At 49.3% G+C, this 71,152-nt stretch overlaps 1 protein-coding gene and 1 long non-coding RNA gene across 3 annotated transcripts; one reads left to right on the top strand and one right to left on the bottom strand.

Moving 5' to 3' along the window:
* Positions 1-6,116: 6,116 nt before the first annotated feature.
* Positions 6,117-21,495, bottom strand: LOC128314670 (uncharacterized). Its single transcript, XR_008296525.1, has 3 exons — positions 20,976-21,495; positions 16,451-16,587; positions 6,117-6,555 (listed from the first exon to the last, which is right to left on the bottom strand). It is a non-coding gene; the product is annotated as an uncharacterized LOC128314670 (long non-coding RNA).
* Positions 20,730-33,904, top strand: LOC128314669 (uncharacterized). Of its 2 annotated transcripts, XM_053217821.1 has the most exons (3): positions 20,730-21,429; positions 30,858-31,013; positions 31,568-33,904. In XM_053217821.1, exons 1-3 carry the CDS (start codon positions 21,006-21,008, stop codon positions 31,600-31,602), a joined length of 615 nt encoding a protein of 204 aa, XP_053073796.1. In that variant the 5' UTR covers positions 20,730-21,005; the 3' UTR covers positions 31,603-33,904. The 2 variants fall into 2 exon arrangements, with proteins under 2 accessions (XP_053073796.1, XP_053073795.1); XM_053217820.1 differs by lacking the exon at positions 31,568-33,904 and having other exon boundaries at positions 30,858-31,352.
* The last annotated feature ends 37,248 nt before the right edge of the window (positions 33,905-71,152 follow it).

Raw genomic sequence — 71,152 nt, forward strand, 5'->3', positions numbered from 1 at the left:
GCAGACCCAGAGTGTTCTTACCTTGCCTGACCCAGGTGTTTATGTAATCTTAAATTGCATGGCCTCGTTTTCTTAGCTGAGTTCCAAGATTGCATGCGTGTAAAGAACAGAAGGTAGGGAGTAGAAAAAATATTCACAAGCCCCAAGATGCCCTTGGCGGGAATGAGTCTTATGTTTCACAGAGGCAGAGAGGCTCTTAGTTTTTCCCCCAGGCTTCCGTTGAGAATCACGGCTGCACGGTTTGTGCGAGTGGCATCACTCTCCATTGAGATGAAGTTCTAGTTCTCGGGGATGATCTTTGCGATACATGCAGCTGTTGGAAAATTACTGCCTCTACAGGCTGCTCGTCTGTCTGCTTCTGTCACTGACGTTTATGGTGCTTCTGATCACATATTTATTTACGTGTTTACCTTTTAAGTGTCTTTCTTCCCCTTTGGACTAAGAATTCTCGGTATCAGGATCAGGCCTTGTTTTACACACCAGTGTGTACTTCAGCCCATAGCAGAGAGCCTGGTCCATAGTAGGCACTTAACTTCAAACCAAAGTTGAAATTAAAATTTCCTGTGAAGATCTGAAATTTAAATCTCTTGTGCTGCCTCCAAAATTCTGCCAAGAACTCATCCTTCAGCATGTTTTCGGTGGCTAGGTTGGCCATCTTCAGTGTCCCTGCATTGGGTACTCTTAAACCAACATGGGTTTAGGACTAAGGACTTCCCATGTGCCTGAACCTGCTGCTCGGTGTTGTGGACGTCACAGAGGAAGAGGGGTCTCATCACTAACAAGTTTGTGGTGTGATGGAGGGGTCTAGACCGACTCATGCAGAATGACTAGTGACCATTACTAGGTAACAGGTAACTACGGGCTCAGATCACTGGGACAATAGGACTTTAGGAGAAGGAGATGGCTGGTTATAAACTGGTCTCAAACAAGCCCCGTTCCTGGATGTGCTCCCCCAGTCACCCTCTCGGTCGCCTCTCTGCTTTCAGACGGGTTGTGTGGAATGAATACAGTGAACTATAGATTCACTTGGTCAGGGAGATGGCAGCATGAATCCGAACCACGAGCTCTGTGTGTTCAGATCGCCTGGGAGCCCTGCCGGGGGTCCTCGGGTCCATGCTTCACTCTTGGGGTCTCTCCTCTTTCAGAGAAAAATAAGCGTGAATCACAGGAGCAGACAATTTCTTGAATTTCACTTCTTTCTTCCGGTCCTCCCCCTGAAAGCCCAGCACGGTGTGGCCCTAGTGACAGACAGTGTGGCTGCTCAGTGCCCGCGGGCACACAGAGACTTACCGGTGTGTGCCTTTGCCTGGGGCCCTTACAGTTTAGGACCCAGAGCCACTTGGAGAGCTCGGCTGGCACACCTGGCTGAGGTGCAGACTCGGGTTTCTCAACAGGGGCCTGTCAGTGGAGCATCGTGTCACAGGCTGAGTCCCGGGGCTGCGTTGGCGGGTGTCACACGCACACACATCCTGATACAAGATCCTGAGACCATCTCTTTGTCTCTATCTGAATTTGTATTCCTCCTGAGATGTTTATACCACATTTCGCGGCAGTGGCTGCATCACCTGATTCGCTGTACCTAGACCAGACCTACTGGGATCGAGCGAAATCTGGAAAGACCTGAACTGATGGTGGCGGGAGAGGTTGGTGGACGACCAGCTTTGGAGAGGTCAGTCACAGATAGCAGGACAGTCGCTGGGTGGGGTGGCATCTGGGAGGGAGATAGCGAGGATGTGATAAGATTAGCGCCTAGCATCAAAGAGCAGACCAGCCGGCAGGTGCATAACAGAGAACAAGGCAAGACCCTGATATTAGAGCCGGGGCTCCTGATGGGGACGCGGCTTCAAGAAGAGGCCACAGGAGAAGCCCATCCCTCAGAGCTCGGGCACCTGCAGGCCGGGCCAGGTAGTGAGCCTGGGGGCAGTATGCGCTCGGCTGTCCGGGGTCAGATCGTTCTAGTTTCCTGGGGCGGCACGTGGGAGCCAGGTGCCGCGGCCTGGGAAGGACATACGCGAGGGACTGGGGACCCAGTTGCCCCTAACATGAGCAACAAGAGTCCATTTAAAGAGTTGCTTCCTTTAGGCATATTTGTAGTTCAAAAGGAAGAATGGCTTTTACATGAAAGGAGACCTTTTTCAATGAAAGGCTAAGTCCAGGGACAAAGGAGGTCATTTCGGATGACCCATCCCCCGGGAGGGATAGCTGTAACATGGTCTCATTCTGCCTGGTCACAGGGCTGCCTGGAGATCTGTGGTACAAATTCCCTTAAAACACTGATCCATGATTACAGTTGCATCCGAGGGAAAACACTCATTGTACTTCGTTTCTGGTGAAATGGGTGAACTCTCTCTCCCGTGTCACTGATGTCACTGACAGCCAGTCCATGCCCCCCGCTCTCTTCCAAACGTCCAGGTGACCACTCCCTCAGAAATAAATGGTGGTGATAATCCACCCGAATCTGTCCCTACGTCCTCTGTCTCTGCTGGCTCACAGAGTGTCCGTTCCTCAGCTCCTTTACTCAAATGTTAGGGTGCCGTTTTAAAAAGCAGCCCCTCCCCCCACCCCCTAACTGTATCTAACCTAATATCCATTTTACTTACTTCTTTCACCACATGGAAGAACAGCGCTGCCCAGACATCTGCGTGAAGAGTGTGGACCAGGAACCTGGCGTGTCCCGGGACCATCCAGGAGGCCAGTGGGCTGGAGCTGAGAGGCTGGGAGGGTTGGCGGGGTCCCAGCACGCTGGTGGACGGCCCCGTGGGCAGCACCGAGAAGCGGTCAGTGCAGAGGGGACGTGGGTAGTGCTTTGTTTGTTTCTAAGTTGAGCGCCATCAAGGAATATCGTCCGATAACAGGAATTATCTAGTAGAAAACAGAGACACTGCGCCGTGGGAGAAGTGTGATAGGAGGGGTTCGAACAGAAGGGTGCGTGGTGAGGGTTGGTCTTGGGACGTCTGCTGTGAATTGGCAGAGTCAGAGGATGTAAGGACAGGTTCAGGTCGATTGGAGGGGTTGGCGGGTAAGAGGGACGTAAGATAGTTTACAGACTATTTATTTATTTATTTAAGTTTATTATTTATTTTGAGAGAGAAAGAGAGAAAGAGCAGGACAGGGGCGGAGAGAGAGGGAGAGAAATCCCAAGCTAGCTTTGTGCAGTCAGCACAGAGCCTGAAGCAGGGCTTAACCTCACGCATCATGAGATCGTGACCTGAACCGAAGTCAAGAGTTGCTGAACTGGCTGAGCCACCCAGGCGCCCCAACGGACCATTTATATTTGAGGAAGTGGGCCACCTGGACGTTTGGAAGAGAGCGGAGGGCACGGACTGGCTGTCGGTGACACGGGGAAGTGAGTTTCCTGGGGAGCCAAGCAGCACAGTGCATTTGGGACCGGTGGCCACGCACTTGACGTGAGTCTTGTTAGCAGATCGAGGGCGTTTTCTCCAGCAACTTCCAGCCGCTCGGAGGCAGGTGCAGCACCAGCAGGTGGTTGGGTGTGACCAGAGTTAGGGATTTTCCAGGTAAGCGAAGTTTGTATTCGTTGATCCCGCGAGGAGAGCAAGGGAGGTAAAAGGCTCTTAGTAACAATTGTAGCAAAATCTCAGATCAAAGCTGGGGAGGGAGGGACCGGGGACACAGGTGACGAGTGCAGTGTGCACGGCCGGCGGGCTGCGGAGTCTGAGCCGCAAACTGGAAGCCGTGGTGAGGCTGGCGGTGTGCACGTCTGAGATTGAGGTGGGGGAGGTAGTGCGGTCTAGCGACTGCCCTTGGAGAACTTTCTAATGTTGGTGGAGGATGTGGCGGTTAAGAGGGTCCAGGAATGAAAAGTCCAGGCAGGAGGCGGGTCATTTGAAGCAATGCTTCTTTATGCGAGGCGTCCCCCCTGTCCAGGGGCCCTCTGGGAACGTCCGGAAACAGTTTTGGTCATTCCAGCTGGGAGACGCTGCTGGCATCTAGCGGGCAGAATCCACGGATGGTGCTGCACACCCTACAGGGCACACGCCAGCACCCCACAATGGACTGGCCCCAAGTGTTGGGAAGTGTCACTACTGAGAAAGCTGGTCTAGGTGGTGGCGATGTTGCCAGGAGTGAGTCCGGGGGCCGTAACGGGGAGGCGGGAGCGAGGTGACGGGGTCAACCACGAACGAGGCAGAGCCGCAGGAGGGAGAGGGTAGCCAAGTGGGACCCCGTGCCCTGGAATGAATGTTTTGGTTTTCTTTTTGTTTTAGAGAGGAGGTGGAGGCAGTTGGGGAGTGGCAGAGAGAGCAGGGAGTCACGTGAGGGGCGGGGCCCAAGAAGTCTGGGGGACACGGCAGGCTGTGGTTGGAGCAGGGGGAGGATGTGCGGGGAGGCGGGAGACGTGCCGATGGCAGGTGTGACTGCCGGGGCCAGGAGCAAGGCTGCGAGAATGGAGGGGGTGCTTGTCAGTAGAAAGCGATCATTCATGTGAGGGTAAAGCGCAATGCGATGGCTCTTTGGAATCTCAGAGGCCGAGGGGGGTTGGCGTCCGGGGCCGGCTGCCTGATGCCCTGAGTAACAGTGACCGAAGACCCCAGGGAGGTGGCCTCACCCAGAAGGAGGTGCCGTCTCCACCAGGGTTGGTGTAAGGAAGAATGGGAATGTTTTCCCTCTGAGCCTGCTCTGAAAACACAGCAGCCTTTGAGATCATTTCTGTTAACGCCAGGCTAATAAAAGTGCGGAGGAGGAGAGATCCTTAGTATTTTAAAGGCTTCCCATAACTATCTTCATGGTTCTCAGCAACTATTTATGACATGCCTTTGGATAAAACATTCTAATGTGTAAATATATATAATAGGGACTCTGGGAATTCTTGACCAATGAGAAAAGCACCGTGGTGCTGCGGCGGGGGGAGTGTTGATGGCAAACAGGTGTATTTCAACTTTGTAAAGCCCTGAAAATGCTAAAATACCAAATATTTAGCGGCCTTCATGGCCATTAATATTCCTTAATTTTATTATGTCTTAAAGATATTACTGTGAAATATATATATATATGAAGTATAAATGCCCATATATATATATAATATATGGGCATATATATATTATATATATATGAAGTAAAAATGAAGATTAATAAATAATTAAAACATATGGGTGTCCATCACCCCTACAATATTGCTTCCTTCCCCTCCTGTTTCTTTGACATTTATGGTAATTATTTCCTTGCTTCTCTGTATCAATTTGCCACCTATATGTGCATTCCCAAACCACATAGTATAAAAGGGTCTGTTTGGGACTTTATATTAATTCATTCACGTAGTCTCTATTCTTTTGTATCTTACTTCTCCTGCCCAGCGTTATGTCAGTAAAGTTCATCCATATTGTTCCACGTCACTATAGTTTGTTTTTTATTTCATATGGTTAAATTTTTGCTTGCGTATCGTTTTCCCTTGTATGGACGGACCAAAATGTGTTTATCCATTCCCTCATTGATCACTATATGTTGTTTTCAAGTTTTGGCCATTGCATGAAAACAGTGCAAAGAATGTTCTTTGACATAGGTCTTATTGTACATCTGCATGGGATTGTTTGGGGAGTAAACAAAGAGTGAAACTGCCTGACTGAAGAGCATGTCCATATTCAGCATTACAGGTTGACGGGATTGACAGTGTTCAGTGTTGGGGAGATGAGGAGTGTAATTTTCATCACGGCCAGTGGATGTCAGATATTTTCCTAAGTGATGTGACAGTTTTCACACCCACCTGTGATGTCAAACACACCTCCTGCCCTCATGTTTCTAACGCCTCTAGGTTGGTCTGAATAACAGGCCAGCCCGACCCATCAGTCCCTCTTTCTGTATCTTGGTGTCACAGAGATGATGAAAATTACAAATGAAATGACAGTCATTTGATGGAAATTACAAATGCTCCACTTTTCACCAACACTTAGTATTGTCAAGCTGGTGGGGTATAGTGGTATTTCATTGTGAGTGTTTCTTTTCCTTCTGTGTCTTGAGAAATGATTACCATATTATTTTCATCAAGATACACAGCAGTGATAGCTGGGTTCTTTTAAATATCAGAATTAAAATTAAGTATTTTTCTCTCATTCTAAATTTATATTGACCTATAGAGAAAAAAAGAAAGACAGACACTCATAAAGCTTGGACACACTGGCATGATTAGCTAGGCTGTGAACATGGTCAGCTTCTTCCCAGGCTTGGGCTGTAGCCAAATGAAGCCAGGTTACAATATTTGTAGTAGAATAGTGCAGTAAAAAGGGGCTGACTAGTTCTAGACCAGGTAAGGAAAGGGAGAAAGAAAGGGACATTTTGTTTCAGGAATAGATTTCCTGAAGATTCCCAGTTTATCAGGTATTTTCCCCCCAAATGAATTTTAAGGGATACAATTAACATGAGCTTCAAAAAATTGTCCCTGGAGGTGGTTGTGGGGAGGCGGTGGCAGATTTTTAGAAATGCCCCAATACTTGTTGCACTGCTCTGCTTGGCTTGGCTTCAGCATCTGAGAGAAAGTCTCCACCGGGGGTCCTGACATGATCTGGTCCACTGGAATTCCTCAAGGTACTGTAAAACCTCCTGCTGGAAAAAGGAAAGGAAGAGAAACATCTCATGCTGGTTCAGGTTAGAGCTTGATAGTAAGAACTATTGAATTATTCTAAGAATAGACTCAAAATCCACTATGTAGAAGTTGAAGTTTGTAGTAATGGCAGAATAGATTCGTCAGATCAACTATCCCATAGATAATCAAAGAATCTGAACAACGTCTATGTGTGTAGCAAGGGGCAAAGGAGTGTCACTGATAATAGGCATAACTGGAGGGGAGGCTACCTTTTAAATACAGGCACTTGGTAAAAATTTTGAGTTCACATCTTTTTTGCCTAAGCTACTCCATAGTACCACTCCTGTGGCTTTGCCCAGGAGAAACCTTGTAGTGTTTCTGGACTGAGGTGTTAGAATAGAGAATTTGGAGCTGATAGGTCATCTAGAAAGTTAGAGGGAAAATCCTGAAAGAGACAGTGCCCCAAATCTGCATATAAAATCCTCCCAAATAATGGGCTGACTGCTAAAGTATGTTTGTGTGTGGGAGTTCCCAGAAAATCTGGTGAAAAAGCAGCATTTGAAAGCCCATGTACTTAAACAGAGATTCTAGCTGTTACGTACTGCAGAGCAAGGAGTCTGAGCCGGCTGAATTAACTACTTTCTAAAATAAAAGTCATTCTCTAGATCAGTATGAAAGAATTTCGAGACTACAGTGTTTTACTCATAATGACTTGTATTTAATAGTAATACAAAAGCCAGATACATGAAGAAACAAGAAAATGTGACTCATAATCAAGAAAAAAGAAGCAGCAGCAACTAACCAACTCTCAATGAATCGGATGTTGCAATGAGCAGATCTATACTTTAAAGCACCTAATAAAGGTGTACTAGAACTTGAAGGAAAACAGATGCATAATAAATGAATACGTGGCAACTTTGGCAAAGAACTGTACATAAAAGTCATGGACTTAAATGTTCAATAAGGGAAATTAAAACTTCACAGAATCGACTTAACAAAAGAATGAAGGTGGCAGAAGAATCCGTGAACTTGAAAATAGATCAGTAGAGGTGATCAATTCTGAAGAACAAAAAAGCATTGAAGAAAATGAACAGGGCCTCCAAAACCTGTGGAGAAATATCAAGTAGTCCAGTGTATGTGTAATTAAAGCCCCAAAACAGAGATGAGAAAAATAATGGAACAGAAGAATATTAGTTGAAGAAATCATGGTTAATAGTGTCTCAAATTGGATGAAAGATACGAAGTTACAAATCCAAGAGGCTCAAAGATCCTGAGTAGGGAAAGAAAAACACACCTAGGTATATGGTAGTCAAGTTACTGAAATAATAATATAAAATATTAAAAAGCAGTTAGAGAAAAATGGCATGTTCCATAAGGCAAAGGATCAGACAATTGACAGCAGATTTCTTAACAGAAACAATAGAGACCAGAAGACAATGGAATGACATTTTTAAAGTGATGCAGTAAGAAAGTATCAGCCTAGAATTCTATATCCATGAAGCTAGTCTTCAACATTGAAGGCAAAAAGACATTCCAGGACTGTGCTAATTCAGTAGCCATTGGTGACAGCTGTTGAGCGCTTAAATATGACCAGTTTGAATGGAGATGTAAGTGTAAAATACACACCAAATTTGAAAGATTTAGTGTGAATAAAAAAAGGTAAACTATCTCAATAATAATTTTATTACATCTAATGCATGTTTTTTTTTAAAAAAGCTTTTCTTTTCCAAGTTTTTAAATATTTGTTTTTGAGAGAGAAAGAGCATGAGCAGGGGAGGGACAAAGAGAGAGGAAAACAGAATCCGAAGCATGCTCCAGGCTCTGAGCTGTCAGCACAGAGCCTGATGAGGGACTCAAACTCACGAACTGTGAGATCATGACTTGAGCTGAAGTCAGGTGCTCAATCTACCGGGCCACCCAGGCACCCCACATTAAATGCATGTTAAAATGATATTTTAGATATGTTGAGTTAAATAAAACATATTAGCACAATATTTAAAATGAATGTGAAAGGCATTTCAGATAAACAAGCACCGGGGTAATTCATATGGAGCTTTTACTCACATCTAATAAATGCCAAAGAAGTTCTTCAGATTTAAGAGAAGTAACAGGTGGTATTGGATCCAGAAGATTTTGTGAACATCACTAGAAATGGTAAATGTGTGGGTAAACACTATGTTGATAGTTTTCTTCCCTCAATTAAAAAAAATTTTTTTTTAACACTTGTTTTTGAGAGACAGAGAGAGACAGAGCATGAGCAGGGGAGGGGCAGAGAGAGAAAGACACAAACCCATGAACCGTGAGATCGTGACCTGAGCTGAAGTCGGACGTTTAACTGACTGAGCCACTCAGGTGCCCCTCTTCTTTCAACTTTTAAAGAAGACAAAAGAATTTTTTAAAGTACAAGTCATAAAACTATTCTATCATGTGTGTACCTATAATATCTATGAAAGGAATAGCACATGGGGGATGATAGTATTATAGTAATATAGTATTGTATACTATAGATATAAGTAGATAGCATTGTATGTAGATTATAGTATTGTAAGTTCCCCATATTTTACATGAAGTGATACAATATTAAATACAAATAAACCTCTAATAAATTATAGATGTACATTGTAATCTCTAGAGCAACCACTAAAAAAAATGTAAAGAATGTAGCCAAAAAGCCAATACAGGGATTAAAATAGAATGCCAAAAAATTTGATTAACTTAAAAGAAGTCAAGAAAGGAGAAACTGAGAAAGCAAAAACAGATAAGACAGATAGAAAACAAATAGTAAAATTGTAGACCTGAATTAAGCTATATTAATAATTGGTAGAAATATAAATGACTAAAACACCAATTAAAAGGCATAGATTGTCAGGCTTATAAAAAAAAAGCAAGGTCAACTATATGTTGTCTTAAGAGATATACTTTATATATGGATAGGTAGATAGATAGATAAATCTCAAACAGTAATCATTAAAAATTGGAGTAGCTACAGTAATACTAGGAAAAAATAGACTTTGAAACGAAGCATGTTACTAAAAGTAAAGAAGGACATTTTATGATAATAAAAGGCTACATCGGCAACACATAGTAATTAAAATGTATACAAAGCTAGAAACAGAGACTCAAAATTCATGCACCAAAAAATTAGAGAAGAGAGATAAATGCAGTGTCATAGTAAAACTCTGTTCTCAATAATCTGTAAAATCAACTAGACAAAATGTCAGTAAAGATATAGGATCCAAATAATAAATGATTAAAATCGATACATTTATAAATCTATACATTTAAATTATAAATCTAAATTATAGGATCTAAATGACTTAATTGACATTTATGGAAACTCCACTCAACAGTGCAGAATCCATGCTATTTTCAAGCAGATATGGAAAGCGTATCATAGTAATTCACATGCTGAGCCATAAAACAACGGTTAATCAAGTTCAAGAGATTGAAGTATTACAGAATCTGTCTTATGGCCACAATGGAATTGCATTTGAAATCAATAACAATAAAAGCGCTAGAAAAACACAAATATTTATGTTAAATGATGAACTTCAAAACCTGAAATGTCAATGAAGAAATCACAGTGGAAAAGAGAAATAATTCAAACGGAATGAAATGAAAATACTACATATAAAGTTTTATGGAACATAGTTGAAGCTGTGCTTAGAGGGAAATTTACAACTCCAAAATGTTTATTTTAGAAAGGAAGTGATTTAAATCAATGATCTAATTTCCCCCCTTGAGACACTAGAGAAAAAATGAGCATGTGAAACCACAGTAACTGTAAGGAAGAAAATGACTCAGGTAGGAGGGGAAATAAATGAAACAGGAAGGGACAAAAACAATGGAGGACACGACACTCCCCAACGAGGCCTTTTGAAAATATTAATAAAATTAATAAATCCCTGGCAATAACAGTTCAGAAAAAGAAAACATAAATTAATAATATCAGTGATGAAAGAGGGGGAGATCATCATAGATGATGCTACAGGCATTAAAAGTATAATGAGGAAATATAAACAACTTTATGCCAATAAATTTAATACTGAATAATTTTGAATACTGAATAATACTGAAAAGCTGAAATAATACTGAAAACTAAAAACACAACTTATCAAAAATGACGTAAGATAAAAGAAAAACTCTGACTAGGTTTACATCTAGGAAAGACCTTAAACTTTCTACCAGAATAATTTCCTGCAAAGAGAACTCTAGGCCCAGATAGTTCCACTGGTGAATTCTTTCAAACACCTGAGGAAGAAATAGCACCAATTCTACAGTATCCTTTTAGAAAATAGAGAAAGAAAATTTTCAACTAATTTTATGAGAGTATCATGATTGTGACACAAAACCTGACAAAAGGATCACAGAAAATTATGGACTACTACCTCTTAGGAACAAGGGTGTTGAAATCTTTAACAAGATGTTAGAACACTGAATGCAACAATACATTAAAAGGATACATCATGGGGGTGCCTGGGTGGCTCAGTCGGTTGAGGGTCCGACTTCGGCTCAGGTCATGATCTCACAGTCTGTGAGTTGGAGCCCCGCGTCGGGCTCTGTGCTGACAGCTCAGAGCCTGGAGCCTGCTTCGGATTCTGTGTCTCCCTCTCTCTCTGCCCCTCCCCTGCTCATGCTCTGTCTCTCTCTGTCTCAAAAATAAATAAAAACATTAAAAAAATTTACAAAAAAAAGGATACATCATGACCAAATGAGCTTTAATCCTGTGAGTGTACAGTTGGTTTAGTGTTTGGAAATCCATTGTCAAATAAAGAAAAAATGATGTATTTATCTCAATAGATGCAGAAAAAGCATTTGATAAAAAGCTAAAGCCTATTCAAGATAAAAACTCTCAGGAAACTAGTAATGGAACTTCCTCAATCTGATAAAAGGCAGCTACGAAAACCTTCATGTAACATAATACTTAATGTTGAAAGACTGGATGCTTTCCCTATAAGACTGGGAACAACTTAAGCTCTCATCACTTCCATTCAACATTGTACTGGTGGTCCTCCCAGCATAGGGGGATGAGAAAAAGAAATAAAAAGCATATGGATTATCAGTGAAGAAGTAAAACTGTCCTGTTCATGTACAACCTGTCTGTTTACACAGAAAATTCTAAATTATTGACAATAACAACAGCTTATTAGGACGCATGTGTGCATTTAACAAAGTCTTGGGATAAAAGGGTCAATATCCAAAACCACAATTGAATTGCTATATACTAGCAGTAAACAACTGGAAAAGAAAATAAAACAATCAGGTGTAATAGTGTCAAAAGGGCATAAAATGCCTAGAAATGAAGTTAGCAAAAGACATGCGACATATATACGCTGCAAACTACTAAACTTTGCTGAGAGAAAATAGAGATGCCTAAATAAATGAAGATACATCCATCACATTCATGCATGGTTGCAAGGCTCGGTATTGTTAAACTGTCATCTCTAATTTGATCTGTCTTCAACGCAATGCCAATTGTAATCTCAGAATTTTAAAAATTAGTTGATTCTAACACTGATATGGAAGCACAAGGAATATAGACTAGAATATAGACTAGCCAACGTACAGTTGATGTCAAGACTTATTAGGAAGTACAGCAATCAAGCCGTGTGTTAGTGTAAGAAGATGTAGTTAGAACAATAAAATAGAGATTCTAGAGCCCACACGTATGGTCAGGTGGTTTTTAACCAAGGCAACTAAGAAGTTCAATGAGAAAAGTAAGTTTTTTCAACAGATATTACTGGAAAAACTTGGTGCCCATGCAGGAAAAGAAAAGAAAGAAACTTGGCCAACCTCATAACATAAACAAAAATTAATTCAAGATGGATCATAGATGCAAAAGTAAAAACCAAAGCTAGCAAGTGTTTAAAAGGGAGCATTGCAGAATATCTCTATGATATAGGAGGCAGGCAAACGTTTCTTTGACAGGACACATAAAATATAATATTCATAAGAGAAAAATTTGATTAGACTGAAGACGAAACAACCTTTTCTCTTCACGAAAGACACATTTAAGGAAAGAAACTAGGCAAACCTAGACTAGGAGAAAATATTTTCAAGACGTAAAGTTGACAAAGGATTTGTATCAAGGATGCAATTTCTAGACTCCATAATAAAAAAGAAACAACTTATTTTTAAAAATGGGTGATGGGGCTCCTGGGTGTCTCAGTCACTTAAGCATCTAACTTCCGCTCAGGTCATGATCTCGTGGTCTGTGAGTTCAAGCCCCGCATTGGGCTGTGTGCTGACATCTTGGAGCCTGGAGCCTGCTTTGGATTTTGTGTCTCCCTTTCTCTCTTCCCCTCCCTGCTTGCACTCTGTCTCTGTCTCTCTCTCTCTCACTCTCAAAAATAAGTAAACATTAAAAGAATTTTTAAAAAATGGGTGAAAGACCTGAGCAGTCACTTTGCCCAGGCAGGTGCGCACGTGGCTGAGGGAGCACAGAAGAAGCACCCAGCATCACAGCCATCAAAAACATGCAGCTGAAACCACATTGGCCCACCACTCCGTGTCCATTAGAGTGACCAAAATTTAACAGAAGAGGAGTGGCTGGGACTCGAGCACATTTCTGGTGGGTCTGTAACGTGCTGCGGCCGCTCTGGAAAATGTCCTGCAGCTGCTTATGAAATTAAACGCATGCTTACCCTTTGGTTCAGTAAACGCACGTTCTGTTTCCGGAGTCACTGCTGGAGGTCTCTATGACAACTGGGGACCTTGCAGAGCCTCATGGCAACCATTTGCAGAAGCAGATTTTTATTGGCTAGAAAGTGAAGGTGATTAGGTCTGCATATGGACCAAACTCGGACAGGCTTCAGGGAATTCTGTGTCTGCACAAATCCCGGCTTTCGGAAGTGTTTAGGCGGTTTACACTTTTCATGATAACTTTCTGGGCTTTTGCTTGAGTTTGTGTGCACCCTGCGTCTGCAACCCAGCATCTCACCCGTGTTCTGCTCATCCCCAGTCGCCAGGTTCGGATTCCGCTGCCTCCAGGAAGGCGTCCCTGGCCGTCTGGTGAAAGAGCTAATAAATACGGCTAAACTATGGCGGTGCTCTAAAACGCACCTTAACGGGCAGCTCCCCTTGCCGCTCCTGTCCACCGCCACTCCCCGTCACCCCCCTCCCCCAGAGATACCCCTTCGCAGATGCCTGACGTTGTTACAGAGGTAGAAATAAAAGGACATTGATTTTCATCTGTTGATATCCCAGATAGGCTCTTTACGATGACAGAATAATCATGAATTCCAGGCTTTGTCAAGGGAGGAAATCTTTTCTGAGGTCCTTTATCCCCATTAGGCCACTGAGTGTAGGTCCATGGAGTGGACCTCACGTGCCAGGTGGGGGAAGCCCAAGGCATAGCGCACAGGACGTGAGGAGCTGACTGCTTCTGACTCAATGGGCTGTGGACAGGAGGGAGCAGAAGAGGGGCGACAGAGTGGACAGAAAACCTTATCCCCTCTCTTGCCCCAACAGAGGCAAGGTTCCAGAGAGCACTGTGTGGAGGGAGAGTAAGGGGCATTCACCGCGCCCCTCCCACCGAGCTCTGGGAGGGGCTCTGCACTTGTCTTGGTGGAGAGCCAAGGTGGCACCACAGCTCAGTGTGGGGCTGGCCGGTGGGGGTGCGCGGGCCTGCGGCCATTCCCCTGGGTTTCCCGTGGTCTGCAGGGGGTAGAAAGGGTCGTCGTCCTGGGTCCTGCTGAAGGGATGCAGAACGGCTGGGTAGGTCAGTGTGTGGCCAGAGGCTTGGGATGAAGAAGACGGGTTTGAATGGGGATTTCGTAGCTGCTTCCAGCCCAGCCGTCAGCGGTCCAGAGGACCCCCAGTGGTACCAGGACCCTTTCGTTCTTGTTGCTGTCGGGTCACAGAAACCTGAGACGTCTTAGAAATGTCGTGCCTTTGCCCCAGAGAGATTAAAATGGAGGAGGCTGGCATAACATGTTGAGTTATGTTAATCTGTGGCCCTCACCCACCCTGCTCTGACCATAGCACCAGGGTCCTTTGTGTCACTGTCCAGGAGGAAGGGCAGATCGTCCGGAGCAGAGCAGTGAGGGTCACGTCCCAGTGTCGGCCTTGCTGCAGCTAGTCTAACTTCCGCAGGATTCCGTCAACATCTGGCACATTCCTGTCATACTACGCTCAGCGCTCATCAGAACACAGTCTCATTTACGGTTGATCTGATCGCTGAGTCTCACTTTTCCCAGCAGAATATCCCGGGTTCTGAGAGTGTGGATATCTTCTTATATTTATTTTAGCAAATAGCAATCATCCCAAAGCCACCCAAATAAAAGCCCCGTGAATGTTAGCGGACGGAAGCGGCATGCCAGGAAGTAGGTCAGCTCCGTCTAACGAGGTTGTCTTTAGCTGAGTCCACTCCCAGCCAGCACCTGCTGCTTTTTCAGGGGTGAAGGGTGGCCCACGAAACAATGCATTGTGGTATTTCTTTCATGCATTTAATGAAATAATAATATCTTTAATGATGCCAACATGAAATGTCTCTCTTCAGTGTCATTACATAACTGATTTATTTAAATATTTCCAAGTTCCTGGTGCTCCAAACATATCTCTAAAACAAAAGGTAGTTGCCATGTTAAGATAATATTATTTTATTTTAATTTAATTTTAATTTTTCAAATATTTATTTTTGAGAGAGAGAAAGAGAGAGAGTGTGTGAATGGGCAAGGGGCAGAGAGAGGGGGAGACACAGAATCTGAAGCAGGGTCTAGGCTCTGAGCTGTCTGCACAGAGCCCGATGGGGGTCTTGAACTCACGAACCCTGAGATCGTGATCTGAGCTGAAGTCAGTTGCTTAACTGACTGAGCTACCCAGGTGCCCCTTTTATTTTAGTTTTTTAACATTTATTTTTGAGAAAGAGACAGAGAGAGTGAGTGGGGGAGGGGCAGAGAGAGGGAGAGAGAGAATCCCAAGCAGGCCCCCACTGTCAGCATGGAGCCTGATGTGGGGCCTGAACTCACAAGCCATGAGATCATGACCTGAGCTGAAATCAAGAGTTGGATGCTTAACTGACTGAGCCACCCTGGCGCCCCTAGATAACGTTGTTTTAAGTGGAGAGGCATTTTCGTGGAATATTTTGTAATTTTTTTTTAACATTTATTTATTTTTGAGACAGAGACAAAGCATGAACGGGGGAGGGTCAGAGAGAGAGGGAGACACAGAATCCGAAGCAGGCTCCAGGCTCTGAGCTGTCAGCACAGAGCCTGACGCGGGGCTCGAACTCACGGACCACGAGATCATGACCTGAGCCCAAGTCGGACGCTTAACCAACTGAGCCACCCAGGCCCCCTGAAATATTTCGTGTGTAAGTCTGCTGTGTGTAAAGTAGATGATAATATCGAAGAAATGACTGTCCTTGTTTTGAAAGCCATCTCAGAGAGGTGTTTCTCTAATCCAGCAAGCGTGAGTGGGACTCTTTCCAAGATTCTGGGTACAGTTAAAAGACGCCTAGTGTACTCCTATGTCTTTCTTGGTTGTCCCCTTGCCTTGCCTCACACGAGTGGAGAATAGGTGTGTGGCACCCAGACAGGGCAGCCCTGCTCCCCGACCAAGGCATCTCACCTTGGTCAAGAGTGCGGTCAAGAGTGCGGATCCACATGCACCGCCACGCAGCCGGAAGCCTGAAGGGCAGGTGTGCATCTGGGTGCCCCCTTGTCCTGGCTCACAGACCAAGGAGTCCTGAGGGATACGACCAGGGACCGGCAACCCACCTCTTCCCGTGCATGAAGCAGGTTGAAACGTACGCAGCTGCCCCTTTTAAGTTACAGAACCTCAGAAAAGGACATAACATTTTTGAAACTGGTGGTTCCCCGGACTGAGAATCATCCCTGTAAACATGTATTTGCAGCTGTGCCCCAAGGACGATAGATTTATCGCGTAAACCGGGGATCGGTAAACACCGTGTACCTTATGAAGAGCCCAACAAGTCCTTGCTCATCACGGTGCTTAATTGCAGTGGTTCTATCAAAGCCACACCAACTGAGTCAGCAACCACAAGTGAGGCTCTGTGCTTTACGGAGGTGCTCCTGTCCTCATTTCTCCACCTGTTAAAATGAAAGATTCTTGGAATATCTAGTATGTAAAGCTTGTTTATGATGCAAATATTCAGATGCCCTTTCATCTCTGAACGGCTTTGATGTCGTGATACGGAAGCGTTTAGCGCCACTCCTCGCAGACACGCACCCAAGATGTTATCTGGTTCACAGACCTGTGTGCACAGCCTAAGTACGTGGGAGCCAATTATGGGATACTTGTGCGTTCAGTACTTTTGATGAGGAATCTGGCCGCTTCGAAATTAGTAGAAGGATGAGAGGAGTTTGTTCATTTGTTTTTCTTTAAGGTTTTGGAATTCTATCTGGAGCATCAGCATAAGGGAGGCTGAGATGGGAGAATGACGCAGAATCTCAGGGTTCATTCAGTGCCTCTCGAGCTACGTGGGACACACCTCCTCAAATATTCCTCCACGAGATCCAGTCATCCTTGCCCACAGAAATGTCAATTTCCTCTCCCGTTTAGAGAAGACAAATCTTTCTCTCTTTTAAAAAAAAATTTTTTTTAACGTTTATTCATTTTGAGAGACAAAGAGACAGAGCGTGAGCAGGGGAGGGGCAGAGAGAGAGGGAGACACAGAATCCGAAGCAGGCTCCAGGCTCCGAACTATCAGCACAGAGCCTGACGCGGGGCTTGAACCCACGAACCATGAGATGATGACCTGAGCCGAAGTCAGATACGCAGTCAACGGAGCCACCCAGGCGCCCCAACTCTTTCTCATTTTAATACATGTTTAATTAAGAAGCTCGGTGTTTCTGTCAGCTTTTAACCCAACTGGGTTAGAGGCTCCCCAGATTTTGAAAGTGTGTCTGCCTGGGCCCCCGCCCCAGAACATTTAAACAAAAACAAATCTCAGGCACGGCCTGGGCGTGGCTTTTTAAAGGACTCCTGAGTCATCCTAATGTGCGACCAGAGGTGCAAACCACAGATCTACTGAACCATGCAATGTTTCGTGTCCTTTTATTCATTTAAGAGCATTTTGTTATTCAAATGCCTCTGCGTGCACGTGCACAAAGAAACCTACGTTTCCCAAGCTAAAAAACCAGAAACAATAGTTGATACATTCGTCTTTTGTTTGTTAGATAATCTTTGAATGAATAAATGTAAAGTTGAATAAAGACTGTATAAACATGCCAAAATTTAATTTTAGCCACTTTAATTCCTGCTGAAATGGCTGCTAATGTGTGTGCCCAAAATAGAATTTTAAAGAGAGAATATTGACTGATTAATTCCTGTAAAGAGAGACAAAATTCTGGGGAGTGAGGAAATTCCTCACATTCAAGCTCCCCGGAAATTTTCTCCCAAACTTTCTTCTCATTCATTTTAAAACCTAGAAACAGTATTCTTTGATCACCCTTTGTCCAGAATTAAAGCAGCCAGGGAGTTCACGTAAGGCAGTAAGTCTCAGTGCCAAAAAATAGTGCTAGTCCTAGAACATTAGACTGGAGCTCTACGGATAGATTGGGAGTCAGGGAAGATTTAATCCTCCCTTTTAAATGCTCTGTATTTATGGGGCTACAGATTTCCTCTCCAAACTGACGCCCTGCGTGCACGGCACAAGGTCTAAGATGAGGCTCTCCATCATTCTCGAGTGACCCAGCTCCATCGTGTTTGGTACGATTTTTAGCGCTAAGTATGTATTATTATATTCTCATTTTGTAAAAGCTGGGCTTCTGCATATATATGTTCTTTTTTACTGACCCGAATGTTTAATTAATTAGAACACCCCATCTTAACATCATCCTGCATAATGAGAGTTTACGGTACAGCTATTTTTGGTAGCCTGAATGAGTGGAAAGCTATTCACAATGATGAGTACCTGACTCTGCTGATTGTAGACGTGGGTAATTCACAATATCCCATCAGTGGTGATGGGGAGCAGACAAGCTAATTGGCCCACTTAAGGGATGGAACTCCCCAAAGAGGGCTGTCTTTCATGGTTCAAGTTCCATTAATCAACAAATACTCATTGGGCTCCTGCTGGGTGCCTAGCATGATGCTGGCATGACAGGGTGCAAGGCATAGATAAAGGCCCGTGGCCTGCAGCATCTTTTGATTCGGTCGGAGAACAAGACAAGCACATACGATACTTCTGGTAAAAAATACTGTGTTTGTGAACGCGATCACCTTACGTACCCATGAAAGAAAGAGCTTGCTCGCACTGGATGGGCAAAAAGAGTAAGACGACAGTTGCCCCAAGCAGGGGTTACGAGACGCAGAGCCCAGTAAAAGTGGTGCGAACACAGAAGAGAAGACGTGCCCTCGTGCACGGTTGCCTGACACGTCCGGTGTCTCAGATGAGGAGTAGCCACCAAGACCCTTGTCAGCTCCTGCAAAGGAAAGCCCCCCCCCCCCCCGCCCCCACCGCCCGGTTGTGTGGATTTGGGCTCTTGTGCTGTTTGGCTTCTGCTTCCTATTTACCCTGAGATTTTGCTTCCAGGAGCACAGAGTGCATGCACTTTGGAAACCTCTCAGCCCAGGGAGACCTGGACCCCAGGGCAGGACGTCGAGGTCGGAGTATGGAGCACAGTGTGAGGGTACAAGCCACTTCTGTTCCACGAGGTGGCTGAGCCTTGGAAGTCTGCCCGTAGGCTAGACCCACTCGTGCTTCAGATGTGTGTTTTTAAAAATAGTTCTGTTCACTTACAGGTCCCAGGCTAAAGCCAAAGTAATATTCAGCTTGCAGTCTCGCCATCCGGAGGGAGCCTCTGTGTCCCTGTGTGTGTGTGTGTGTGTGTGTGTGTGCGCGGGCGAAGGCGTGGGGAGAGCGCGCCCTGTGCTGCCGGGTCCGTCCCACCACATCCACACCTGCCTGCTTTCCAGCACCTTCACGAAGCCTGGGGCCTGTGCAGACCTCCGGGGCAGGGAGAGTGGGACGTGGCAGGTGCCCCCTTTAAGACACATCACCTGAATCACCTTCTGTCCATGGATGTCTGTGAAATCAATTCTCATTAGTTGTGCACGCCTATGACACTGGTATCCATTCACATATGCAGCCACGAGCAGTCCACAGCTGGGGGGGGGGCGGTGGTGGGGAGGTGCGTGTGGTTTCTGGCCCGTCCCCTTCCAGGCTGGGGTAAGAAAGGGACGGGGCGAGCCTGGGGAGGGAGTCTGCGTTCTATTGCGCTGGACCTGACCACACGCTCCGGTTGCGCGATCGTTACCTGCGCTGACCTTGTGCTAGAGAAGCAAGAGTTGAACCCAACTTCATGGCAGGTTTTAGAAAGATCAGAATAAAGGTAACATGAGGCAGAAACTATTTCAAGTAACACTTGATAGTCCGCATAGGAACTTTCATTGGAAGGAAACTGCTCTGCGAAAAAGTGATTAGTTCCCTCCAAGACGGTCTCTCATTTTTAAATTCAGCATCACAATGCAATATGTTACCCTCCTTTTATTTCAGCCCCACTTATCTCCCCGCCTGGGCTCATTTCACATACTTTTGATTTGATTTACAAATTTGCGATTGGATTTTAGAGGCATTATGGAGTCCACGCTGCTGCCAAGATACCCATCACAAGTTTCTATGTTCAGCTTTTCTGGTATCACTTGTCATCCTATATTCCTGTCGGGACACCGCCTGAGCGCTCACCGAACAGTTCACCGCGGGGCGCCAGTGGCGGGAGCTCCAGGCGAGCTCCGGGTTAGACCCACACGGCACAGGCTGAGTCACCCTCCCGGATGCTCTGTGTCCCAAGATCGTGCCTCGGCGCAGGGCGGCCCAGACCACGCTGCGCCCGCTCTAGCGGACGCGATGCGGTTTGCGTGCGATTTTGTCTGTCTGGTTTTGCGTGTTCAGGCAAACTCTGTGTCACGTGTCACAGCCGTCAGATCATCGTGGGAAACGACTTACAAGGCAGTACTGGATCAGAAGTGAAAAGCCTATCAAGAAGTCAGCGCCGCCGTGAGTTGGCAGAAAAGAGCATGAAGAGATTAGCAAGAAATTAGGGAAAGAGGCCTCGCTCTTGCCTGCAGTCGGAGGGTTGGCGTCCATGATGTAGAATATTTGAAGTCCCACTGTTGATACTGTTGTGTGTCTGTATCACTTGGCCCACTTCCTGGATCGGGGGGAGGAAAGTGCAGGTGGAGAGCGGGTGAGCGCCTGCCGAGATGGCACTGTGGACCCGGGGGGGGGGGGACGGGATGCCCGGTCCCTCCTGGATACCTGCTTCCTTCCCCGCCCTGGCGTTTCCCTCTGTGTGCCTCTTCCACTCCGGAATTTGGGCTGGAAACCGCATCACCTGTCAGCCCCTCCCAGGCGAGGCCCGCGTCTACACAGCCTGTTCCGCCTCAAGACCCCAGCTGGCGGGGGAAGGACACCCTGGCTTCTCTGCCCGCCCCACGATGCCGGTTGTCCGGTTACTAGGTTCTGTGTTCTTACCGTCGTGTGTGCCGCCGAGGAGTGTCCCAGATGGGGTTTTGCTTTTCCGCTTTTAATATGGCTGCAAGAATACCTTCCCCCTTTCCTCTTCTTGGCCATCTCGGCGGGAAGCCGCAGGTGCTCCGCCCGTGCCCCCGCGGCGTCCCGCCGCCTTTCCCGCTCTGGCTTCGCCTGCTGGCACCTGCACCCGTCTCCCTGAGCCCTGCTCTGGCCGCGGGCCCTCGCTGGCAGCCCCACACAGCGGGCAGACGCTGGTGCCCGGCGGCCCTCGGCGGTCCTCGGCGGCGGCCGTGGTGGGTAAACACCGCGGCCTTCTTCTCTTCCCTGGTGGGGCCCGCGAGTGTGGCCCGGGCGCCGTCCGCGGGCATTTACGGGCTCCCTCTCTGTGCCCCCCGGGGCCGTTTCCAGCTGCTCGTCCTCATCGCACCAGGGCCCAGCTCGGCAGGGGCCTCAGGTATCAGCTGTGGGCGCGTCCTCTGGAAACAGGGCTGCACGAGGGACACGAGCGTATGTAACGGTGTGTGGTCAAGAGCGCTGGTGGTTCCCTGTGCCTCTGTCCGTCTCTGGCTCCCCGCTACCCCGACACCACACACACGATTTCCATTTGAGAAACTTTTTTTTTTTTTTTTTTGTCCGGTGATGTTCCTTTGGCATTTCCCCACGTGTTTAGTGTTCTTCAACAACGAGATGATTCCGTTGCAGGGAGTGGCAAAATTATTTCGTCACCCTCCCGGTGAATACCGTCTTCCCGGTTTTCAGTACCGGAATCCGTGCTTTGATGACTGTCTCTGCAGCCTTGGTGTCAGTCCCTTGGCCCTGAAGCCTCCAGACCAACGTGCCTCATATTTTCAAGGCTTTTGCTACACTTTCCAAATTCACCTTCAGCAAGTCTACACCAAAACTGTCAGCAGGCGACACTTCCCATTCCCCCAAAGACTTAACAGAAGTGGGTTTTAATCTCTGCCGGCTTGATAGGGAAAATGCAGTCTTGTTAATTCTTTTCTTTGAATTAACTTGTTTTTATTTTATTTTTTAAAGTTTTTTTTTTTTTTTAATTTTGAGTGAGAGAGCGAGTGAGCTCGGCAGTGCATGTTTTACCTTGAAATTTTCAATTACGTTGACACTTTTTGCCAGATAACTTTTGTATAAATTTTAGACTCATTCATCTAATTATAGAAACTGCAGTCAAGCTCTTTGAAATGGAAATGGTAAATGAAATTGCAAGACACACACAAATTGACGGTTGGTAGTGGTACAATCCGTAGTTTAACACGCGAGGTAGACATGCTGTATCTTTCCATTTCTGTAGGTCCTTTTCTACGTCTCTCAGGTAAGTTTTTAAATCTTCTTCATGGGTGCCCGGCACATTTCCCAGTATTTTCTATTTTGTTATAATTTCTTAAGTGAGACCGTTTAAATTCTGTTTCTTAAAGTATAGAAAACGAAGGAGCAACAAGAAATCATAAAATGGAAATTATAGATATAACAAGAAATAAATGATCAGTTATAACAATAAATACAAAGGGGTTACGATTTTGAATGAAAAACAAGGCCTATCATCACGGTTCAGATAGAAAAGCAAACCGCTCATGAACTACGTACCTGAAGTATGAGTGGGATTTGGCAAAAGGACATCAAGAAAACACAGAGAGACTAAGGCATGATGTTACTACTGGAATGCGATTCAAAGTGAAAGTCGTGACGTGAGACTAAAGTGTTTGTCCTATGTTTATAAAGGTGCATGAACAACACTGTTTTAGCAATCGTTAATCTTTTAGTGCCCTCAACTAGCGAAGAGTAGACAGTAAATCTGATTATAAGTAGAAAGAGTAAACATTTTTTCCTTATGTTATTTTCAACAAGCTTCCTTGTTTTTACTCTTTGTGGTTCCTTCTCCAAACCACGTGTAATTGATTTATATGCACAGTGTGAAGTAATAAAGCCTTGAAAAATATATATTGTATGTAACTGTCCTAGAATTTTTCATCACAAATAATAACTCCTCCCCACGTCTTACTGCCGCGTTTGTATTAAACAAAGTGACTGTACATTTAGGGGTCTATTTCTGGCTGTCTCTCCGGTTCTGATTGTCAATTTGTTTATTGTTTCACCAATCCCGCATCATATTAATTACTGTAACTTTAAAATATCTTAATGTCTGGTAGAACTTGTCTTCTGCTTTGTTCTCTTTCAAGAGCATGCTGGCTATTCTTTGCTCCTTGAATTTTCATGTAATTTTAGAATCAGCTTGTCAAGTTTCTATAAAAAGCCTTCTGGGTTTTGATTAGCATTGTATTTAATATATAAATCAGTTCTGGTGAATATATATCTTTACCAATATGTAGTCTTCCAGTCCACAAATACTTGAACTTATTTAGTTGTTTAACTTATAATCCTGCTTTTTAGTTTTCTGCAGAGAAGTCTAGGGTACCTTCTGTAAGTTTCATTCATAGTGATACATGCTGTTTGATGCTACTGTAAATGGTTTTTGTTTATACTCTACTAAAGAAGAGTCTGAGACAAGGATAAGAGGGCAGGTAGCTTATTTAGAATGTGGTCCCAAGAAGCAGAGCAGCAGGCATGGGACAGGAGGAGAGGAAAGCCAATACGGCAGGTGTTACTGAGCTGGTACCGCTGTGGACAACCGGAACTTAGTCTCACAGGAAACGGAGAATGGGTCCTAGGATTTTCCCACCAGAGGACAGGCTGGGGCATTTGCCAACAGTCCCCTTCCCGCAGTAGTTGAGGGTTACCTCCAGGGGTGTTACTGTTCCTGCACTTCTGAGTGTCTGTGCACAGACCAAGAGGGTTTCCAGGTCTTGGACGAACGCCGGGAGCAGACGAGCGGGCCCCACGTGTGTGCCTGACGTGGGGCGGTGCGTGTGCGTGGAGCTGTCCACCACAGTCGTGCTGAAATCAGGCTGGCCAGTGGGACGCAGCACAGGGCCCTGCGAGCGTTTGCTACGTTATCTTCTCTCTTTTCTAGAAATTATTTGTTTGCTGTCCGTACGAAGAGAGCCGATTGATTTTTATAGGTTGACCACAATCCAGTAACCCTCCTAAATTCATGTATTAATTCTAATAATATATCTATAGATTCTCTTGGATTGTATCCTTAGCAAAGTTACATCAACTGTGAATAATGACAGTTTTATTTTTTCTGTACCAATCCTTGCGCATTTAGTTTCCTTTCCTTGCCTTATGGAAGCATGCAGACCTTCCAGTGTCCTTTTGAACAGAAGTGGTGAGGATGGGCCACATTCCCCACCTCGTAGAGAGAACTTTGACATTTCACACAGGAGGATGCTTGATGTAGATCTCGTGCAGATGTCTTGTATCTGGTTGAGAGCATTCTCTTCCATCCATAGTTTTCTAGAGGCAATAGATTCTAAGTGGATATCGAATTTCACCATTTTAAAATTCTATAGAGGTGGTTTTCTTCTTTTTCCTATTTTTTTATTCTCAAGGAGGTCACTGCTATTCACTTATTATGGAAAGTTCATTTGCAAGAAATGGCATTGATAGAGAAACCTCTAAAAGAGACTTAGTGCATCCAGAGTTTTCTTATTTTTATTGTTATTTCTAAAATTAACTGTCCACAGACCTCTGGTGAAGCCTCTGGGCCCCTTCCCCAAATAAGATGTCTCCTTGCATAAAATAACACACATAGAATTTCAAAGGAAACAAATCATGTTGAGCTGTGTTGTTTCAGAGGAACATATGTTGTAGAAATATGAAGCAACTTTGAGGCATAGTAACATATGTACTTTTAGAGCAGAATCACTCAGTTATAAGACCTGGTGGCTTTGTGCCACCGCGGCTCTGGGGCGGTGCTGAGCCTGGGCACGGTTTTAGGAGATCTTCAGCAATCGTCACTTGACGTGAAATCTTCTGTGATCTCACAGGTGACGGGTTTGGTTGCCTACATTCATCATTGACGGGGCACTAGAGTTCAGTAACAGCTCGGCGAAAATAAAGATGTGCTTTCCCTATGGGTTCATAGACCCCTGGATTCTCTGCGGGACCCTGTAGGGGTCGTTCTTCCTCCTCAGAGCGCTCACACCCACCCTCCCATCTCTCCGGGAAAGCTTCACCCCCTCCCGGCACATGTGGCTCCTTCTCATCCTTCAGGATGTGTTTAGGGGCATCACCCTCCATCCCAAGTCCCCCACGGCCCTCTGTCAACACAGGTGTTCACATTCTTTGGCACACTACATTCTGCACGGATGTACTGACTCGTGCTGGTGGCCTGTCTGCCCTGCTAGAGTGCACGCATCTTGAAGCCGTTCTGCTCTCCACCACGCGTCCATTGCTAGCCTGGGGCTGGGTACATGGGAAGTGGTCACCCCTGTTTGTTTGACGCTAGAAACTTGGACCCAGACTAGTGGCCCCTGTCTAGGACACATACGGGACTTGAGAGAGTGCGAGTGTTGGGCGTGCACTGTCACTCCTGGCTCATCTTAGTGTTGATATCCTTATTCTTTGTTCTAAGTGTAGCACTCACTTAAAAACTTAATTATAGTGTGTTGTACTTAGTTCTTTTTATTGAGTTTATTTATTCATTTTGAGAGAGAGAGAGGAAGGGAGGGAGAGCACGAGCAGGGGGAGGGACAGAGACAGAGGAAGAGACAATCCCAAGCAGTCTCCATGTTCAGCACAGCACCTGATGTGGGGCTTGAACTCACACACTGTGAGATCGTGATCTGAGCTGAAGTCGGACGCTTAACCTACTGAGCCACCCAGGCGCCCCTTATTGTGTTGTACCTATTTCCAAAACCACCATTTAGTCATTTTCTTTTTAAGTAAAGTATGTTTTTCTGTGCCTTTGTTGGGATGGTGAGTAGGAGTAAACAGACAGCCAGGTCCTTCTCTGCCTGCCTGGCAAGACCACACACTATGCCGAGCGCCCCGCTGCCCCAGCTGATGGCTGCCCGGGGTGGACGGAGTGGAGGCAGCCCCCGTGGAGCGGGGGTGGGGCAGGGGCAGCACCCTGGCTCTGGCTCGAGCACAGCCCAGTGCTTCACCTTCTGGGGACAGCTCTGGAGACGAAGGATGGGCTGGTGATGTCCGCAGGGGGACACAGCCCCACATTGAACACAGCCCGGTTCTAAAGGGCGGTGTCGGTGGCACATACGATGCCACTTACAGGCCAAATGGCACATTCACTTGTGTGTCTGACTGTGGGGCACACCCATTCGTAAGATTTGCTCTCGGCACACCGTGCCCCAAGCTTAAGTGCTGCTGGATGGCAGCTTGTGCAGAGGCAGCGTTTTTGGTAAAACTTGTCGTGAGAGCTCTCGGCGTCTCTGTGCTTCCTGCCCTTCCTCTCCCGTTAATTGCCACAGCCCAGGTTTGCTTGGCCATCACCGACCATCTAGACGTTTGGACCAGACCTCAAGGAGTCGGGGAAGCCTGTCCTGGGAGAACAGGATGGATGGAAACATGTTCGGTGGCCCTTGGAGAATTGGGTTCTCTTTTGCAGAGAAGACAGTGAATAGAATACAGTTGTGATTTTTTTCCTAGTAAAAAAACAAATCTCACAGTTTTGTGTGCCGTCTCTACAGTAACACATATTACTTTTTAAGCACAGTGTTGGTTTGGCATAATAAATAACCTGCGTAACTACAGATTATCTTTTCTGAGAGAGCTGCTATAAATACCTTCACATTTCCTCCCACATGAAAGGAAAAGAAACCAATTTTTGCCCCCATTTCAGCATTTCATTCCATTGCAAAGGACTTCGGGCTCAGAATGAGACACATACCATCGTGTCTCTAGTCCTTTTGAATTCCAAACATACTTGTAAATCCCCACCTCTTCTGAAAGTCATGGCTCTTATCTGTGAAGCACGCTGCTATTTTGTGAGACAAGAATTCAGGAGAAGCACAGCTCGCCTTAGAGCGATCTTTTCATTTGGCCCAAATCAAACAAGAATCACATAAGCTAGCATACACTTTCTGGCTCAGATGGACACTTCATTGTCAGTTACAAAACCATTCTGATTTTGCAAAAGCCCATTAAATGTTGGCACCTGATAAATATTGCTTGATGTCATTATAATCAACACCTGCTGTCTGCTGAGGCGGCGACACATTTGCCCAAATTAATTGGAGGGAAATGATGGAAGGCAGCTGTTCTCAGTGCTGGGCCCTGCAAATGAGCTGCACTTGGCCGCGTACCGCCCTCCCCGCTCCCCAGGGGACGCACGCCGGTGGTCAGAGCCCATAAGAGCACCTGGTGCGCACAGGTAGCGAGCATAAGGGGGCGTGCTGATACGACCCCTGTGGCCATGTCACTGACCCTTACCACGGTCCCACATCCGGAAAACTCTCCCTCCGCCAGGACATAGGGCGTTAGAGCCGAGACACTGGTTTTCTTCGGTATGTTTCCCTTTCTGGTGCCCCTGATGGAAAAATAGGCCCGCCTTCTGCAGGGAGGCTGGGGGTCCCCAGCATCCCGGGTCGGAGCTCAGAGGAGGAGGCTGGAATCACGGAGTCAAGCAAGGTGGGACACATCCTCTGCCTGGCACCCTTTCGGGAACGCTGGCGTTTGCAGAGATGGTGAGAAGTAGGTACGCATTCTAACTTCCGGAAAGAATAATTCACAGCACGTGACACCCGTCAGGCAGAGATGAAAATCACCTTTATTTAAAAACAGAGGACACACTAGGGAGGAGAGAGGAGGGGCCATCTGGTGCGGCTTTCCCCCAGACCTGGAGGGGCCACAGCTGGACAGGAGCACGTGGGGCCTGGAGCACAGCAGGAAGAAGAGGGGCGAGCTGCCACACTGGCTGTCAGTGGCCGTGACCCCGGAGATCCCCTAAGGGCCTCTGGAGCCCCGCTTGGGCCCTGGGGTTGGAGATGCGGAAACTTTCCTTTTAGGGCGAGAGGTGCAGCACGGAGCCAGGGACTTGGAACGACGGGTACACAGTGACTCGTTCCAGCATCTGCGGCCGGAGCCGGGTTCTGTTCTCAGCCACAGGGCAGAGCGTCCTGCAGAGCCTTGACTACAGCTTTATTAACACGAGCCAGTTAACCAGCTCCGGGGCACTGCTGCTGTCACTCCGACAGGGACAGGGACATGGGCCTCGGCCCCCAGCACTGCCGCCCGCCCCCACCCTGAGGCCAGAGAGACCCTCTCACTGGCTCTTCCACTCCAGATGAGCTGCTGGGCCTCCCTGTGGCTTTGTCCTTATCTTACAAGTGGGGATAACGATACTGTCTTTCATCGAGTTAAACGCGGTGGTCCACGTTCTGCACAACGGATGTCACAAGTGAATAACGGAAAAATGACATGCAAAGCAGCAATCATCCAAGAAGATGAACAAATGAAAAACAGTGGTTTCCCACATGCACAGAGACCCCGGACCACCTGCTCCAGGACACCCCCCCCCCCCCCCCCCCCGCCAGCTACCCTAATCTCACTCAGTATTTCATGCTTCTGGTGGTGGAGTGTCAGATATTTTCACACAATCTAAAGCTGAGCCAGACAAAATATAAACAGAGGGACGAGAGGGAGGAGTGGCTGGGCAGGAGGTGCCATGTGGGGGGGAGGGGGACACAGCAGGTTGGAGTGTGGCCTTTCTTTCTCCCATGACAGCCTTTGGTGGGGGGGGGGGGGGAGGCTGGGGCCGCTGGAGGGGCAGGGAACGTGGCTGGAGTATCTGAAGCTGTTCTGACTTTCGCAAGGGGGTCTTTCCCACAAGACAAATGTTAGTGGGCATCTAAGTGAGACGGGCCCGCACAGTCGCACCTGTGGACGTGCACATCCGGGTGGTCATCTGAGCCCAGGCTCTCGTGTGCAAAGTGTATTTCTGCTGTGCCTGTCCCCTGGGCCCCTCTGGGTACACAGTCCCCACTGCCGTGGGCCGGGAGCGCAGGGGTGGCTCGGGGCTTCTCCCTGTTGTTTTGAGGAGGGGGGGACACCTGCAGGACCCGGGGGCGTCTCTGCCCTGGATTCCTCCACCCTGTCATTGTGGAAGAGGCAGCTATGGGTCAGAGACGCCCTCCGAAGGCAGCGCTGCTGGATTGCAGATGCTTCTGATTTCAGGACAAGTGACGGCCGTTCGATAGGTGGTGTCCGATTATAGGCAGGCGGCCTCTCCCAGAATATCCTCATGCTGGACTTGTTCCCACGCAGGCATCATGACATTCCAGGACAGGTGGGAGAACAGCCCAGTCATTCCAGAAGCTTCCTGCTGCAGGGTTCAGAGGCTTGACCACTGCCTAGCTCCAAAGAATGACAAATGCATCCGTTTCCCTGGAGAGGGTGGCCAGAGACCGGCCAGACCGGGTGGACTCTTCTCTACCCCCGAATACGCCGTACAGCTCGGGCGTGAGCCCCTGGGCAGAGGAAAACCACCGAGAGACTCCTTGCTTGTGGAAATACCCAACCTTCTTTGTTGTGCCGTGAATCCAGGGCTGTGCAGGTCCGAGATCCAGGACTCAAGGTGTAAGAAAATGCCTGCCCAGGGAGTGCCCGACTTTCCAGAAGGGCATGGGGACTCCCGCTTGGACGGCCTCGGCCAGAGGCCATCCGTGCTGGTCCCGGCCCCTCCGATCATTGGGAAGAAAGTCCTTTATGTGGGTCAGACCATCAGATAGTTTCCACAGAATTGTATATTTTTTTAATGATTTTTCTTCAGAAGGAGGTTGACGGGTTAGAGAATCACTCTGGTTTTAGACACAGACACATCTTTCAAAAGCACAAGCAAACTGCACTGTTGCTATTGCTATGATTTCTCTTCTGGAGCTCACCCTCCTTCCTGGAATGCAGGATAGAAAATGAGGGGACCACAGAGGAGGAAAGCAGACCTGGGGCCTCTGTGCCCTCATCTGTCCTGCTGAGAGGCCCTGGGCAATCCTTCCCGCTCTCCCTCCTTGGGAACTGACGCTCTTTCCTCCTTTGAAGAATGATGGAATCACCTTAACTTTTTCAAATGTCTGAGAGTTAAAAGCTACCTCTCGAACCTGCGGTCCTTTAAAATTTACGGAGGAACATGCTACATCAGGCTCCACGAGGTTGGCCCCACGTAAAGTCAATACTTGTCTAAAAGCAAACACAGTCTTCGAATACAAGGTCAAAGCGAAAGAATGCCCTCCCCCCGGCTTCCCCAACCCCTCGTCTCCTTTCAAAGACGGAGGTGGTGACCTGGCTCCTTGTGCAGGTCAAATGCGTGTCATGGCAGACACTGGAGTTAATATTCAACTAAAAATTAATAGATGAGATAACTATTACATGCTTTTAGCGCCAATTAATTTAATGGCTGTTTCCCCCCTCCTTTTATGGGGCAGGAAAACACCGTGCACAGTTTCCTGTGGCAAGTTCTCAGGTGGATCCTTTGTGCTGCCGTGGCCGGCCACGGGGTCTAGCTGACACGATGCCACCACGGTCCCGTGTCAGGCGGGAGCCCCACCGGCAGGGCTATTAAAGAGCACGTGGGACGTACCCCTTGTTGCAAGGTTTATGCTGGCTTACGCTAGCATAACAATGATGCAGTGGTATTTGTTTGAAAACGAAAGGATTATATGGTCTTTGTAAAATGAGGAATTTAGTTTTGGGGAGGGGCAGCGAAATGGTGATTTATTTTCTGTTGGTGTTTCTATGAATCCTTTGATATGTCAACTTCTGTCACTGGGTATTAGGACACTTGTAATTTCTTGAACCAACTCAGATGAAATACATTTGGCCTCACATAATTTATGTCAAACGCTCAACCGCGCGGCGAAAATGCCAGCGCTATTGTGAGCTAGAGCGGGAGGGGCTGCTTGGTCCCTAGAGGTCTACAGGGAATTAAGTTTTGTGTTTTAGGAGACAAGCCGCCGTCCTCCCCGTACTGATTATCAGCGGGGAGAGTGTTTCTCAGTTTCGGTTTTGTTCCAGGAAGAAATGATGAAACTAGTTTCTCCTCAGACTTCTGGTCACTTTCTGAGGAGAGCTGGTCCCACTCAGTGGCAACTCACATCCTATCCAGCCGGTGCTCGGAGGTCAAGACTTTCCACGCAGAATGTTCCCGACAGGGGGAACACCGAATTTGGGGTATGATACAAAGGGCCCCAGTTGAGTCAGCTTTCCTTCCTCCTGGGCAGGTGGGAGGTGCCTGCGTCCTGTAACACGTCGGGCCGAGTCCCCCGGAGCAGGGCCCCCATACGTGGCACAGACCACGGGTGTGCCTCGTACACCCGTGGTCTGCATCCGTGGAGCGTGGGGCAGGTGAATGCACCCCACTGTCCGTACGGCGGGGACCCTGAGGCCCCGGGAGGCGAGCACCCAGCTGCCTGCAGCAACCTGGGCCTCACACTCAGGCTTCTGGGTTCTGGGTCCAGCATCTTTGAAGAATAGGGTATATTTACACTCACGGGTGGCTTGCTGATGTCACTCTCCCACGGGAAGCAAACAAACAACAGACGAAAAACTACTTTAAAACCAAAAGCAACTTGGAGACAATAACAAGTTCCCGAGAAACTCAGTGTTTCTTGCTATAAGGGAGGGCATCGGCCAGCGTTTTTCTCTCTTACTGAATGACGAGAGCACGTAAGTAAACACGTACACTTACTGTTTTCTCTTTTCTTGTTTGTGGCGCTGTCATATAGATGGACTTCAGAGAGCGCTTTCCACGGAAACTTAGAAGGGAAGCACACGACAGCATCAGCTGAAGGAATCATAATAAATTTAGAGTCTGGGGAGTGTCCTGGCACTCATATTTTCTTTATTTTTTTCTATTAAGTGTTTTTTAATGTTTATTTATTTTTGATAGAGACACAGAGCACGAGCAGGGGAGGGGCAGAGAGAGAGAGAGAGAGAGAGAGAGAGAGAGAGAGAGAGAGAGAGATGCGGAATCCAAAGCAGGCTCCAGGCTCCGAGCTGTCAGCACAGAGCCCGACGCGGGGCTCGAACTCATAAACCGTGAGATCATGACCTGAGCTGAAGTCAGACGCTCAACCCACTGAGTCCCCCAGGCACCCCGGTCCTGGCACTTTTTCACAGGAAGCCTGAAGTGAGCGCAGCACCGGGCCACATGAGGGCGGTCGGTTACGGGGGGTGAGGCCCAGCGATGCTGACCTGTGTCCTCCCGGGAGACGCTCCTGCCTCTTGTCCTGGGTTGTGGTCGTGCTCACGGGAGTTGTGTGTGGCCAGGGAGTGTTCGGCTCTTACAAGGCACCAGCTCGCGTTGTCCCCTTTCTCGGGAAGTCTCTCCCGCAGCGTTGATCCCCCGGCCGTGGTTGTCCCGGAAGGTAAAGCTGGAGGGTCTGGTTATAGCTTTGGGCAATATCTGTCTCAGAGTGGGATATTTTCTTGGAAAAGAAAGTTTATTATTGAGCCATCTGGTAATCAGAAACAACGGAAAATGGGGTTATGCATTTCCCGCCATTAATTATGCATCAGGATCGTATGGCCTGAGCTCAGACAAGCACGGTGCGCGGAGGCACAGGGGCTCCTTCCTCGGCCCCGGGGGGCACAGCGCGTGACTGGGCGGGTTCCGTGCCGTTTGCTGGGCCCAACCTGGAGAATGCTGGAGCCATCTGGGGAGAATTAGATAAGTAGTGGGAACAATGTCGCGAGCCCTCGAACATCCGTAAGATAGCCATTTTGGGTGTTTCCTCTTTCACTTGGTGCTCTAGGCTCTCCACTTTTCTCGCGCCAAACCCCTCCACTCCCACTGTCTTAAGGACCTTCTCCTCCCAGGCCTGTTTAAGTCCAGTTTGCCTCTCATTCACTGGCTGGCATTCTAACCACGCTTGTCTTGCTGAGCAAAGTGGAGGCCGGGAAGTGAGCGGTCTGGTCACAGACAACACTCGTGCAACCAGAGGCAGGCTCATCTCCTTCACCTCTGTCTCACGCACATGCACGCACATGGACACACAGGTACACACACATGCACAGACATACCCAGATGCATATGTGCGTGCACACACACACACACACGACATTGAATTATGCTGTTTATTCATCTCTGCTCTTCACGCTATTCTACGTGGCCCGATCATGGACAAAATAAGGCAGAAAGTAGTTTTTATTTTATTCTAGGAAAGCTGAGAGTCTGTAGTTTATAAAAGGGGCTCCACTAAAAGGTAAGAATGAAATAAAAGGCAAAGAAAAGTTCAAGGTGCGGACCCTGCTGATGTCACGACCCCATGCTGAGTGTGGACATCCCAGACCGCTGCCAGCCGGAAGAGATCTCCACAGGCTCGCTCTCCTATCTGGCCTCTTGCCTTTGTGAGGACACAGTTTTTAGTTTCTTTGGGTGAGAGCGTCACATCACTCTTGCAAACCCCGGAGTGGCTGCACTTGACCTGTGAGGAGTGTGGGGCCCTATGCACTGGCCCTGGGGAGAGAAGCCTTTTCCAGCAGGCTTCTGGTCTCCTGCACCTGGCCCAGCCTCTGCTGTGTATGTGTGCCTGAAGGCCTTCATGGCTCCAGAACTCGGGGAGCCTTACTGTTTCCCATTTTCCTCTCTGTATTTAAAATTCCACTCTGAATTTATTGCGACATTCTTGTTTAGAATTAGCTATGTAAAGATGGCATTTTCCAGCATATCATCTTGAAAATCACCCAAAAGCAGCAAGAAAATTGAAAAATAAAAATGCAAATGCCATCTTTACAACAAAATCAGGAGACATCTGTAAGCCTGAAATACAATATTTGAGGGAAGGCTGCCAAGGAGAGAGAAGGTCAAAGAGAAGCCCGGAGAGACCTTCAGGGAGGCCACCCCCAGCTGCAGATCTCAGGACATGCAGTCAGAGCCACCCTCTCCAGAGCAAGTGACCTAGCCCATGGGGAAAACCAGTAATTATTTGTTTGGAATGAGGGAAGATGATTGGGCCGGCAGCAGGAGTTCTCTGGGTGCAGTGTGGCACACGGTCTCAGGGATCAGAGAAGGCGGGGCTCCACTGAAATTGATGCCGTAAGCTATGTTTGTAATGTGTATATCTCTGTGTGCTGGAGAGGTGGGGGCTGGGGGGGGGGGTGGGTGAAGCTTTATACTAGGAGCGGCCCTGCACTGCCGCTTTGATTGGCCAGAGCAAAGTAAGTCTAATTGAGCGTATTCCTAGAGATAACCCTGAACATAAAGGAGAATTCCCATTGGCTTAGAATATGACCTTGGATTATGTGTAGCTTCATCAGATGACACATGGGAAGAAAGCTCCTTATTCAATGATAAATTATAATTTAAAAGGTCTATTTTAAAATACCAGAGAGAAATGTATTAAGTTAACAGGATGAACACTTGGTAAGTGGAAGCTCCTATTGGAAAACTGTTGCCTAGAGGTAAGCAACAATCACAAGAAAGCATATTGTCATGAATTTTTAGAACCACTCACACAGTTTACCTCAATAAAACAAGAGCACAAATACAACATATAAGAGCTCATGAGAAAAAGGTCTAACAACAGGTATTAATCAACTACAGATTGCCAGATTTTAGGAAAGAAGTGAGTAAAACTACCATATGATCCAGCAACCCCACTTTTGGGTATAAATCCAAAGGAAATGTAAAGCAAGTGTGGAAGAGATATCTACACCCCCATGTTCACTGCAGCATCATTCACAACAGCCAAGACATGGAAACAACCTAAGTGTCCATGGACAGATGAGTGGGCAGTGAAGATGTGGCATATGTCGCAAGCTTACTTATCTCAGTTCACTGAGAACTGGGGTCATGTCTTACATCATCCTTTTGAGCAGGGCACACACAGGGTCTCAGGAGTATTTTAACATTTATTTATTTATTTATTTACTTACTTACTTACTCTTACCCTGTGTCATGACTTCTGCTTCAAACTGGTGAAGCCCCTTCCAGCCCCCCCTCTCTCTCACGCTACTGGCTCCTACCTTTGCCCCCACCCCCTTTTTTGTGCTCCTTGCACTGCCTGACCCATCCCTGCGTTCTCTTGCACCACCACATCTTACACCTTTTTCCAAGACTGGCTTGTCTCCTTCATTCTTCCTCCTTCTGAGTCTTCTCATCTACCTGTACAAATCCTAATCTCTTCTTCCTCACAATTCCTATATAGGGCATCGATCTTCAAGTTCTTTTGATTTGACAGTTGTGGCTCCTTATGGAAATGATAAACTCCTTGCATCCCTTTTCTAATGTATTCTGAACAACACCTGAACTACGGCTGGGGGACTGGGGTGACAGTAAGGGCTTGGTAGCTGTCTTTTTATTCATCGATGGGCACGTGTGGAGGGGATCGCGAGGGGCAAGCCTAAGCGGGGTTGCCTGGCTTATCGGCAACATTGTGCTAACGCAAGCTGTGCCTAATTGTGTTTAACTGCTTTGTGGATGGTTAACGGTCTGTACTGTATATATGCATTTCTGACCTTGCCCCGGTGTATCCATAACTGATTTAGGGGATGTGCAGGCTAAAATATTGGTGGTTTAAGAAGGACGGAAACGTGAGTGGTGGTATATTAATAATTGCTGTAAAAGTGAAAGCAGAGATGAGTTTTTAAGCCTTTGGCAAGGGGAACGGTAATGATTCTCTGTGAAGTATAATCCTGAGAAAAGAGGAGTCACCTTCCCTAAAATACCCTCTCCATCCTTGATGCTTTATGATTTTCCTCTTTAAAACATTTACCTCTTGGCAGTGTCTCTTACACAGAGATGGGGTTGTTTTTCCAAGAGCTGAGCCAGTCTCAGCCTAACTGATAAATTACAACAGAAAATGAAGCTGGAGACAAAAGAACGGAGTCTGGTAATTGAAATGATTACCTACCACATAGCGTCCTCCCAGTGCCCGTGCCTTCTGCCTCCTGGCTTTGCTGGAGTATCCCAAGTGACTGACCCACACTCCTTAGGAAAAGACTACATTGATTGAGAGAAAGGGTTTTTTAAGCGAAAATAATAAAGACTTTTAGAGATTGTCTAATGTTGTTCAGAGGAAAAGACATGCCTGGCTTTGGCAAAAATGGATTCCAAGCCTGGGGTTTCACAATGGTTGATGTTCCTTTTCTCCATTTAACTCCTAAGCCCCACCTTACCCGCAACGTCTTCCCTGAGAATCTAAGACCCAAGAGTGAGGTTATTAGGAATTAAAATTCCTTGATTTTATAGGTGGAAGAAGTGAGACCTGGAAAAGGCTAGTGGGTCTACCAAAGGCCTCCAAAGGATACCCATTCATCCTCCTCTGAGCTGGCCACTTACGTCTATACTGACTCAGTGTGCCTGAGCGTTAACTGTGGCGTGCCCACATTCAATTTCTGCTGTGTAACCTCTGCTACAAGTCCAGGCTGGTTGATGCACAGAATGTTGTGTGTTTTCATTCCTGCCATTATATTCCCATTTAACAGGTAGCTAGAAGGAAATGTTACCCTACGCTGGCTGGATTTCCATGAAATGAGTGAATTACTATTAGAACATACGTTGAGACACATCAATCATTTTAAGGGTTATTTCAGCGGAAGTCGATTCCAATCTGGCAACACCAAGCTGGAAGTGGTCAGGAGGGAGCTCCCCACCGGCGGGAGCCGGGGGACTCCCTGCAGGAAGCGTGCGGTGTTCGAGTGGCTATAGCTTGAAGCCCGGTTGGCTGTCCATGCCTGGTCGTCCTTGGGTTTTGGTCTTGCAGCCTTGGGGCATCGACAGGCGTGGATCCTGGTTTGCTGACATAGGCACGGCGGCCTCCCTGCGTAGTGGATTGAATATTACCCGTTGGTTGGGCGACCTTCGACCGGGGCCCCGTCGGAATTGTGCCTGTGGGGGCTGTGCTCCCAGGATGACTCTACCCCTTTGGTTTGTATCAGCGGACACATTCCTTGTGTTGGAGTTGCTGGGGCCGGTCAGGCTCGGGGAGCCCTCTGTGCATTTGTTTTCACCGTGTTCGCAGGTTCATGTCTCCATTTGTGAAACGGGGACGGTGCTCCTCCCGGGGCCACCAGGACACGGCGATCACAGTTAGGAAGGAGGCTTGCCGTTTTGTTCAAACCTTCACATTAACTGATGTGCGACCTTGGGCAAATCCCAGACCTCCCTGGGGCTGTTCGCTGTACAATGGAGAAATGGGACCAGACGTCTGCAGTGGCCCTTCCGGGTCCAACATGCTGCGCTCGAAGCGAGAACGCACAGAGATCGTGTGAGGGGCTTGGCGAAGGGCCTGCGGAGTGTGCCCGCCCCTTCTCCTGGGACAGTTGTCCACGTGAGGGTGTGACTAGTTAGCACGGTCACTGCCGGGCCCACCCTGGGAAGCCTCTTACAGTCTGAGCCTGGACAGTGTCTGCTGAGTCTCTGAAGACAGCTGTGTATCGCGCCCTGGGTCATCCTAACAGACGGTTGCAGGGGGCAGTGCGTCACTCGAGTGAAAGGCTCTGGAGAGAGTGAACTGGATTGTTTCCATGCTCTGATTCTTTCCTTCTGGCAAGGTGTGCCCCTGAAGGGGGTGCCCCCCGAGGGGGGTGGTGCCCCCGCGTCCCCCTGAAGGGAGTGCCCTCAGAGGCAGGGTGGTGCCCCCGCGTCCCCCTGAAGGAGGTGCCCCCTGAGGGGGGTGGTGCCTCTGTGTCCCCCTGAAGGGAGTGCCCTCAGAGGCAGGGTGGTGCCCCCGCATCCCCTGAAGGGAGTGCCCTCAGAGGCAGGGTGATGCCCCCGTGTCCCCCTGAAGGGGGTGCCCCCCGAGGGGGGTGGTGCTCCCGCGTCCCCCTGAAGGGAGTGCCCTCAGAGGCAGGGTGATGCCCCCGTGTCCCCCTGAAGGGGTTGCCCTCAGAGGCAGGGTGATCCCTGTGGAACAGGGTGTCGGGGTGAACAGCAACGGCTTATGTGTGAGGAGGAGGATACACCCTGTTCTCTGAGGACGAAGCAGAAAGGCCGTGAGTCCTGTGTGGGTTGGGCCTTACAATTCTCTGCCTCCCTGTGGTCACTGTGAGCGGGAACAAATGCCGTGTCCTTCAAACCCCAGCTCTCAGCTCAGCACAAAGAGCGTTAGGTCCTTGCAGTGAGAGGCAAGGTGTGATCGGCTGTCTACACCTGCAGTCTCGTGAGATGTGAGTCCAACATCCCCAGTGTGCTGAGTCCAGGGGAGATTCCTGGTATAGACGGGGAGATCAATTCAGGGGAAAATCCTGGTATGGATGAGGAGACCAATTCAATTCGATCGAGCATTTGCTTCACGAGCATTGACCGTGCGCCCCTGCCTCCTTGAAAAGCTGGGGGAGCTGGGAGACCAGAGAGGTGCTCACCCTGACGGGGCTCACTGCCCCAGGAGGTAGGAACCCGGCCACAGAGTCGGACACTGTGCCCAGCCAGCTGGGCCGTGGACAGGAAGCCCAAGGACATGCCGTGTGCGGCCTCTCCCAGCTAAGCAGTTTGTGCGAGCTACGCCAGAGCGCATAGAGCACATGCAGGGACCGACCTGGAGCTGGTAACTGTGAACCACAAGCGACTTTTCTGCCTTGAGAGGCCCTGCCGGGGGCGTCAGGGGCGGCCGGTGACAAGTCTGGGGCAGGTGGCCGGAGAGTGACTTATGTCACTGTCTGTGCTGTGTCTGCGTGCACGAGAGGGGCCTGTTCACGTGCGTAATTGCAAAACTCCGCACAAGATGCCCTACCACGGTGGAGCAGACCCTGTTTTCATGTGGGATCCGTAATTTTGTGTCTGAACATGGCACCAGGGACGGCGTGAAGGGAGAGCGCCTCCCGGGGGGCAAGGTGTGCGCAGGGTGTCCATAACCCCGTCGAATCTCAGGTTTATCACACAGCCGTCGGTGTTCCCAACCATTAACGAAGAAATCGACATTCCTAACTTGCCAACAACGATTCCATCACAAATGGTCCCAAACCTGGGCCCCACCCCATCTCTCTGCAGCCGGGCCACCCCGGCATCGCTCAGCTCGGACTCGGCCACTTCCTGAGCCCGCCCATCCACAACCTTTCCTGAACGCGCTGCCTTCCTTCTCTCCTGTCCTGTCCTCTCTTTGGCACACAGATCCGTGGCTGCAGGCGGGGGCCGAACGCCTCTCGGCAGGCTCTGGCACCCGGACTCGCTTTAGTGGTGACATTCGTGCCTTATCCCTGCTGGTCCTCTCTGGTTCACAAAAGCACTTTCTTAGCTGCTATCCAATCTGAGACTCACAACCACCCCTGGACGGCATTTTGCCCTCATTGTCAGACCTGGCGGAGGGGGGCTGGTAAATGGCTGCCCAGCAGCACGGAGGGAGCCGGGGGTAGTGGGCATCCTGCTTCTTGGCTTCTGGCTCGGACCCTGTGTACCTGGGATCTTCCAGAACGTCCTTGGGGGCAGCCCTGGCGTGGACTGCCTACCCCTGGACACAAGCAATTGGACATTCCTTCGACCCTCCCCCCCAAGGCTGGTTCCGGGAGAAGCTGGGGTCCCGTGAAGCCGGCGGTATCTAAGCAGGTGCTGGGGGCAGGCCACAGAGGGCAGCTCTCAGATGGACCCCGTTCATCACCAGGCCTTCACTGCTGCTGGCTGATGCCCGCCTTCCCCTCTGCTGAGGTCTCCAGATCCTAAATGCTTCCTCGTGTGATTCCTTAAATAGTAATGCAACACAAGGTATTAATGTGCTTCCCTAAGGAATGCACACACTCCCAGGAACGACTCACTGTCAGAAACACGGAGCCTGTTGGGGAGTTTTTCCTTTCCCTGCACGGCCTCTGGGATAAAACGCAGAGGATAAGGCCGGGCAGCATAGCGGGCACTTAATTAAAATATTGGTGGCATGCTCAATTAAGTAATTAATACCGCAGTCGTGCAGATTTGAGAAACAGTGACGCTTGCTCGACGTCTGACACGGAGTGATCTGGGGTCTGCCTTCCTTCACGAGCTCTCTTTGGGGTGGCAAACTGGAACGGGAGAGGTAGGTCAGTGGGACGGTATTTTGGGACTGCCACTGGGAACGCTTTCTTGTTGCTTTTTCCTTACTGTGGTAGTTCAGGTAGACGAGCGTGTTATTTAAAAACCTCTGAATGATGCCTGAGCTGGTGCAAAGAAGTGGGGAGACCGTGCCTGCGGACGGAGGTGGTCTGAGAGCAGCTGGGGTGCCGGTCGGAGCAGATGAGAGGCCTCGGTGCGGGCGGTGCGGGCCAGCGGTCCTGAGCAGGGGCACGCTGTGCAGGAAGCGGTGCTGGACAAAGCTCAGCCCTGTCTGGAGGAGGCGCGTCCGCCCCTGAGAAGTCCAGCAGGCCGGGCGGGTCAGGGAGCGCGGGTCCCGGTCCGCGGGCAGGAAGCGGGGTCTGCGAACCACAGGGGAGCGCTGGGGGCTGGCGTGGAAGGGCCCTGACGTCCAAGAGGGGTCAGCTGGCAGGTGGCGGGATTTCCTCATTGTCAGAACACACCCAACAGGAACCTACGCCAGACGGAAGGAGCGAGTCCAAAAGCCGCTACGATGTGCGTGAGCAATTGCCCCCGAGTCCTGTGCCTTTTACGTGTCGCTTGGTCACCCTTCCAGTCAGAGCGCCTTGCGCTGCGCCTCTGAGCTGACCTCATTTCCGTAATAACTGAGAGCCCCGAGGAGAGCCTCACCAAAGAGACTACAGTTGTCCTCAAACACCTTGTTGCCAAAGGGCCTGTTATGGATCACAAATTAGACATTGCGGTCTCTAGAAACGTCCGTTCTGAGTTTCTGCATATTTTAGTTAGTAACAACTGAATTTCTTGTGACAATATTACATTAACAAAATTACATTATAAAAATATTACCTCCCACAGGTAGTCAAACTGTTTTCCCACCCAAACTGAGCTTTGCCTTTGAGGCAGGAGGAAAACCAACCAAAACAACATTCACAGAAGTGGCCACCACAGTGGCAACAGCTGTGGACGATTCTGGGGATGTTTCTCCAGTTCTGTCTGGAAGAACCAGGGCTAGGGTTTAGGGTTTAGGGCCGAAACAACGCACGGGATCCCAAACTGGACCTGAAGGCCGGCAGCTTCCACCGCGTGTCCAGGGAGCAGAACCGCCGTGGCCGTGGCCCACGCGGACGACACGGACGCCCCCAGCCGCCCTTTGTGTTGCCAACAGCATTTGTGCTGCTCGCAGGGCAATAAAAATGGTGGCCTAATAACAATCCCGTGACGGATCCTTTTCCTGATGCCTTCTGACATCTCCACAGCTGGTCACGTCACTTGCCTTGCTGAAGTCTCCCTAAGCAACACGACCAGGCCAGTCAAGCAATGAAGTGACCGTGTGATTACCTGACCCCAGCGGCCCCACCGATTCTGCGTTCCTCGGGGGCTCAAGACACGCTAGACTGGTTTGCGGGAGTCATGGCTCGAGCAAGTGTGTGTGCACATGACAGCCACACTCAGCCTACTCCGTGGACTGTCACGGACTATCCTTCCTCCGGATGCCACCTCGTCTGGGGCCATTTCTCTGTTCAGGAGCACTTGTCCCAAGGACATGACAGCAGAGGACCAGGAGGGGAGCTTCACTTCAGTGAGTAATTCTTTAAAGATTTTTTTTAATGTTTATTTATTTTTGAGACAGAGAGACAGAGTGTGGGCGGGGATGCAGAGAGAGAGAGGGAGACACAGGATCCGAAGCAGGCTCCAGGCTCTGAGCCGTCGGCACAGAGCCCGACGCGGGGCTCGAACTCACGAGCTGCGAGGTCACGACCCGAGCCGAAGTCGGACGTTTTGACACTCACACGGCTACCATCACCGGGAAATGTATGGGATGTGGTTAGAGACCCACGTGAGCACAGCAGACACGTGTGACTTTGCCGCCGGGGCGTCCCGTTGCTTCTCTGCACATCTCCTCCCCTCTTCGTGACCGACGACACCTGCCCATCCTTTGGGGCCTCATGCCAGCCGAGACCCTGGGCACCTGCTCCAAAGTCCTCAGCCTTCCCTTTTTTCTTCTCGACACCAAGCACTCACGGTCTGGATGTTTCCTCAGAAAAGGCTGATGTGTATTGTGAATTCTCTCTCTGGACATCAGGGAAATGCCAATCAAAACCGCACAGAGATGGCACCTCACGCCTGATAGGATGGCGATTATGAAGGAAAAAATAGCAACGTTGGTGAGGGATTGGAGATAAGGGACCCTTGTACGCTTCTGGTAGGAGTGTAATTTGGTGTAGACGTTACAGAAAACGGGATGGAGTTTCCCCCCAAAACTAAAAACAGCATAACCGTATACACAGCAATCCCACCCCTGGGTGTGGACTCGAAGGAAACGAAATCAGCACCTCAAAGAGGTATCTGCACCCCTGTGTTCACTGCAGCCAAGACGCAGAAATAACCTAAGTGTCCGTGGATGGGTGAGTGGGTAAGAAATCGTCTCACACACACACACACACACACACACACACACACACGGAATAGTGTTCACCTTTAGAAAAGGAGCCTGCCATAGTGGCAGCCTGTCAAACAAGCCAGACGCAGAAAGAAAAAGCCCTGCATGATCATTCTGGAATCTAAACAAATGGAACCCATAAAAACAGAGTGGAACGGTGGTTTCCGGGGACCTGGGGAGGTTGTGGAGAGGGGGAGATGCTGGTCACAGGGTACGGAGCGGCGTTTATATAGTTGAGTGAGTGTGGAGGCCCCGCGTGCCGCATGGGGACCCCAGGTGAACGCGGGGATTCGCTGACGGAGCGCCTGTGGGGGTTCCCACCACACTCACCCAAGGCCCCGAAGGATGGGCAGGTGTCGTCAGTCACGAAGAGGGGAGGAGATGTGCAGAGAAGCAATGGGACGCCCCGGAGGCACAGCCACACGTGTCTGCTGTGCTCACGTGGGTCTCTAACCACATCCCGTACGTTTCCCGGTGATGGTAGCTGTGCGAGGGTCAAAACGTCCGACTTCGGCTCGGGTCGTGACCTCGCGGCTCGTGAGTTCGAGCCCCGCGTCGGGCTCTGTGCCGACGGCTCAGAGCCTGGAGCCTGCTTCCGATTCTGTGTCTCCCTCTCTCTCTCTGCCCCTCCCCCCCCCCACACTCTGTCTCTCTGTCTCAAAAATAAACATTACGGAGATGTCGTGTGAGGAGATGATGTTGCCATTAGCTTCCTGCGCTTTAAAAATGCACAATTCTTATTTAGAAAGTAAACTGAGGGGCGCCTGGGTGGCTCAGTTGGTAGTGTCTGATTTTTGGTTTCGGCTCGGGTCATGATCGCACAGGTCATGAGTGCGAGCCCCGTGTCGGGCTCTGTGTTGACCGCGCGCCTGCTTGGGATCCGTCTCTCACCCTCTTTCTCTGCCCCTCCCTTGCATGCGCGTGCACACTCTCCCAATAAGTAAATAAAGTTAAAAAAAAATTTTAAACGTGGATTGAATTTAAAAGAAACCACACAGCATCTTTGACCTCACCGAGTGCCTATCGCGGCGCCTACAACGTGCGGGACCCCATGAGCGCCGGTGGGTCGCTGGCCTGGTGGCTGCTTGGCTGGGAGCTGACATACTTCCGCCGAAGAGGGTGGAGGCGGGAGAGGCCTGTGTTCTCCACTCGTGTTCGCCCCGAGGACGCCGGAGGACAGCAGGGGTGGCAGGCCTGTGGTGGCCTCACCCCGCGGACGGGCCTGGCCCGCACCTCACAGGTGCAGCCGCTGGAGGGGGGGGTTGTCCTCACAACCCCCTATGCAGTCTCTGCTGCCCTGGCCCTGGGGCCAAGAAGGAGGACTGCACAACCGGAGAGCCTGGATTATCTTTGCCTCAGCAGAAGCTACTTCCTGCTTTACTGATCTCCAGGTGGTCATTTGTTCACGATCACAATGACCTTGAACGCCGCTCCTGGCTGAGGGGACGGGGGAGGTCCCGACTGAGGGGAGGCTCAGCTGGGACTGCCTATTTTTAGGTGCTGTGCTGTGAGTCAGGTGTTGACTTCGAGGAAATGATGTCATCGTCAAGGTTGCCCAAAAATGGACTCTTCCAAATCCAAACCCATTTCTTATTGACTGTGTAATAACCTCAGAGAAGGAAATCCTACCCTAATTTCTGACTGATCTTCAATCAGCCTCAGCTACGAACACATCAGACGTCTCTCTGCCTGATTCCTTCGACAAGTAATTAACAAGCTGCGGCAAATGCTTATGGACGCTCAGAAGTTATTTAAAGGAAAGGGCGAGAGGGCGTCTGGTAAAGCAGCATTCTTTGCCTGTTTACTCGGTCGGGCTACTGGAGAAAGGGCCACATGAGTGTAACTTTCCAAATTATATTGAATTAATAGATAATCAGCAGGTTTCTACTGTGTTCTTTTGTTTAGTCCTGGACTCGTGGTCATTGATTCACAGAAAGCCCACAGCCGCTGTCCCCAGTGCGGGCATCTATTTCTTGTCTCATAAGCCCAGCCCCACAGAGCCCCCAACCCCGCCCAGGGCTGACGGCACGAACAGGTAGCTGTGATCACGGTGTGCCTGGCCAGCTGCTCCCCCGACCTGCTGAAATGGGGTCTACCCCTCCGGATCCCCCCTCCCCCCACCGCCCTGGGTGCATGGCGGCCCCAGGACGCCTCTGTCTCTAGCTGCTGGGACCATTAAATAGGAGAATGGCTGGTCTGTCTGTAGTGTAGCCCCAGGGTCTCCTGCTGTTTGGGTTTTATTGTGACACCTCCTTCTTGTTGGTACTTTCCTGGGCGGGGCTGATGGCCTGAACCAAACCCAGGTTCCGTGCCATGTGCAGGCTCCAGGGTCAGCGTTTCCGTTGGGGTGCTGCCGAACTCAGCTTCCCTTCCCCTTTGGCCCACGATGCCTGGCGGGGGCGTCTCAGAGAGTCTGTGTGAGCCTTCTCTGCGTCCTTCGGACAGAGGGCAGCGTGAAGTGTCCCCCTTTCCCCTCCTTCCTTCCCCTCTCGTCTGCCAGGTACCCCGAGAAGGAAGAGAGCCCGTGGGGCGGAGTGGGGTGGGCCCCGTCTTTCCCTGGCTCTATGGGCTGGAAGGCAGTGTGGGGGCACAGTGAGGGTCGGTTTGGGCTGGGTCTTGGGGATTGAGCTCCCACTTCTTTTTTTTATTTAAAAAAAAAATTTTTTTTAACGTTTATTTTTATTTTTGAGACAGAGAGAGGCAGAGCATGAATGGGGAAGGGTCACAGAGAGAGGGAGACACAGAATCTGAAACAGGCTCCAGGCTCTGAGCTGTCAGCCCAGAGCCAGACGCGGGGCTCGAACTCACGGACCGTGAGATCATGACCTGAGCCGAAGTCGGCCGCTTAACCGACCAAGCCACCCAGGCGCCCCCGAGCTCGCACTTCTTAAGTGTGGAAGTGTAGGGACAGGGTTAATCCTGTGCTGGTGCACACTCAGGGCTCAAGCATACTGGCCTCCGGCGTAAGGACCCCTGTTGCCCCTGGAGACGTTCTCTCCTGTGCGGCCCGTCCTGGACCCCCCTCGCCCTTGTCCAGCTGTCTGTGCGGCGCCCGGCATCCCGCTGCAGCGTCACCGCACCCACCGGAGCTCCACACGCACCTGCCTCGTCCCAGGACCGGAGGATGGGCCTCCCTCACCTGTGACAAAGGAACGCCTGGGCGAGGTCTGGTGTCTGGTGGGTTCTGGACAAATATTTAAAAACCGGCTGAGATTTGGTTGACGCAGGCGCTGCGCACGGGGACCCGCTTACGCTTTGTTTTCAGGAACCGCCACTCTGGTCCGGATCTCGAATCCCGAAGGTATCCTGTGACCTTCTGCCCTCTGCCGATGTCCTTTTAATCTTAGCAGTCTTCGGTGTGACCTCCGTCCCCTTTAACGGACACATCTGTCATTGACACCTGAGCATGGGCAGTGAGCGGCCACGGAGGGCACTAAGCCCTCCAATTTCAGATCTGCGGACCGTATGTCTCGTAACAATGTTTTAACACAATGAAGAGTACAGAGTTTCCTCATCCAGGAGCTCAAGGAAGAGCACAGTCGGATGTTAACACCAGGGGGAAGGATCATTCCCTCTCCCCCCTCATGCTCCCTCGCCCCTGCGTTACCCTCCCCTCGCTCGCTCACCACCGTGGTAACCCTCCCTGCGCTCCCTCACCCCTACTGGAACCCTCCCTTTCCCCCTTGCCCCTCCGTTAAACCTCACCATGCTCCCTCGCACCTGCCATAACCCTTGCCAAGCTCCCTCGCCTCTGGGATAACCTTCCCTGCGCTCCCTCACCCCTGCTTTCACCCTCTCCGTGCTCCCTCGCCCCTGCTTTAACCCTCCTCTTGCTCCCTTGTCCCTGCGGTAACCCTTGCCATGCTCCCTCACCCTGCGTTAACCCTCCCCGTGCTCCCTCGCCCCTGCTTTAACCCTCCCCTCACTCCCTCGCCCATGCGGTAACCCTCGTCGTGCTCCCTCACCCTTGCGTTAACCCTCGCCGTGCTCCCTTGCCCCTGTGTTAACCCTCCCGTATCCCCTCACCCCTGCGTTAACCCTTGCTGTGCTCCCTCGCCTCTGGGATAACCCTCCCCACTCTCCCTCGCCCCTGCGGTAAGCCTCCCCACTCCTGGGGGCCGTGTTCCTTCTTCGCTGAGGGAAAGACAAAGAGCTGATGCGAGTCAGGAGGAGGAGGACACGAGGTTGGAGAGAAGGTGGGACTGTTGCGTGGGGCTGGGCCCGCCCCCTCGGCAGGCCTCCCACCAGACACACAGGGCACCTGCCCCCTCGCCCCCTCGCCCCCTCCTCCCCGTCCTGGCTCTTCCCCTGTGCAGGAGCGCCAGCCAGACCTCTCCGGAGGTGGCCTGTCCCTGGGGGAGTCGGGTTTGTTCTTGCCAAGAGCCGATCATGGCAGAAAACGTAAAGCGACACCTAGGGACATTTTAATAAAAAATAACAGTTGTTACCTCAGAGGAGGCGGCCCCTCGTTGAATCTGAGGCACAACGACATGGCTAAAAGGAGATACGTGGTCTTTAATATAATGCTGTTGTTGCTAGTGCTTTAAAAAAAAATCTGCGAAATAAGGGGCGCCTGGGTGGCGCAGTCGGTTAAGCGTCGGACTTCAGCTCAGGTCACGATCTCGCGGTCCGTGAGTTCGAGCCCCGCGTCGGGCTCTGGGCTGACGGCTCAGAGCCTGGAGCCTGCTTCCAATTCTGTGTCTCCCTCTTTCTCTGACCCTCCCCCGCTGGTGCTCTGTCTCTCTCTTTCAGAAATAAGTAAATGTTAAGAAAATCAATAACGTTGTACAAAATACTGCTTTCTTTTTGAATGTGCAAACAGTCCCCACGATAGAAAGGTCGTGTTTCTGAGCATCCAACTCACGCATTAATTGCAAGAAGACTGGGCGGTAACCCGAGTCCAAGGCTGCTGGCCTCGTGAAGGTGAAAACACACGGTCCCTTTGGGTCTGTGGGACTTGGGAGAAGCCAGAAGAGCAGGAAGGGGACAGTCCGCGTCACAGGTAATGTGAGGTCCCTTGTGCGACGGCTCTGGCCAGCGGACCCGTCCGCCCCCACCCCTCCTACGATGGGCACTGGCCACTTGCGAATGCATCCCGTGCATTTATACTCGCTCGGTTCTGCTGCACCAAGATGTGTGTTCTTTTCTTTCTACTTGCTGGTTCCTCCGGTTCTTTCTCCTGGAGCTACACGGAAGGCACCGCAGGATTTTGGGCAAAGGCAGTGTGACTCCGTCGCTCCTAAGTGTCCCAAACCCGTCAGCCATCCTGGCTGGCTACGAATGCTTTGCATCACATACGTTACTTGGACGTCAGAGTTGCACTTGGGGCCGGACACCAACTGGGCACGTTCGCTAGCATTTTGAGGTTCGTTATGAAGTTGCGACACAGACTCACTTGTAGAACAGAGACAAAAATGCCATCTCATGAGGTTGTTCTGAACACAGTCAAGGAGGGGGGTGTGAAGGTGCCGGGGCATGAGCCGTCGGCAGCTGGGTGGACGCCTGCCTCCGAGCGGTCCTCTGCTGTCCTCTCCGGACCCATCCCGGCTGCTCACTGGCTTCTTTCAAATAAAATCGGCAAATCCGAGCCTGTTCTTTGAACGCCGGTCTGGGAGAAGGAGTGCTGGTTTATTTCGTGGTTTTATCTGAACTTTTGCCTGTGGAGCCTGATTGGATGCATTTTAAGCAGCCTTCCGTCACGCGATATGTATCGCAATGTGGGCTCCTTGCATTTGTCACTCGCCCCCAAACCTGAGGTTTTCGTCTGTCTATGGTAAGGCCAGGTTTCCTGGTCCCGGTGGTTGCAAGTGACTTACAAAGCCCGAGAGCAGGATTTTTGCCCCCTTCTTAGCGGAGCTGCGGGCTTGCTCACAGGCACCCGTCTCACGTTTTCAAGACCTGGTTAAGTCTTGATTCACCACTGATTTCATTGCCTCTCCTCCGAAACTTGTATGTCAGCTGAAGTTTGGTGGAGCATATTTTATTTGAAAATTTGAGGCTGATCTGGCTGCCGTTGCTTTTCTTCGTCGATTACCAGGATTGGATCAGCATTTAAGGACTGCAAAGCAAGCATGCCACACCCCTCCCCTTAAATGTGCTTTCGGCTGAGGGACATGACCTCCTAGCTGAGAGGAGGCACTTCTTTTTCAGCGAAGGACATGCCATCTCTGTCTTCATCCAGTCAACCCGTAAATATACTAAACAGGGACATGGATGGGCACAGAATCCTGCCGCACGTACCTTCCTCCAGAGTGATGAAATCCACGCACCTGTTCAGCTGAGTGGGAATCCGTGTCGTAGGAGCATCGTCCATCACACCCTGTGTCGGCCTGGTAAGGAGCTTCCACAAGGCACCATACCTAGATGCAAGGTCTTACCACTCATGACCGCAGTGAACCTTCGCTGTGAGCGTCGTGCTAAGAGATGTCACTCAATTATCATAAGGAACCCATTTGTCAAGTGCAATTACTACCCTTATTTTACAGTGGGGAGAGTGAGGCTCACGGAAGTTCAAGAACCTTCCGAAAACCATAGCCTAGAAAGTGGAGGAGCTGGGTTTGAACACAGGCAGGCTAGCTTGCGTGCCCATGGTCTTGACCATGACTTATCCTTGGATCGGCTTCCGGTATCAGCAGTTACGTAATTTGTTTCCATAATAATTCTTGACCTTAATCGCAGACAGTGGCCACGTGTTTTCCGAATGTTAAGTAAAGCGTAGATAGTAATCTTGGGGAGTAGCGTGGAGATATTCTTGCAAAGGACGAAGGCAGAGACCAACGTTACCATTTTCTTTCTGTCCAGCTGCAGGTGCCACGTCCACGTACAACATATCACCGTTGTGACACATTCCCTTTGAAAATGAAACAGCTAATAAGTAAAACACGTGATACCGTTAACTGTTTCCTGGAGTCATGACACCTGCAGCCTTGTGTCCTGTATGTCCCAACAGCCCCCTGGGGAAGAGCCTGCAGACATTTGCACCCGCGACGTGGGCAGAGGGGGTTACCACAAGCTTTGAAATGGTGACCTGGGGTCATACTGCAGTGTCTTCCACAAGAGAAGTCACTTAAAATCCACTTACGGAGCCTTGCTCCCTGAGCAGCGACATGGTGACGATACAGAGGCTTTTCCTATTAATTCTCGGGTAAACATCGTAGTTTGCTAATTAGAATATTCTTTTCTCCAGGACTCCTGTTCAGCAGAGTTTTTACTCTCCTCCTTTATAGGCCGGTGAATTGCTTGTTATTTCTGCATCTTCAAGAGTATTTGAGAATACGACCATATAATATGAAAACCTAATTCGGTAGAAAATGCTGTTTTCTACGGTCAGATCTCAATTATTCAGATCTACATCCCCCAAGTTTCAATTCCTTCAAGTCGGATCCTGTTTCCAGCCACGTGTTGCATGACTTTTAAATCCTTCAACCAACTGGTTTTTATCGGAGAGAATGTCAAATACTCTAGGTCGCTAAAGAGCTGGCATTTTCTTGAAATTCCTTACATAGTTATAATTACCCGGGACACGGTGAGACGTGTGGCCCCGGGGAAGGTGTCCTGCAAACAGATCAGTGAGGAAGAGCCAGCAGGCCAGGAAACCCTCAGAAGCAGGAAACGGGCACACGCGCACCGGGAGGCCCGAGGACAGCCTCTCCGCTCTCCGGCCTCCATTGCCGTGCGTATCCTTGTCCTTCATTGTCAAAGATGCTGCCGCCGCTGCTGACGTTGTCGTTTCCTGGGCCAAGATGTCCATTTAGCGCGTACTTAGAGTGCATCTTTGCCTGGCCTGCTTGCGTGGTGAGGCTGAAAGCTGGCTCAAATTGCAGGCCGTGCTCTGAGCTCTCGGATGGTTCTGGGAAGGCGTTCTGAAAAGTGAGCCACATGACCGGAGGCAGTGGCCATAAGAATACGGGGAAATTCGTTTTTCTTTTAGAGAAGCTCAAAATACTTGACCTTGTTCTTGAGTATATCAGAGGAAGCAAGCCCTGTCTCACAGCGTTTAAAATCAGCCGCAGTATCTCTGGGTAGTTTACGATGTAGCAGCTTGAGGAAGCGTCCCCTCACATGTACGCCGCAAATCTGTCTCAAGAAGCATCCAGGAATCTGGCAGAAACAGCCCTGCTGCACATACCCATGAACACGGGCGTGTGGTCTTTCCCCACAAGGATCAAAGGGGCCCGGCCCAGCGGAGACCCGGGTGTGGTGCCTGTGGGCAGCCTGTCTCTAGAGTCCGCTCTCCAGCAAGCATTAAATGGGTGATGGAGAACACGCACATGGGAACGTTTGAGTGCAGTTTGGGGGCCGCGTGATGCAAAATTCACGTGAGAGGCTGTGGAGGAGAGTTCCCCGGTTTATCACAGAGCACCCCGGATTGGCAATTACGTGCGGCAAAAGGAGAGTCCTCGGAGGTGACCGGCGCGGCTGAGATCGCCAGCCCGGCACGAGAGGCAGCAGGACTTGAAGAGGACTGTGCATAGAGAACACACCCCCACTGAGAAATCAGAAAGTAGAGCAGCCAAGGTGGGGGCGGCTCTGGGCTCAGAGAGCGTTGGCGTTGACCCGACAAGAAGTCAGTCTCCAGCACGCGGCACCGGCGGCTTCGGAATTATTCGCACCGGCCGAGGCCTGGACACAGCTTGCGGCCGGCCGCCGATGGGTGCACGGGGGAAGACGGTGGCGCACAGCCACGAAAGAGGAGGAAATCCTGCCGGTCACAAGAACGTGGATGGACTTGGAGGACGACGTGCTGAGTGAAATAAGCCAGACACAGAGACCCAGACCCTGCGTGACCTCATTTATATGTGGCACCAAACACACAAAAGGTCCAACTCCTACAACTCCTCGTACGACCCACGGATGCAGAGGTGAGGGCTGCGGTTACCGGGGTCCCAGGGGAGTGGGGGAAATGGAGGGGACGCTCTGTAGGGCGAGGGAGTCTAGAGGTCCAAGGCCGTCAGCAGTGCCGTGCGAACACTGGGAATTTTCGGAGAGAGCGCAGTCAGGTGCCCCCGCCCCACACCCGGAAGGGAACTGTGTGACACGATGGCTGCATGAATTAGCTTGACCGAAGTGCTCGTTTCACTGTGTATGTCCAGTCATCCTGCTGTACACCTTAAATATACACGCTTTTAGTAAAACTAAAAAATAAAGTAAAATAACTCTCGCCTTTGATGAAAAAGGATTTTAGGCACACCAAACCTTCCTGTTCAAAAACCACACGGTTAGATATACATGTAACGATCTCACGTGTTATCTTCATATGCTACTAGGTTATTGCAATGTGTATGAACCTGTTATCAATACTATTGATTTGTAAGAGAAAAAAAACAAGCCGGTGGGACCAAGCTTATTCAACAGTAAATATTCACCAGGCCCCTCTGGGGTATAGGCATCCCATAAAGCAATCCTAGCCCTTGATGCTTAAAGTTGAGCGGAGTTTGTACATGGTGGTGAAGAGATTTGTGCACGGAGTGTGCTAGCTTCAAGAAAGATCTTTGGACGATGAAAAAGCTGACTCAGCAGTTAATCGACGGGTCCAGCCCCTCCAGAATTAAAGTGATTTTAAAAGACCTCAATCATTTCTTTGACACGTTTGGCAAACACAGGCAAAAAGCCACAACACACCCTGTAAATAGTAATGACATTTTAAAAAGAGCCAGGTGGGAAGGAACACGTAGATTTCTAGAAACACCGAAAGACATGTTACCGGTATTTCCAACACTGCGGGGGAGGAGGGCAGGTAAGCAGGGCAGTCACTGAGGGTAAGGAGGGCAGGACTCCCTTTAAAAGGGGTCAGGATTCTGGGCACGTCCCCAAATGCTGTCTCCCGGAAGCAAAGCAAATGTAACACCGAGACCATCGGAGCAAACCCTCTCAGGGGCTGGGGCAGCAAAACGTGTTCCAGGATTGCTCACGGCCTTGAGCGCTGAGCCTCCCGGCGACAGTGCAGAAGTCAGTGCCTCTTGGCACGTGTCCTCTCATTTCTTCCTCCTCCGAGGGACAACGAGGGACCAAAGTAGGCAGCTGTGAGTCGGAAGGACGCGGCTGAGAGATCTGACGTGGTTCAAGTCTGTGTGCATTTCTGCATTCTTCTACCCGGTGAGACCTTCAATCTCTTACGTCCGGCCTCATTTCTCTGACGTCTGGGGGGTTACAGAGAGACCGACTAAGATTAAAACCAGAAAACAGGCCGTCAGACAGGCCTCGCTGGTGGACATTGGGGTTATGGAAACCTTTCTCTACGGTGTGTCTGTGGCTCATCCATTAAAATCTCTTTGTCCCCTGGATTCCTTGAAATTGCTTTTAGGGAAACGTGACACAGGATATGTTTGACCTCAGTTCCATTTAGGACAGCACTTCCTAGGAGTCAGCCCTGTGGCCGGGCTGGGAGGCGCAGAACGAGAGGTGCCTGTTGAGGAGGGGCGGGCCGCGGGAGCACAGGACGGGCGCCCAGTCCCTTGAGCTGCGGGGAGGGTCCCAGGAAAGACCACAGTCATTTCCAAGGGCGAGGAGATGTTCGCCAGGTAGATGGGAGCAGGGCCTGTGTGTGTGCCCGCGCGCGTGTGGCAAAGTTGAAAGCGAGTGGGGTGACTCAGGCCCGGGAACCATGCGGACATGCAAGGCCGGCACAGCAGTGAGAAGCAGCGATGGGGCAGGATGGTTGTGCTTGGCCTCTGGGTGACCAGGGGTCTTTCAAGGACAGTTTTTACATAGGGAACTGACAAGTCCAGTGGGCGTTCTGGATCGTTCATTCTGACGGGCAGTTATTAAGGGTAATAAGGCTGTTACGGAACATACTGGAAGGTTGCATGAGCTGAACTTGTTTAGCCAACTGTGTGGCAGTGAGAGACGTCATCCTCAAAGTCTGAGTGTTTATTTTCTCTGATTTGTATGGCTCTGAGTGCAGATAAGTCCCGCAGACACTTTTCTTAAATCATTAGGCTGGAAACATTTTCCTTTTACCCACCCTCTGTATGCTAACCAGTTGACTTTTTGTTCCTGTGACTTTAACAAGTACTTAAAGTGTTTAAAGGCCTCGAAATCTCATCAAAGACACAGGTTTGCACTGTACCGGTTCCAGGCTGGTCGGAATTGTGATCAGTGAGGTTTGGTTTCTTCCCACTGTTGCCCCCGGGGCCAGAGAAGCCACATGGCACCTTCCGGTCTTTATAAAGTGGATGTTAACATTTTTAATTAAGAACAGTTTCAAACATATAGAGAAGTGAAGAGAGTAGAATCCTAAATGCTGCATTTAATAAAATGGCCTGTGACCTGCACTTAGTAAAATGTCCCCGTATTTTCTTCAGCTCTTCTTCTGCAGAAACATTTGAGAGTCAATGGAGACATGATGATAATGCGTCCCTTCTTCCACGTGTTCCTAAAACATACGGACAGTTCTCATACCCGTCGCGACAAAATGGCTAACCCAGTAATGCTGCCTGACCTCGGACGTTAGCAAATATCTGCCTCAATTTCCCTGGCGCCTCTGATGCGTGCTTGACGGCTCACGTCGGGTTGCGGGTGCTGAGCGCCTTTCGTGCTCTACAGGGACCCCCCCCTCCCCCCTGCTGCTGTGGCAAAATAGTAAGTAGTATTTCATGTCCAGAGCTGAGGGACCACACGTGATAGGGCGCTCCCCTCGTTTGCAGCTCTAATCAGAGCACTAGGAAGCAACTGACTGATGAGTTTCTGGTAGTTTCTCCTCCTCTCTGATGACAGCCAGGCAGCACGTATGGCAGGTGCCACGGGTGCGGGGTCCTAGATGGCCTGGGAGACAGTGCGTGGCTCCCAGAGCAATTAGAGTTTCCTGTACTGTGGATTAATCTATTACCAGTAGCTGCTCTCAGTGTTGTTAGGAGATCGATTTGGGCTTAAAGGACATAAAACATGAGGAAAAATGAACACACCCAAAGTAGCATTGGTAACTTAAAATGGAAATAAATATTTTACCCTATTTTTAAGAAACTGGCATAAGTTGAGGCACCTGGGTGGCTCAGTCGATTAAGCGTCCGACTTCGGCTCAGGTCGTGATCTCGAGGTCTGTGAGTTCGAGCCCCGCGTCGGGCTCTGTGCTGACAGCTCGGAGCCTGGAGCCCGTTTCGGATCCTCTGTCTCCCTCTCTCTCTGCCCCTCCCCCGCTCACAGTCTCTCTCTCAAAAATAAATAGAAACATAAAAAAATTAATAATAAAAAGAAATTGGCATAAATTTAAGAGTGTATGAAATATAGTGATAAATAATAATTGATACAGTATTTTAAAGCAATTCCAGTTTTTCATTACTTATCAATCAGTAACTAATGATATTAAGTAATTATTAAATAGTAAATTATTTTAATCCAATAACATTAAAATCAATTTCGTGTTAACTTTAATATTAACTTAATGTTTAAAATAAATGACAAATTAATTTAGAAATATATTAGTAGGAATGTAGAAACTTAGCATGAATATTAGAAATTATAAGGGTTTTGTAATAGATGAACTAAATTTTTTAGGTAAAATGTTTGTTTATAGCTAGATTTTCTCTGTTCCCAGCAGAAATTTTAGACTTTTTGGGTTTTTTTTTGATCTCATCTGATTTACGTGGTCTCTTTCATCACACAAAGAATTTTTCAGACCTGATTGAATTATAGTCATTCTCTGAATATCAAGAAGGAGAAAACAACCAGACTCATCTTGACCCATAGATTCGACGAAATCCCAGTCAGAACCCCAGCGTGACATTTTGTGATAGAAACAAACCAAATCTACAGTATTGAAGAACAGAGTTGGAGGGCTGGCACTTCCAGACTTACTAAATATTTCATATTTCAAATTGTCATATCTTTTTAGTAGTGATTTCGAAGGACTGTACATGAATGAGGGATCATTGCTACCATCAACTTCATGATTGTCTGGAGGCAAAATACACACATGTATATAGCTACATGTGATCATATCTAATTCTATAATAAAGTTCCACGTGAGAAGTAAGAGTTTTAACCCCAAAATTCTACTTCTGGCAAACGGGGCACGTATCCATTCTGAGAAGGGAAACGTTCCTTACAGGTTCATAACCTGTAATCGACCTTGGTCTTGAGACTTGGCCGTTGTTTTTCAAAGTCCTTCTCTGCAAAAGTCAGGGAGGCCGGATGGCGGAACTAAGAACACACTTCGATCTCGAGGCTCTCCGGATCGGCTCCCACTGCCATCAGCTCTCCGGATGCTGTAACGAAGGACACATGTGGTGAGAGAGCGGGAGACATGCCACATCGTTTCAGTGGTCACCTACTCAGGCCTGATGTTTCCACGGGCACGTAGGCCAGGCCCTCGTTGCCTTCCGGGGTCAGTGGGCTCAGTGTTCGGACACCTGCATCCTGGTCCTGCTTCTACTGCTGACAAATCCACTCCAGTGGCGGCCACCTTCTCTCTGGATTCCGACACCACCTTATAAGGGGGGACCAGCCGGGGGAGCCTGAAGACTCTGTTCTGATCCCTGATTCTACCTGTGAATACTTATAGATGGCTTACTTCACTTACATTTATTTTCCCCCTGTGATGCCCCTTTTGTGTTTCCTTTCGGAGGGTCGCACACCTAAGTGCAAAACCCCATACCCTCTTGCATGTTTCCCTGTATGTGCTAGAAAATGGGAAAATCCTTGCAGAGCCGGATATAAAAGCAGTAACCACACGTCTTAACCTTACTGATCACTACAGAGCACACCAGAGGACATAAGTAAATCCCACACTTGCTATCAAGTACATTACCGCACGGGAGGGAGGAAGCGATAAGCTCACGAGAGCCACCAGGCCCCGGCCCGGCCCGGATGGGAGCCACGGCGGAAGGTCAGAGGCCACGGCAGTGACAAGACGGGCACCACCACCAACAAGCACTGAATTGGGTGCCTGGAGACGCAGGCTGTGCGTCCTCCTCGAACCGGTCACACAGAACTTTAATTCTGGTGGAAAATCGGCTGGAAACGCACCTTCTCTCGAGGGTTAGTTGAGGTCAGGTGAGGGGGGTGTGGCGGCGCCCCACAGCTCTGGTGGCTGCTAATGGCGCTCGGACCGGTGCACGGGACCCCGCTCCACTCCACAGGACATCCCCATTTGGAAATTATCAGAGCAAAGAGATCTTCCCTTAGACTTTTATCCGGGGCCCTCAGTAGCCTCTGATTGAACCGGAGCCCTTCCAGCGACGAGATAGATGACGTGGCTACGGAGTCTCCTCTCTCTGGGCCCGTGTCTTCGTTTGAAACCTCGACGGGGGGACCCAAGGGCCAGAATCCGTGGGACGGAAACGGCAGGAGATATCCCACCCCCCGGAACTTACGGGCTGCGGCAGCTCCAGAGTGCGCGCACAAGGTGTTTGAATCCCTGCCTGATCTTTTGTTGTTCTTCCTGGAACAGAAACAGATACACGTTCCCCGGTGTAACCGTGTGCCAGGACTTTAAAAAATTACACTCTGTCAGCTGTGGCACGTTTAAACGCCCCAAATACTTCAGGAGACACTTAACTTGTGTGTTTTAATAAAGACGTGCGTGTTCAGACTTGCTCGGCCTGCACTCCCGTGTGGAGCCGGCAGCAGGGACCCAGCCTGGGAGCCTGCACTCAGGGATTTTTCTCTCCTTTAGCCACACCGTTTAACTCTTCACTCATTTCCTACTTCCTCAGATCACCTCTAAGCATCAGCACGTCGCTTCCCACGTGGAGGCCCAGATAACCTATTCAATAGGTGTTCACCTTCTAAAAATCCCGGCTCGCGGGGAACGCGGCTTCCCCGGCCCGCAGCAGAGATGGCCGGTTCTGCCTTCCGCCAGGCGAGGCGGGGCAAGGTTGGCGATCTGTTGTTTTGCACCAGTCTCCGGGTCCTCAAAACGACCGCCACGGAAATACCCTTTGGTTCTGCGAGCAGTTAAGATCCTATCTCTGCTCAGAATCATCATTACAGGAGGGAGAAGTAATTTCAGCGAGCCTATTAGCAGCACGCCCGAAACATCCCTATTAACTTCTCCTTCTTTTGTGGTGCATCTTTTATCAGGGTCCATCTGTACTCCACGTCGGGCCCGACGCCAACACATTTTAATAATAATAATACGTTGCACTTTTCGGGCGCCCTTTCATCCCGGGAGCCCAGAGCACTTTACAAACATTAATTAATTAAGCTCCGCACAACACCCCTTTGAGGTAGGTATGCCCCCGCTACGGTACGACAAGATGGTTCAAGTGGTTCTCCCTGAGGCTCGCCCACTCTGGAGCTGAAGCAAAAGTCCCGACAGAGGCTCCTCTGCTCCAGGGTTCAGCCGAGTCCTGGCGGAAAGGGGAGCTTCCCCAGCGGACCTGCTGCGTGGATGGTGGCCCTTCTCCTCCTGCGTCAGGGCCTGGTCCCATCCTCTCCCCTCTTGTCGCTCCGTCTCCGGGGAGATGGGCCCAGAGCTCGTTCTGGGACCGTCACCTGTGTGGGAGGAGAGCAAGTGCTTCCTGACACGCCGGTTCGGTGCCGGGCCCACGATCAGCAGGAGCAGTGACAAGCTCTGGGCCCCACTCCCCGTCCTGATCTCCTGTGACACGGCGGACACCAAGGAGGGTGCAACTGGCCTTTGGGAATGTTTGGCCGCCGTGACCGAGGAGGGGGAGGGGGCGGGCCCGAGGCTGTCACCCAAGGACAGCGCGGCTGGCAAGGCGCTTCTGAACCCCCGCGGGAAGGAGGGGTCTGTTTGGGGGTTCTCAGAGGCAGGTTGATGAGATGGTCGGCTAGTGGCAGTGACGTCAGCATTATTACCGGGTTCTAATGGCACCTTTTTCTGAGAATCCACTTGTAACAGTCCATGCAGGACTTAAATGGAGTGACCCACTACTTTTCATGGTTTACGGTCTATGGTTGTGTTTGAGAGTACGGGCCAGTGACTTGTTGAGTAAAAATCTGCGACTGACTAACGGAAAAATAAGCACCAGGGCTGCTGATCTTTGTTGGCTGACAACTGGTGGAGGTGTCCCTGTGTGTGACCCGCTCACGCTTCCCGGGGAGGCAGTCGAGGCCCAGGAGGAAAAATGGTCTCCAGAGCGGCTCCCGTGCCTGTGTACGAGTGCGAGTGTGCGTTCGGGCGGGTGTGTGTTTGTACACGAGTGTGTCCGTGAGTGTGCGTTTGTGTGAGGGCCGGGCTGCCCCGAGGGGGCTCTGACTGAGTGGCGGTCCTGGCCAGGTGTGGATCTGGCTTCCACGCACCTGTGTATGGGGCCCTCAGACTCCGTCCTCAGGGGCCAGGAGGGGACAAGTGTTTGCCGACCCTGTGACCAAACACATCTGGGTGCTGAGACTGTGGCAGCCAAACTCACACCCAGCCTGGACCTGTTGTGGCTCCTTGCTGCCTGCTTGTTAATGTTCCTGGGTTTGCCCTCATGTAAGCTTCTTGAAGAACCTTCCAGATGGGAACAGCTTGTGGTTCTTCTAGCTTGTGTTGTTGGGTGGTTCCCAAAGCCTTGTGTGTCCTAAGACCAGCCGGAGCACTCTCAGAAACCCCCTGCCCACACCCGCGCCCCCAACGGTCCCAGGACAGGACCCTGGTGTCAGTACTTTAAAAATTCCTTGGGCTTCTCCAGTGTGTACCCAAGTCGAGAGTCTGCACACTGGAAAACTGTACGCCTGACCGCTAACTCTGAGAACGTCTCCTGTTCAGCCACAGCTGTACTTGCAGGCTCTTTCTTACGGCTCGGGCACGGAATGTGCTGCTTGGCTTGTCCGAATTATCTAGAATTGCCAGTTGTAGCGATGGCAGCAATATGCGTGGATCCCAAGACCCGTCCCAATGCCAAGCGCCTTGATCTTTGGAAAGTGGGCACAGCTGCTACATTTTCTTTCTTTCCCAGATATTTTTCTGTAGCATCCCCTGCAGCCCGATCTTGGCTCACGTTGTTGGTTCGAGATCTGGGGATATTGTGACAGTGTCCACCTAAAAATGGCTTCCTTGGGGCGCCTGGGTGGCCCAGTCGGTTAAGCATCCGACTTCAGCTCAGGTCGTGATCTCACGGTTCGTGGGTTCGAGCCCCGCGTCGGTCTCTGTGCTGACGGCTCGGAGCCCGGAGCCCGCTTCAGGTTCTGTGTCTCCCTCTCTCTCTCTGTCCCTCCCCCATTCACGCTCTGTCTCTGTCTCAAGGATAAATAAACATTAAAAACAAATATATAAAAAAAAATGGCTTTATCTTCCCAGAGCTTAATTTGCTGGATTACGTATCTAAAAAAAATTCACCGGAAGAGAACAGAAGAAAAAGCGATCCCCTTTGTGTGTCGCATGTGGCACAGACCCCTCTAACCTGAGCCTCGCTGGTGGCTCTGTGTGCGTGTGCGTGGGCAGGCTGTCCTTGGAGGCAGGAGCCCTCCAGCTCCTCCGGTGAGCCGCTTTCCCTGCAGGGCCCCCACGTTCACGGCGCCGCGGCCAGGGCAGGGGCTCAGCACGCACCGCTGCCTTCCTCTGCGGCGCTCCGAGCGGCTGAGCCCAGGCCTTCGGCAAGAAAGGCCTCCCTCACGGTGCCGGGGAAGAGCGGTGCATCATCCAGGCTTGCGGATAAAGGTGCACGTTCAGATACGACCCCAGCGGAGAGGCAGACGCCTCCAGTTCAAGCTGGCCTCAGACAGCCCCCTGAGAGTTCGTGTGTTTATTGCAACCTCGGACTTCCCTCCGTCTGCCAGTTCTGAGAGACCAGCTGGAACGTTCCCCACGTCTACCACTTCCTCCCCTGGAAACTCCCTGGTTGGAGATTCTTTCCCTTCCCCAGGTGGAGTAGGAAGATTAGAAAGCCTCTCCGCATGGATCAGAGCTTCCCCCGGCCAGGACCCAGTGTCCGATGACAGGCCTTGCGGGGGGGGGGGGGGGGGTGGGGGGTGGGGGGGGGGCGCCTGGTGCCCTGCCCCTCCCCCCCACCGCAGCCTGCTTCTTCCTCCACGGATGCCTGGCTCCCAGGATGCCAGTGTCGAATCAGGGAAATCACCAGACATCAGGGAGCCTGGATTGGGCTGTGGGCTTAGCCCATAACATAGTTGTATTGAGCAAATCCCTTATTTTCTTCCTGAAATTCAGTTGCCTCATTTCTGAAATGAGAGCTAAAAATTATATCGTAGGCTTGTGGTAATGTCCCAGTGCAGTGATGGCCACTGAAGAATTCTGGACACTGTATAAAGGGAACACTACCTTTCCCCATGACTTTAAAACACATCATTCTTATACATTTGGCTGACTAGTCAAATAGAACGATGAATAGTTAAGATAAAATTAGCTTCTTAGATACTTTTGCAATAATAAATGGCAAGTTTGAGTGATAGAAAAGGCAGGTTTGGGATTTATTATTAATATACTTATTGATTTTTAAATAGATTTTTATGTGGGTCTTGGTACATGCCTGCCATACTTTAATTCAGATTCTAAAATTCATTTATGATTTCGGTAGACACTTGCCATATGTGAGTACGACACATCCCAGACTCCTCCCTCCCCCTCCCACAAAGCACTGTTAGTTAGTTTGCTCTTTAGAGGCTGTTTTCGAGACGGCCTGTACCCTTCACAGGAAATAGGACATTTGGAACCATTTTAGAAAGAGGTTTTAAAATGCTCTAACATTATTTGCTGCCAAGGAATAATAGCATGCCTTTAGAGGTCGTTAGGGGGTCTCCTGCCTTCCGACCAGGGCAGCCTTGAGGGTACCCTCACAGGAGGGGCTGGCCGGCCCCCGCCCCCACATTCGGCAGCCTCCACCACCTTCCTTCGCACAGTTGGAAACCGTCTGTAGCTTCTGTTTCAAGTGTTTCTGAAATGCAGGACAGCAATAGAATATTCTGGCTTAACGCTAACCCTTGATGTTAAAGGACCCTCCAGCTGGGAGAAGCTGAATTTTCCTGACCTGAGAGGTCGGAGGTAGCCAAGGGAGAGCATAGCATCTCTCTCCCTCCCTCCCTCTCTCTCTCAAAGGTACCAGGCCCCTTCCAGGGCAAACCCTGACATTTGCTGAAACTGTGGCTTCTGAGAAAAAGGTCAGAGAGAAACAAAAATACCAAATTCTGTCCATTCTGCTAAGAAAAACTGTTTTTTCCCAGAGCAAGGAGAGTTCTCTGATAGATTCCACCCTAACCGTCTGGATGGAAGGTGGAGGGAACCCCTGTGAACGGGGCCACTTTGCTTTTTGAGGGCCATGGCTCATCTTATACACATGGGCGATTGCTCACCCTTTCCACATTGGCAGTGGTCCCATGATGACATTTTCGCACTGTTCCATGCTGTGATGGGGTGGGGCGGGGGGGCGGGGGGGCTGAGGCTGTAAAGGAAGCCTGGTGAGCAGAAAGTTGGGTGGGGAAGAGACCCCCGCCATCAGGCTCTCAGGCATTCTCCCCGCCGCCCCAAGCATATCCTGAGGCCCTAATTCCATCTGTCCAGCTTACGTGCACCCTTGAGCTGACCTTTCTGACCCCCCAGAAATGCTTATGACCCCACTGAGCTTTCCACATTCTGCATTTTTGTTCTGTTTAGCCTGAGATTATTGGACGCTTGAGATTATTGGGCCAGATGGCATTAATGATAGAAAAAACTTTGATGTTTCCCGCACCGCAAAGGTGTTTGCATTTTAATAAGAACCGAGGAGGCCTAAAGCCATAGCGCCAAGGAATAGATGGTCGATGGTACAATATTAAAGACATACAGAGAAGTGGTTTTCTTCTGTTTGTTGGCTTATATTTGGAATTTTGCTCTCCTCTTTCCTTGGTCACGTTTATTGAGGTATAATTGATATACATTAAAATGTACCCCTTGAACGTACACTTAGATGAGGTTTGACAAATGTACACAGTCATGTAATCATGATGACCGCAACCAATGTAAAAAAAAAAAACTTGCGCCACCTTCCAGATTTTCATGCCTTTTCAATAAACTCCTTATTCCTACCCCAAGACCCTGGAAACCACTGATTTGATCTCTGTCCCTATAGTTTATCTTCTGTAAAATGTTCTATTATTAGAATCATATAATTTGTAGGCTTTTATGTATGTCTTCTGTCGCTTGGCAGGATGCTTTTGAGGTTTACCCGTGTTCCTGCATGGACGATTGTGGCTTGTTTCCCTTAATTTCTGACTAGTATTCTCTTCTATCATATTTGACATTTCACTTATCCATTCATCAGTAATGGACATTTGGGTTGTTTTCAGTTTGGAGCTATTATGAATGAGGCAAATATAAACATTCACGTATGGGTCTTTATGCGAAGGCATACACTTCTGTTTAACTTGGGTAAATATCTGGGATGGGCTTGTACGATAAGTTTATGTTTAACTTTATAAGACAATGATAGCCTGTTTCCCAAGGTAGCTGTACCATTTTGCATTCCCACCGGAAAAGCGTGAGAGTCCCACTTGCCAGCTTTTGCCAGAAGTTTAGTGCTTCTGATAGGTCTGTAGTGATGTCTCGTTGTGATTTTCGTTGCATTTTTCTGATGACAAATGGCTCAGAGCCATTTGTCAGGCTCATTCGTTGTCTGTACACCTTTTTGGTGAAGCATCTGTTCAAATCTTTTGCCCATGCTTTTAAAAATGAAGTTGTTTGTCTCATTGTTGAATCATAAGAGCTCCTTCTGGATTCTGATACAAGCCTTCATCAGATAGGTGTTAGGCAAACATTTGCTCCCCACTGGTGGTTTCCCTTTTCATTTTCTTAATGATCTTTCAAAGAGAAGACTGTTCACTCTGATGAGCTCCAGTTTACGTCTATCCATTGATTAACGCTTTTTAAATTTCTCTCTGCAGAATCTCTTCCCCAAAAGTTTGCACCGTTAAGAGTGCCAGTGTCCTCAGTTCACTGGCATTATTGAGTATTATTTTTTTTATTTTGTCTGTTTAATTGGCAGGGAATGCTATCACATTATTACCTTGTTTGGTCCCTATTTTAACGAGGGCACCTTTGTTATTTCCTTATTAAGTAGTTAGTACTAACGTTTCAAATATTAAATTTTGAAGAAATGTTTAAGAAAGTAAAATCAGGGATTCTTATTAAATGTTGCCCTTTGAATACGTATGCAAATGTTAAACCATTGTATTCCTAGGATAATTACACTATGATCATGATAGATACTTGTCATGTACTCATGAAATACATATTTGGTTTGATAAAAAATTAAGGATTTTTCTGTGTCAACATGTGACATGCATTATGAAAAAGGAAAAACCATATAGTTACCTCAATAGATGCAGAAGAAGTTTTGACAAAATTCAAGACCTGTTCATGAGAAAAAAAAAAAATTCTTGGCAAACTCAGAATAGAGAGCTGTGACTGAACCCGATAAAGGGCACCTCCGAAGAGTTTGCAGCTAATGATGTCCTCACGGGTGAAAGATCTGTTGCCTTTCCCATGGATGGGGTCGAGGGCAGGTGGGCTTTCCCACAGGGTCCACTCCACATCAGACCTGAGGTTGTCACCAGTGGAGTAAAGAAAGAAAAATTAAGAAAATTCATACATATTAGAAAGGAAGAAGTAAAACTGTGTATTCACATGACATGATCATCTATGTAGAAAGATCAAAAGAACCTACAAAATGGTATGAGAATTAATGAGTTTAGCAAGATCAAAACGCAAGCAGTGGTATTTCTGTATGCTAGCATTAAACAGCTGGAAGCTGAAATAAAAATAGTATCGCTTATAATAGCATCAGGATTTAAGGTTACACAAAATAAGTGTAAGAGTTGATGCTAAAAATTATAAAACAAAACAAATCATATGCAAAATAATTGCATAATTGTACCCTCTGCCTATTAAACTGTCAAAACTTAAAAAAAAAGACAACACAAAAACGTCAAAGAGGCAACACATTTGCCACTCTGGTGTAAACTTTTGGAAATTAAATTTTGTAACGTTTATCAAAAGTCGTGAGATAATTTCCACGTGGAGGAGTCTAGAATTATGTCCAGTTATTATCAGTGTCTTCAATTGGGCTTTATTAATAAAAGTGACAATTGTGAATAATGCAAATATGAAACGATAATGAGATGGTTAAATGAGTTATAGGCTCTGTGAACGATGGATACGGCATTGCATTTCCAAGAACATTGGAGGTGTGTCCCCGGGTCCCCACTATTACCACACACAGACCCCGACACGTAGCTGTGTGGTCAGTTACACAGCTTTTAGAGCCAAAAGGGGTAAGAGTTTGGATTCTGGCCTCAACAGTTCACTAGTTGTATGATTTTTAACTAATCACAGATAAAATTAACGGGTTAATTAACCTGTTCCAGCCCCACCTTCCTGATCCATGAAATAGGAAGGATGATATCTTATGCATGTGGCTGTTGCCAGGATTACATTTCGTACATTTCAAATTGCCTGGTAAGTATAAACACTCCATTGATGTTAGCCGGCATTAATATCATTTCAGTAGTATGAAAATACTGTAAGAAATGTACAAAACTCTCAATTGACTGTCTCCTAAGGGTGAAGAGGGAACGGGAAAACGATTTTAATTTCCTTCATTTCCTTCTTTGTACTTTCTCCTGGGTTTCAAGTTTTCCTATAATGACTATTATTTTTGTGATAAATATTAGTTGCATTTTAAAGATATTTTTAAAGACTATTTCATGGAGACAAGCTCACAAGATAAAGTGAAAAATGCAGGAAAAACTACACACACCATAAACCCTCTTTATTTAATGTATATTTAAGAGCATACATCAAAGACTGAATTGAAGTCAGATGTGATCATTGGTTTTTCTTTTCTTTCCCGTACTTTTAGTTATTTAAAAATTTTTTTTTTCAATGCAGTGTTTTTGTAATGAGAAAATAAGACTAAGGAAAGGTAGACTAAGCAATTCACTGTCAAGGTTACAGACCCTCCTTATTCACGGATTCCGTATTTGTGAATTTACCTACCTGCTAAGACTCACCTGGACCCTCAGAGTCCGTAGCTGGAGGGATTTCAGGGGCGTTACGGACGTGCACAGGGAGCAAACGTGGCCTGAGCTGCCCCTTCCCGGCTCTGCTTTCTGGTTTCAGTCATGCTGTGAACACGTGTCCCTTTCGAGGTCTATTTAGTGCCACGTGGTTTCCATTTCGCATTTTCGTTGGTGTTTCCCTGCTGGACGTGCCCCCGTGCCCGGCCCTGCAGGGCTGTCTGAGGCTCCTAAACGCAAGGGGCTACGTGTGCCTTCTGGGGAAGACGCGTGTGCCAGAGAAGCTTCCTTCAGGCTGAGTCACGGTGCTGTTGGCATGAGCTCAGTGTTAGTGAGCCAGCATTGTGTATTCCGTAAAGTGTCTCACACAGAAACACACATGAGCAAGATAGTGTAGTCACCAGTTGACGAACATGTTGTGAGCAGAGCTTTGCAGGAGCTAGCCCTGTGTTTCTCCTGGGAGCGACGGTCCGGCCGTCGCTGATTCAGCAACTTTATGGAACACCAGGTACTGTGAATAGCGAGACCCAACTGTATGTATTATTGGTTTCATATCACTAGCACTGGCAACCCAGACGAGAGTCGAAAGGATCTTGCTCAGAAGCAGCTCCTGATCCGAGCCCCTTGCCCGGCCTGGCCCCAGCCTGTCCCCGCCCTCTCCCCGAAGGGGCCCTGGCCGCCTCTTCACCACCCATCACCAAATCCTGCTATGTTGTTGCAATCCTTCCGCCTGGCTGTCCCTCACCCGTGTCTTGTCTGCTCTCCGACAGAGCAGAATTTGGTGATGTCACTCGGCTTCCTTCTCCCACGTTTTGGGCTTCGCACAGCAGGGCCACCTGGGGGCTGAGCCGAGCTGGCATTTCCAGAACCCCGGCGGCCAGGCCGGGGCCAGGCTCTGTACCTGACGGGTGCAGGACAGCCGGGCTCCAGCCACGGAGCTGGGCGGGCGGTGCCAGTAGGGCCCCAGGCTCCCGTCTCGCTCCCTCTGACTGCTTGGCTCACAAAGAAGTGGCTGTGAGTGTTGCTGTTTGGGAAAGCTTTGACCGGGAAGGTGAAATCCTTGCCCCGCATGTCTTGTGAAAGCATGTGAAAATTCTTCTCTTTCCTCGTCTATTCAGAATGTTCGAACACGGGCACTCCACAGCGAGATTAGATCTAAGCGGACCTTCCTTGTGGCCACAGCGTCCCCCGAGCCAGCTGGTACCTCACCTGAATCCAAACAACAAGCTTTTCCTAGAGTCCTAGAGCTTCCTGCCGCCTCCAGCGAGATTCAGCGTTCAGCTTCCCAGCCAAGGGCTCTCACCCAGAGGATGGAGATGGGCATCATCCAGCAGAGGCAGGATGCGAGCCACACGTGTGCTCATACATTCAACAGTAACCATCATAAAGCCTTTTACAGACAGAGTGGGGGCGCCTGGGGCGCTCAGGGTTGAGCCTCCGACCTTGGCTCCGGTCATGATCTCACGGTCCTTGAGTTCAAGCCCCACATCGAGGTCTGTGCTGACAGCTCGGAGCCTGGAGCCTGCTTCGGATTCTGTGTCTCCCTCTCTGCCCCTCCCCTGCTGGCTCTCTCTCTCTGTCTCTCTCTCTCTCTCTCTCAAAAATAAACATTAAAAAAAATACAGAGTGAAATAACATTCATGGTGTATTCATCTAACCCAATATATTGTATAAAACATCACCATTTCAACACGTAGGCATTATAGAAATTATGAATGAGATACTGCCCATCCTTTTAATCCATATCCAAGTCTTTGCAATCCGTGCCTGCAGCACACTCAGCTCAAATGAGGCACGTTCAAGGCTTCAGCAACTCTCTGGCCACGGCCATGGTGTCAGGCAGACTGTGGGACAGTCAAGGCTAGGCTTTGCTGACTGCTCAGTCCCCAAGAATTGATACGCGTCATTGAATGTATAGTCACAGTGACGGAAGGGACACACCTCCCTGAGATTTGAGGCCCGGGGCCTGGGCAATCTGTGAGGCCATTGGTGAGCAGAGGGGGGAGGTGTCCGGGTAAAGGGAAGGAGCTGTGTGCCTGAATCTGAGCCCAGAGCCTGGTCTTGGTCTATTCAGAGCGAGGGTTTTATGCCTTTAAAATTGTGCCAGTCATTTCCATGCTAGTAAAAGTGGAGATCTCGGCTCAGACTCTGAAGGAAGAAGACAACTAGCACCCTGGGCTGGTGGGAAGGGGCTGCAGGCAGGGGCGGGGGTTGCGATACCTGCTTCCCAACCGCACTGTCTCCCCTCCTGCCAGCCAGGCCTGTCTTCCTGCTTTGAGACGGGAGATAAAAGTCTTTTACCGACAACAGAATTACTCATTCAGGAAAGCTTCGCCTTGGCGTTTTACTCTACAGAGCACCATCCGATCCAAAGCACAGAGAGAGAGCCATGCGATGGTGTGTTAGCTTCGGTTGCTGCTGTGGAAACTGATGCAAGATGATATCCACCTCGTGGTGTCTTGTGAGGATTGAATTAGCACCCAGACACACTGTGTGACCACAATTATCAGCACTGTACTGTTGGTAGAGTTGTGTACTCTGAGTCCTGATAACTATGACGGCCGTGGAAGCCTCCTCCCGGCAGTGATAAGTCAGAGCTTTGCTTGTTCACAGCTCTTGTCACAAGAGCAGCCACGCAATTACCACGCCACCGTTCCTCGTGGGTCCCTCGCGTGCTGGCGAGTGCCCTCCGCAGGTCACAGCTAAGCTCTTTGTCTTGTGGATGCTTCGGAGCATCCTTGGCCGCTCCCCTTGACTCCCCTCCCTGGAAACGTGCCTCTGTATTTGGTTGGAGATATGCGGGGACACACTTGCAGATTGAGTTCTACTGCTGTTGCGTTCACCTTAATAGCTGTCGTCCTCGTAATTCTCTTGAATTACACGAGAAACGTAATGGGCGAGTTACAGGGAAGAACCACACTAAAACCCCAGTTTTACCAACAAGAGCATTATTTGTTCTCGTCTTCTCCAGCCAAGAGGAAGCAAGGAACAATTCATATTCTTGCTAATTATTGCAGACATTTAATAACGGGCAGAGTCAGGGAGCGAACGGTACTTTTCCCATCGGGCTCCACTACTCTCTGAAATTGTGCGGTAACTGCGAGCGTTTGGCTGGGGGAAACCACCCGGCTACAAAAGGCTTTTCTTCCCGTCTCTGTGCTGCACCCATCAGGCCCCGGCAGCTCCCACGCCCATCAAAGTGTCCTCAACTGTGTCTTCAATTTGCTTTTCGCTTTCAAGACATTAAAGAACACTTTCAAGTCAAACTTACAGCAGGACTGTGTGAAAAGCAACTGCTAATGCCGTCCTTGCTAAGTTGACCCAAGGGATTGTGTGGAAAAGCTCCATGTTTTCCATGCGGTCTGAAAGGAGTCGGGGAATCTCGCGGGGAGGGAGGCGTGGACCCCTCCTCACACCGGCTTTCATCGCTGCCGCCCCTCCTCACCCCTGCTGATGTCCTTCCCCTGTCCAGGGAGGCCCCGGGTTTTCTTTAGCCCTTGTTTGCTCAAGGGAGGTTCGGGGCTTATGTGAAACTTGGTACCGGAATCTAACATAGCTTCTCAAGCCTGCGAGGGCGCCGGCTCTGAGGGAGCGAGGTCGGCTCTGAGGCCTTGTGTTGCTCTTGTTGTCCCAAGAGGCTGAAGGCTTTTTTTTTTTTTTTGAAGACATAGGCTGGGAGACAAACCTTTTTCAAACTAAGTGCCCTGCTAAGCTTCCGAATGTTTGCACAAGACACCTCCGGGAATGCGGAGCGACGGGAGCTCCAGGCAGTATGGATTTCGGGGCAATCCGGCTCTGTAAAGCCCCTCTTTCTGGCCGTGGGAGTTTGCAGCTGGTTGTGGGGAGTCAGCCTCACAGAGGGCTGGAGCCAGTGTGGGTGATCCCCCCAAAGGCGACCTTGCTGAAGACCACAGCACCACAGTTAGGAAAGGGTGACTGTTGCAATACGAACGTTCCGGGGGATGTGAGCACCATATCCAGACTCGCTTCCTCCGTGGGACTACGGGCCGGCCAGTCGGTGCTGCAGTGAAGGCCAATGTAGATGGTGGCCTGTCCTGAAAAGTCTGTGGGCTGCCATTAGACCCCACAGGGGAGCCAGGAGTCCGGCTTCCATAGGATTTGAAGTGCCAAAATTCCGAGAATTTTGGAGGAGATTTTTCGGTTAGGGCGGCAGTATGACCTTCTGCACAAATATGGCGCTGGTATACAGTGGTGTCTGTTGATGTCTGATGGTCTCTGATGGATCCGATAGTATGTGATGGTAACTGATGGCATGTGTTGGTATCTAATGATATCCGATGGCATGTGTTGATACCTGACGGCATGTGTTGGTGTCCGATGATACCTGATGATATGTGTTGGTGTCGGATGGACTGTGTCAGTAAGGGACCGGGAGTAGAACATGAGATATTGTCTATGGTGGGGAGGGGTTGCTCTGAGTATAGACCTTGCTGTGCCAGGTTCCCGGAGTCACTGTGATTCTGGACTTTGTCACTTCACACTTGTCTATGTAAAGACATTGGACATGTCCTACTTGATTGATAGTGACAGGTGGGAGGGTTTGTAGCTGCCAAACACGGAACTGATTTTGTAGAAGAGGGGACATTTTGTACAGGAAACATCAGTGAGCTACAAACTGAATCAGCAGGTCTGGCTGCAAATGCTGCTCTGCCACGTTCTGGTTACTTGAGCTTGAAAAAAAATGCCTTGGTGTAATTGAATAGATGCTTGTGGAAGACTTCCTTTGAGTAAGCTCCCGTGTTGTGCACTTGGAGAAACGAAGATCAAGAAGGCCGTGAGCTTCCTCAGCAAATGCGTAATTGGACGGGGAGTGTAGCTTGTGGACGGTGACTCAGAGGATGGTCGGGGGCAGCCTAGGAGTACGCTTGGGGAATCCCACAGGGTGCAGGAAGCTCTAATGTGATCCAGTCTCGGGAGCACGTGGGAAGCACAGGAAAGGGAGCGATTGATTCTAACCAGAGGCTTCGTGGAAGGCTTTGGGGCTAAGACAGACACTGCTTTGTATTAGAAAACCTAAGTTGTTACGACTTTGCCAAGACGAGCACTGCCATTCGGTTTTAGCGGCAGCGTGCCTTGGCCATCTTGCCAGTCTTGAAGTTTCTAGTGCCGCTGGAATGCGGCACCCGCTTCAGACTGTGGGCCCGTCTCTTGAATAATGTGCTGGGAGCACTCTGCATAGAATGGATTTCAAAGTTAAAGACAACACACACACACACATGTTCGAAATTTAACTTGGAGATATATTAGCATGGTTTGTCCTGCAGGCCATTTAGACTCTAAGTTTCGAGACATCAGTCAATAATTACACAGAAAATCTACAGATCGAGAAAGCGTCCAGCTGGCCGAGGACACCACTTGAGGAGTGTGAGATGTCAGTTGCGCCCTGGCTGGCTGCCGTCATCCCGGACTCCGTCCTCACATGACAGAACGGGTGACCAACCGTGGTTGCTCGGACTTGGGTATTTGGCAATCTTGTTTATTTTGAAAATGAACAAAGTAAGCCTGTCACTTCAAGGAAAGCAATGGATAGTGTTTGTTGCCAATAATAAAATTCAGGCTTTGAAGAGAATGCTAGAATTTTGGAAAAATTTAATTTGTCACTGTGAACTTGATAGCTTCCCAGTGCTAAAGACATTTCTGATGAGATCACTGGAGACGCTAACAAATGTGATTTTTTTTTATATCAAACATAGGATGAGTTGACTTTTGGAAGATCTGCGTAACTCAGTAGGCGATCAGAGCATGAGGCGACAAAATTGTGAGTGGGTCCAACATGACTCAAGTCAGATACCGAACTAGCAGACGTTACCATAACACACTGCTCGACAAGTTTCAGGGTAGTATAAAAGAATATATCGGTGATTGTCTGCAAAGGCTGCTAAAACTCTCCCCTCTTTCCCTACCACATACCTGCACGAAGCTGGTTGTCTTCATGAGTCGATCAATCAAAGCACCACATCACAACAGACCGTAGGCACAGGTATATGGGAATCTGGCGTCTCCTAGTAAGTGGGACGCGAT

The sequence above is a fragment of the Acinonyx jubatus genome, chromosome A2 (assembly GCF_027475565.1).
Source record: "Acinonyx jubatus isolate Ajub_Pintada_27869175 chromosome A2, VMU_Ajub_asm_v1.0, whole genome shotgun sequence".
NCBI classification, from domain to species: Eukaryota; Metazoa; Chordata; class Mammalia; order Carnivora; family Felidae; genus Acinonyx; species Acinonyx jubatus.

What these genes read in the sequence shown, in the direction of transcription:
- LOC128314669 (XM_053217820.1), top strand. Translation starts at nt 21,006, where the DNA reads ATGGGGTTTTGCTTTTCCGCTTTTAATATGGCTGCAAGAATACCTTCC. An exon ending in CAGCTCGGCAGGGGCCTCAG is followed by an intron (nt 21,430 to 30,857) that starts GTATCAGCTGTG and finishes GTTTTGTTCCAG; the next exon opens with GAAGAAATGATGAAACTAGT.